The sequence below is a fragment of the Topomyia yanbarensis genome, chromosome 2 (assembly GCF_030247195.1).
Source record: "Topomyia yanbarensis strain Yona2022 chromosome 2, ASM3024719v1, whole genome shotgun sequence".
NCBI classification, from domain to species: Eukaryota; Metazoa; Arthropoda; class Insecta; order Diptera; family Culicidae; genus Topomyia; species Topomyia yanbarensis.
The window spans coordinates 95,501,497-95,573,585 of NC_080671.1; the positions used below are offsets into that span (position 1 = coordinate 95,501,497).

General features: G+C 42.8%; 4 protein-coding genes across 4 annotated transcripts in view; all 4 read right to left on the reverse strand.

Moving 5' to 3' along the window:
• Positions 1-2,848: 2,848 nt before the first annotated feature.
• Positions 2,849-27,394, reverse strand: LOC131678880 (very long-chain specific acyl-CoA dehydrogenase, mitochondrial-like). Its single transcript, XM_058959298.1, has 4 exons — positions 27,261-27,394; positions 4,640-4,826; positions 3,091-4,572; positions 2,849-3,021 (listed from the first exon to the last, which is right to left on the reverse strand). Exons 1-4 carry the CDS (start codon positions 27,317-27,319, stop codon positions 2,878-2,880), a joined length of 1,872 nt encoding a protein of 623 aa, XP_058815281.1. The 5' UTR covers positions 27,320-27,394; the 3' UTR covers positions 2,849-2,877.
• Positions 27,362-29,777, reverse strand: LOC131678879 (very long-chain specific acyl-CoA dehydrogenase, mitochondrial-like). Its single transcript, XM_058959297.1, has 3 exons — positions 29,638-29,777; positions 27,851-29,519; positions 27,362-27,786 (listed from the first exon to the last, which is right to left on the reverse strand). The coding sequence occupies exons 1-3, from the start codon at positions 29,703-29,705 to the stop codon at positions 27,643-27,645; spliced, it is 1,881 nt and encodes a 626-aa protein (XP_058815280.1). The 5' UTR covers positions 29,706-29,777; the 3' UTR covers positions 27,362-27,642.
• A 10,174-nt stretch (positions 29,778-39,951) lies between these two features.
• On the reverse strand, positions 39,952-42,840 carry LOC131684269 (very long-chain specific acyl-CoA dehydrogenase, mitochondrial-like). Its single transcript, XM_058966980.1, has 5 exons — positions 42,683-42,840; positions 42,414-42,612; positions 41,090-42,358; positions 40,659-40,871; positions 39,952-40,315 (listed from the first exon to the last, which is right to left on the reverse strand). The coding sequence occupies exons 1-5, from the start codon at positions 42,748-42,750 to the stop codon at positions 40,175-40,177; spliced, it is 1,890 nt and encodes a 629-aa protein (XP_058822963.1). The 5' UTR covers positions 42,751-42,840; the 3' UTR covers positions 39,952-40,174.
• A 14,283-nt stretch (positions 42,841-57,123) lies between these two features.
• The window catches only part of LOC131678881 (very long-chain specific acyl-CoA dehydrogenase, mitochondrial-like), a 16,806-nt gene continuing 1,840 nt past the window's right edge, over positions 57,124-72,089 (reverse strand). The window contains exons 2-5 of the mRNA XM_058959299.1: positions 59,404-59,608; positions 59,119-59,337; positions 57,962-59,011; positions 57,124-57,899 (exon numbers count right to left, since the gene is read on the reverse strand). Coding sequence (XP_058815282.1) covers positions 57,546-57,899; positions 57,962-59,011; positions 59,119-59,337; positions 59,404-59,608 — 1,828 coding nt within the window. The 3' untranslated portion in view covers positions 57,124-57,545. The remainder of the gene's footprint in view (positions 57,900-57,961; positions 59,012-59,118; positions 59,338-59,403; positions 59,609-72,089) is intronic.

Consider the following 72,089-nt stretch of genomic DNA (forward strand, 5'->3'; position numbering starts at 1 on the left):
CGAAGCAATGAAGTTTCTATCTCTTTTTTTTGCATAGTTACAGGCAATTTTCAAAACAAAAATGGTTTTTTTCAAAGCTATATATCTTCCAACATTGCAAATGGATTTTCAATCTTTTAATTTCATTGGAAAGATCGGAGCTTTTTTAGTTTTTGGTGAAAAAACTGCGGGAGCGTTATTTCTGTAAAAAAATGAATTTTTGAAAATGGTGTATTTTTCAATAAAAATCGTTCATAACTTTTCAAATAGACGAGATAATAACTTTGTTACTTCAGCAAAAATATTCGCCATACAAAGTTCTAAAAGTGCTACAAACAAAGAATTTACAATAAATCAATGTATGAAGTGACAAATGTGAAATAGTGATTTTAAGGGATCACGTTTTCATCGCTCAATCTCTTATGGTAAAATCAACTGAGAAATAGTCATTGTGTGTGATAATGCCGAATGCCATGGCAATTCTATTGGATTTGTAAACGTTTTTGAAAGAACACCGTACTACCGTACCGTACATCTAAATGGTACAGTGGATTTACAATAGTGTTAGCTGCAAACTATCGTTAATTCTAAATCGGCCAACAAAAGTTATCTATGCTCACTTAAGTTAATCCTTTTTGGTTTGGACTAGTGCTCAAAACGAGTGCTAGAAGGAAAATGCTTTAGTTCACGTCTAGTTATCTTAAAATAAAATCTTGAAACGAGTTTGTTATTCATAGCAGCGGAAATTATTGTATGCTTTTCCAACATTTATGCAATGTTTGAAAGTATAAATTAATTATCGACTATAATAATGGCGGTGGGTAAGTTAAAGAAAGATTATCAATTCTTTGTTACTTCAAAACAAATAAAAGTAAGAGGTCTGAAAATCGTTACCGCGAACTAATAAAATAACTCATAAAGCATAATTCCCTAGCATCTATATAATACATGATGACGGTACTTGTTTTATTGGCCACGTAATAGATAACTTTTATTTAGAGTTTACTATAGTACGCTATTAACACTATTGTAAATTCACATTAACATGTAATTATACGGTAGAATGTTTTGTTTTCAAAAGGTGTCACATATTCAATAGATTTTCTGTGACTTTTGGTATTATCACACACATTGACATTGATTTTATCATAAGAGATTGAGCGATGAAAACGTAACCCCTTAAAATCACTATTTCTCATTTGTCACTTCATACATTGATTTATTGTAAATACTTTGTTTGTAGCACTTTTAGAACTTTGCATGGCGAATATTTTTGCTGAAATAACAAAGTTATTATCTCGTCGATTTGAAAAGTTATGAACGATTTTTATTGAAAAATACACCATTTTCAAAAATTATTTGCTTTTTTTTACAGAAATAACGCTCCCGCAGTTTGTTCACCAAAAACTATAAAAGTTGCGATCTTTCAAATGAAATTAAAAGATTGAAAATCCATTTGCAATGTTGGAAGATATATAGCTTTGAAAAAAAAACCATTTTTGTTTTGAAAATCGCCTGTAACTATGCAAACAAAAGAGATAGAAATTTCATTGCTTCGGCAAAAATGTGTATTTACAAAAGTTCTAAAAACCTTTAGAACAAAATATTAGCGCGAAATTAACACATAAAAAGATATTAATAGAAAACCAATTTTTAAAGAGCCATCCTACCTTAGATATTGCAAAAATCGTAGCGCATGAACCATTAGAGATAGCCACATAGTTTCTTCAGAAAAGTTGCTTCAATTTGATTGATTTATGACTTTGTAGAACATTATGTAACTGAACTTTACATATCTAAGAAATTGATACTTGGAACACCCTAACCACAAGGACCACCCTAATTCAACTAATAGAAAAAAATCGGCAAGAAAGTTCTAAGATAGTTTGCCGAAGATACTATATATCTAAAACCAACGGTTTAGGCGCAAACAGTTTTGTCTTCCTAAATACAGCTTTGGGACCGGAGTGCATTGTTTTCAAACGTCGTTTTCGTGATAAACATTAATAGCGTCTAAACTTTTAACTTTAAAAGTATAGTTTGCTCGGAGAAGTTATTGCTCTTATGATTGCGCATCCACAGGAGTATATCGTTCAATGATTAATTCACCTATAAGTAAAATACGAAATTTATTTTCCGAACTAATTAAGATAGAGACTTTGTGTCTTCGGCAAAGTTGTAGAAAATGTTACTACAACAGAAATTGCAGAAGACACTATATATCTAGCTTTAATAGTTTGAAAGTTATGGAACATATTATTTGGAAGACCCCTTAAAATAAATTTTTTCGTGATAACTTTTCTGGACATTCTCCTATCTTCTTGGAATCTTCTACAAAGTTGCTTGCGGTATCGAAACACATAACACGTTTTAAAACACCGTGTATCGGAAGGCGGATAAAACACGGCAGATAAAACACGGCAGATAAAACACGGCAGATTAAACTCACTGTAGGGCACGTAGCGTGAAAAGAGAGACCCGCCAAAGTAATGCTTCGCAGAGAACCTGAAAGAGGTCGTCGACTGTGGGGAAGATTCCGCAACCGTTGGCTGTATGTAATAGCTGTTCATGCGCTTACGACAGTCACTTACGGTGGCTGAAGAATGGGGGCTCAATATCGAGAAACCTGAAAATCTAAAATACATTCGGTTATAATTCTGAGCACCCGGATTGTTTAGTCACGGTGATGATAAAGATGAGATCCGTTAGTTTAACATTTATTGCCCTGAGTTCATAGGTGCTAGTAGTAGTTAGCGCACTGACGAGACATGTTTGTAATCTCTTCAGAAAATTGCACTAAAAGACAACCGAACCATGCGTCGGCAGAATTTATCCACCAAAATCGAAAGACAAGTATCTTTTTGTGCTTTATTTCGCCTTCAGCTGAATTGGTATACTTTATAATTCTATTTCCAACGGTAGCTTGTGGACTACACCCCCGTTTTCACAAACCTTCCGCGCAATCTGCGACATTGCAGTAAAGCTTTCCAGGTAGACTCTCTTGTTGATCTGTTTCAAGTTGTTCTGTACACGACCGCTCGCCTACAATGGATTACAAAAAAGAGAACAATTACAATATACCTATTTGGCCGGAATTCTGTACCACCATACCTGAACACACCAAACCTTTGCCATAAGCACTTCCTGCTCAGCGGACGGTAGATTGTTTCTTACGGCCCGTGAGGCTCGCGACAATACGTTCACCATCGCGTAGATATCGATTGCACTATCAGCCAATCGGATCAGAAGAAACTGTTCCTCAACTACCCGTTTCCCGTACTTGAAAAGCAGTGCCTCCACGGCCAACGAAAACGAATCGATTGATTCCGCACACAGATTCGCCGATTCCTTCAATGGTTCTACTACAAAGGGGCCTAAGTCGGATCCCCCGACGCCGAAGCTTCGAGCAACTCTACGGGAACCTTCTTTGAATATAAGTCCCAGGTTCGCTGTTGGGTTCTTAAAGGCAAGTTGAAGTTCCTTCAAGTGTGATCCGGCGTACTGTATTCCGGATAAAGCAACGAACAACCTCAGAACATCATTGGCGCCTTCAAATATCCGATAAATCCTTATATCTCGCAGGACTTTTTCAAGTCCGGTACCCTTCATAAAACCGTTTCCACCCAAAATTTGGATAGCTTCATCGCAAACGTGCCACGCTGCTTCCGAGGAAAATATCTTCGAAATGGCTGCTTCCAGATGAAAATCTTTCGAACCATGATCCATATTCCCTGCAACCATGAACCCCATGGACTGCGTCACGTACTGCAGAATAGTCATACGTGCCATTTTTTCCTGCACATTCCCGAATTCTTTGATGTTCTTTCCAAATTGAATGCGACTGTTGGCGTGTTCAGTTGCTTTAGCAATACAGGCAATCATTGTGCCTGCCAAAGTGGCAGCCATGCCAAATCTGCCATTGTTCAAAATATTCATCGCTACCTTGAATCCATTGCCTTCTCCTCCAAGGACGTTTTCAACCGGAATTTTAACATCGTCAAAATAAACTTCGGTAGTGTTTGTACAACGAATTCCCATTTTATCCTCCGGAGGTCCGCTGGTTACCCCTCCGAAACTTCGCTCGACAACGAAAGCAGTAACCTTGTCTTTCTTCTGTCCGGTTTTCGAGTCCGTCACTTCAGTTCTAGCGAACACAGTTAACACATCCGCTATACCACCTCCAGTAATCCAAAGCTTCGACCCGTTGAGTGTATAATATTTGCCACAAGCACTCTTCACCGCCCGGGACCGGATTGAACCAGCGTCCGAGCCGGATCCGGGTTCGGTCAGGGCGAATGCGGCAACTGTTCGCCCAGTAGTTACCATCGGTAGATACTTTCGTTTCTGCTCATCGCTTCCGTACAACAGGATTCCCTTCCAACCGATACTCTGATGAGCTCCGAGCACAACCGCTAATCCGAGATCCACCGCTCCAACAACGGAACCCATTGTCGCGTATCCAGTGTTTGACATGTTCAACCCACCGTATTCCTCCGGTGCCATCAGTCCGTATCCTCCCGTTTCCCACAGCTCGTCCAAGACAGCCTGCGGGGGGTGACCGAGTCTTTCGCTTTCCGCCGGATCATATCGTTCCTAAGGAATGAATTGAGACTTTGAAAGTTTAAGTGGTGTTTTTTTTACTTGAGTAATGGGTACAAACGGTAAAAAATCGTTGGACTGGTTGTGCAATCGATTGGATGTATTCCTTTTGTTCCTGGTCTGCTGCCTCCGGATAGGGGAATACCTGGAGGGGGTGGATTTCTCCTCGGAAGATGTTAACCATGAAGGAGGTGTTGACGGTTTGTTTGTTGGCGTTGGATCGCCGTGCTAGACTCGTTTGAAGATATCTGTAATGTAAGTGATTGAGTTTTGTTAAAATAATCAGATTGAAATGCACAATAAATGAATAGCATGTTGGGAATATCGCTTTATCGATGTTTAATTTATACAAATTACATTCAAATATATTTTGAAGGATGATATTAACAAATCGTTGGTATAGAGATTTCTTATGTAAACGATAAATCAGGTATAGTAGTGCAATATAGTCGGAGATAGTCGGAGTATTTACGAGTGCTGTAGACTTATACGTTGACTAAAAGATATTACTATCAAAATTTAGACAAACAAGAATATGTCTAAAGGGCGAACACGAAATTTTTGCGACACCGAAAATGTCATTGTCATGTAGTTTTATACATATATTTACTTCAAAAATCAAAAGAAAAGTTAATCGATGGAGCCTTGAGTGTAAAATTGAACGCATTTCCGCTTGATGCCCTCCATCAAAGTCTTTACAGTGTCATCCGGTACCAGTTTCTCAGTTTTTTTTTTCCATTTTCTTAACATGTCCTTCTCGTCTTTGACTGTGTTCTTGCTCTTCCGAAGTTCCCGCTTCATCATTGCCCAGTACTGCTCCACCGGGCGCAGCTCCGGACAGTTTGGCGGATTCATGTCCTTTGGAACAAAATGGACAGAATTGGCCTCATACCACTCCAGGACACTTTTAGAATAGTGGTATGATGCCAAATCTGGCCAAAATAACGGAGCTTCGTCGTGCTGCTGCAAGAACGGCAAAAGGCGCTTCTCGAGGCACTCAGATTTGTAGATCTCGCCATTTACTGTGCCCTTTGTCACGAAAGGCTCACTCCTCAGTCCGCAAGAGCAGATGGCCTGCCAAATGAGATATTTGGAGGAGAACTTCGATATTTTCTTCTTCTTAAATTTGTCGTCCACATAGAACGGTGAAAAACTCCAACCCCGGAATTTGCCTAAAATCGGCTTTTATATACGTTTCGTCGTCCATCACACAGCAGCCATATTTTGTCAGCATCTTCTCGTAGAGCTTCCGTGCCCGAGTTTTAGCCGTCGATTGTTGCCGCTCGTCGCGGTTTGGGAAGTTCTGTACCTTGTATGTATGTAGTCCAGCTCTCTTCTTTGCATTCTGGACGTAGCTCTGCGGCATGCCGATCTTTTTAGCTAAATCACGGCTTGAGACGTTGGGATTTGCTTTAATCATCCGCTTCACCTTTCCCTCCGTCTTTTTGTTCTCCGGTTCCGGTTTTCTTCCAGCTCCTTTGCCGTGGTCCAACGTCAACCGCTCCTGGAACCGCTTCAACACTCTGGAGACGGTTGAATGGTGAATGTTCAATATTTTTCCCAACTGCCGGTGCGACTGGTCAGGAAATTCCAGGTGTTTGGAAAGAATTTGTTCTCTCGACTCGCGTTGGTTCACCTCCATTTTCGTTGAATCGAAAAACACGACTTCGAGTTTGACAGCATGTAAACAATACACATCAATGAGAAAGTGTGCAAAATTTGGTTGATTTTTGTAATTTGTAATGTAATTGTAAAAAAGTTATGCCCTGTTGAATGTGTCGCAATAATTTCGTGTTCGCCCTTTAAATTGATTAATTTTTGTTTTCAAAATATTAATTATGTTTTTTTCTGAAGTCCAACTAAACTATATATACAAGCTTCCGGTTGATCGAATTCGAATTGTCGGGCCTTTCGATTAACTTCTGGATTCTGTAAAGCCACCTCGTTCTTACATGGCATTAAATACTTCCAAAGAACGCTATGCACATACTCTGGGAAGACGCCCACATGTCCATGTCAGTTCTGTAACCAGACGGCACACTAGCCATACGCCAAAACAAGTTAAAAAAAATATCTACTACAACCAACTCTAATAAATAGCCTTCGACATCTGATGATTCAAAAGAACTGGCCGAAAAATAATTGCCAGACAAACAATAGTTTACAGTATCCTTAAAGTAATAACTAACATACCTAGGAAAGGTTAAGATTAAGCATTAAAGAAGACGGGTATACCAGAGTCACTCGAAAACACAAAAAGCACCAAGCATCTAATAGTGATAACCAAAGCTGCTCTCGCGACAACCACTAGAGCGCAAACACGAGCGAAGGAGAAGGCAAATGGAATGGTCAAGCAGCAGCAGATGGCCAACCTGAAGCCCCAGTCAACAAACCACGGTCAATATCCGAGCATGTATGTTGTAGCGGGTGTTCAATAAAAAATGAGAATGATTTCAATACCTTTCTGAAATTAAAGTAAAGAGCGTAATTTTTTCACTTGAAGAGAATTGCTCTTCGGACTCTCTAGAAATCGGTGGCATATTTCTTTTCGCTCGGGTGCTGTCAGTTTAATTAAAGATGGCGTCGAAACAGCGAGCACTCCACGAGCGTATTGTACGGTTTTACGAAACGCGTGGTCATCTTGAAAAAAAAGTTTACGGTAGACACCTTTCGAGACGAAAACGTGCCCGTGAGTACAGTTTACCGGATCCTGGCATCTCTGAGCGTGGAGCGGAAGGCCGGTAGCGGCCGTCCGGTGAAGATAATGACGAAGGAGAAGAACGAAGCGTTGAAAAAGCTATTCGACAACAAGGACGGAACGAGTTTGCGTGACGCCGGCCGAAAATATCACTGCTCCCATACTTTGATACACCGAAACCTCAAGATGGAGAACATCATCTGTCGGAAGTTATGCTGTACATCGCTATATCGGACAGAGGGATTTCAAAGCCGTGGTTCAAGTCGAGCCGTCTGACCTTCAATCAATAAGTGTACCAGGAGGAGTGTTTTTGAAAAAATCTTCTGCCGTTCTTAAAGGAGCATCATGCGGATATAATTGGCGGGCCAAAGATACGAAGCAGTTGACCACAGGATCCGGAATTGTATTCGGAAGATGGACGTCAGTGCCGTCCAGCACTCTTGTCAGAGCATCGCGACTAAGTTGCGTCATATGGCTGACCAGAGCCCTTTTTTGACGTTTTTTTTTAAGAATAAACATGTTTTTAATCAAAAATACTGAATTCGTTTGAAAATTTCTTTTTGTTTTTCAACTACTTGACTGAAAAAATTCTCAATTTTTATTAAACACCCGTAACGATGGTGATGTAGTTTAATGGATGTGTTTTGAACGACAATGAACCTTATGCGAAAGCCAATTTTAAACATCTCGACAATTTCCCTAACAGATTCTAGTTTGCTTTTACAAAAAAAGGTGTGGCAAGGAATCTGTTCCTGTAGCAAGAAAGTCAGCGTTTTGTGGCGGATAAAACTATTAATTTGGAAGTGTTAAGAATGGGATGCCAAGTCAAACAATCTTCACAATTAATTAAGTCCTGTGATGGTCTAGTTGCGTTCTGGCCAGATTTTGCCAGTCGCCATTGTAGCAAGGACGTGCGACAATTGTTCAACTACAACGAAGCACGCTTTATCCTAAAGGAGTTGAAGGCACCAAATTGTTCTCAGTTTCGTCAATTAGACAAGCGATGGTTGATAATGAAGATTAAGGGGGGCGTCTGGTGTAGTGGGCAAAAAAATCGACTTTTTATCCGCCTAATTGTTAGTATTGAACATTTAGAATCAGAGCCGTAGCGTGGTCTCAGTTTTGCGCCTCTTTGGTGTTTACTTTGGCTTCCTTTTTCCAAAACTTGATGTGCCCGGTTTGAAATTTCAGGAAAACTAAATATTGGCACTCTATCGTATATCAAGTATACTGAGGAGACAATTTTAGGAACTGATTGGTGGATTGTTGATTACGATGCATTTCATTAGATATGATTTACAGCATTTCGGTTATATTCCAGATTGCACCCACTCACAAGCAAATGAAACAAATATGCAGTTATGATCTATTGCTGATTAAGATTTTTACATTTTCTTCGTTTCAGTTTCTAATAAAATAGGTTGAATCCAGCTATATATCGTATAGGTGACCGCGTTATTCCTTTACTATCAAATTCAGATTGTTCTTCAAATTCTTCAGTTTTCACTTTGCGTCTGGCTCTAAATAAACTCTCCTGAATTAACCCAAATGATCCTAAAATGGATGTCGGACAAGATTCGTCGCCAAAAATTTCCATTTTAAATCAAACACATTGAACTGAGTTCGACCACATGCGATCTTCTTTCGGATAGTCCGCGAAGTATTCTAATATTCCGCAGAACACAGAAATATTCAGCTGTGTCAGATATCTGGAAAGTTCGCCTAAAAAAACTGAGAATTGCGATATTTTGTCTAAAGCAAACAAATGACGTCACTGGCGACAATACTTTTATGAAAAACTACAGCGTTTACAGGCCCACAAACAAAGTTGAGATCGATGGTGTAGTTATCGATTTGAACTTGGCATGCGTGGTTCTACTGAGGGACGGGATTGGCTGTTTTAATAACCCCTTGCTCCAGTGAGCGAAGATATTGAGTGAGAAGCGCACCGTGCGAGACTGTTTTGCGTCTTCCTCGATAAGGATCGTCTGTATCATCGGTTGTTTGTGCCGCGCGTCACACATGCAGTATTGCACTAATTACAAGCAACGGGTCTATGTAACAATATTTTTTTCTCTTTTGAAAGGCCACCAAATATACCAGCAAAAGAAAGCTCTGCCACATATCCAAACCTAAGTTGAACCTAGGTTGGGAATCGGCAACTTTGTGATATTGCGGAACTCCTCCCGTCATCGACTTCAATTTTTCAAGGTAGGGCATGGGGTTATCTTCTCGATGAAAATTGATCTAGCTTACTCTAAGATCTTTGCTATAGATTTAAAAAAGGTGGCTTGCTTTACTGCCCATGACCACAGTTTTGTACCCTTGTTCCTATGAAAGTGAGAAAACGAGCGGACAAAGTTCGCAATAATTTTCGCTATTTTTGTTTAAATCTGAAGTCTTTGTCTTGTTCGTTGTGTATTCTAGACTAACAGGACCGTAGCGTAGTCTTCTGGCGCCTTGGGTAGAGTTTCAGTTATGATCCGTTTTGCTGTCTGTTTTGGCTTTCTTTTTAGTTCAATTTTCAAATAGTAATTTTTTGTGTACTTGCCAATGATGCTCCTATCCTGACATATTTTATGTCTTAACCCGGCCAACCGCACGCTACGGCTCTGATTTTAATGGCAATTTCAAGATAACAGGAAACATATTGTGTAACGTTTCTCTTAACAGCATTTGCATAAGGCAGCAGTATACTGACAGAATATACAAGTGTTAATCATAATTCATAGTTGCATGACGTTGTTTGAGGACGAAAAGTGTCTTGGCCAAGGAGGAATGATGCAGAGGCAGGTTTACCGTCGACCATTTGGACGTTGTCTAGACCAGAAAAAATCCAACATTCAGATTCATCGCCTCCCTCGTTTATTAACTTTCCAACTGACTGAAATTTCATGCAGAATTGAATACTTGAATGCAGAGGAAATATAAATTCATTCACCAACCAAAGCATTCATTTGTTAATATGTGGACGGGTTGAAGGCAGAAGTTGGCATCTTCTACATGTTCGAGCATAAGTGAGCTGCGTAATCTATATCTGATCAACTTTTGCCCAATAATCCCTCTCAGAGCTAGCACCAGGAATCAGAATATATTGGCTCAAATGGCACGTTCCCCGTATGTAGTCGGGGATTTGTGTGGATTTGAGTTAGCATAGAAACAAAATTCAGTTTGCTTCTGAAACCGAACATGTCCGAACCTGAATGCGCTGCGTCGGGAGAACGAATCCAAAAATTTCATTCAGCGCGGCGGGCATGAATTAAATTTCGTTTCCGTTCACGTAGGGATGTCAATTTTTTAAGCTCTGCTCGAGGTAATTCAGACCGTCAATGTTTAAAAAAAAGCTGTCGATGCTTCATGTATTTTTTTTGCTGTGGTGTGTGCAATCGTGTGCGTAGCCGCAAGCCACTGAACGGTGGTTGATGGAATAGGGGGAATCCCGAATAATCTCGTACGCTCATTTCGCACAAAAATGGTGAGCGTCTTGAAAATAATTGTGTTTTTACCCCAAAAAAAAACGATCCATAAAATAGGAGGCTCAAGCTTTCCGAAATAATTATCTGTTATTTTTTTCATTTTTTTCAAACTCTCGATATACAGAAAACTACTCTGCTGCGCTAAAGAAACTAATGCTTATGTTATTGGCATCACTGTTTGCTATATTCCGATCATCAGTACAGCTGATAGTTTTCTTTTGAACTTTTTAGTGTTTTACATTCGCGATTCTTTTTATTCTTGTTTTATCTGTTTATCGAGTTATTCGGTCGTACGAGTGCACTGAAATTTCGTGACTTCAAGCACGATTATATCTGGTTGTGTTGATTCGTCAAAGTGATAGTTTTTGTTTTCACTTGACATTATCACTGCACAGTACGTTACGCTCATTTTTTTTGCCAAAAGCGACATCTTCTGGTGGGTAGCTGAGTTGTCACACGATGCGTGCAAGTTCGCTTCCATTGACGCACGTTACCCGTTAGAGTTTTCCTGCGCATATTGCATACCCGCTAGGCGTTATTTCTACATCAAAAGCATGGCTTGTAACAACTGCTCGAAAGTGGTTAATGATTCTGATCGAATCACATGTCGTGGACATAGTGCCTGACGACAGTTCCCTGAAATCTATAAAGAATGACATAGCCGATTTGAAAGATGTCATCAATGCTCTCTCGGTTAAAGTTGACTCAAAATCGCTATCCCCAACTATAACGGCTTGGAAACGCCTAAGCGCAAACGCGAAGATGATTCGCTCAAAACAAAAATTCCTTATATTCGTGGATCCAAGGCTGCGTTTAAAACAATAAAACAATTTCACCACCTGAGGAGCTGTTATGGGTTTACTTGTCAGCATTCGATCCCAGCACGACGGATGATGAAGTTTCTACCCTTGTGAAAGATTGTCTGGGGGAGAATCTGCAACCGAGAATAGTTCGTCTAGTTCCTAAGGACAAGGATCTCTCATCTCTGAGCTTCATTACTTTCAAAGTTGGCGTTAGCAAATCATACAGGGATAAGGCTCTGTCCAAAGACACTTGGCCGGAGAACATCTACTTCCGTGAATTTCTCACCAATTCAAAAATTCGACGACCACTCATCTGGATTGCTGCGGAGAAGAATCCATCTGCTGGTGGACAGTAGCGCCAAGCAATCCCGGATAAACTCGTCTGTCCAACTTCTTGTACCCCGGCGAGCGATCTCGGTCTACCTGACGAATCGGCGACTTCTTCTGTGTCAGGTAAAGCCAAGAAGGGTATATGTCCTTTCCGAAGCAATACAGGATGCTGCACGCCCTCAATGTAAAGTTCACTTACAGTTTGCTGATGAACACAACTCTACTGTCGCTGTGAATCTTCAATGTCAAAAACAAAATTTTGATCCCATCGTAACGAGTACGTCTTTTCATAGCACATTCGGCTCTACAACGATCACAGAAGGACTAAGCACTCTATGCTATACTGGTATGACTCATCGCAACCTGGGACGCACTGCAGCTGCACTATGGAAGCCCTTGATCACCCTGCCGCAGTCGAGCCATTGCAGCCAGTGTTCGCCAGTCGTCCCGGTCCTGTGTGCAGGAGTGGTGAAGAGGTCTTCCAAATCGATACCAACGGCAAGTACGAACCTGATTTTGTTATTGCAAGCATTGATCAGCTCCTCACTTCCAATCAATCGCGGCATTCGAATCTACAAATATATTACCAGAAAGCCGGCGGTATGAATTCAGGAATCGACGATTATTTGGTAGCAAGTTCGGATGAATGCTTCGACATAACCGCCCTCACAGAGACGTGTCTTAGCGATAGCACTCTGTCAGTGCAAGCATTTGTTGTTGGATGTTGGATGTTTTCAGTCTCAAGGCTACCGGCGGCGGGGTATTTGTGGCTATCCATCGTTGATTGAAAGCGCAACTGATTGAGGATACTTTGGGGGTCTGTGTCGAGCAGGTATGGGTGCGAGTAAACTGGCTGGCTACGCACTTTTTCTTTGCGTGGTTTATCTTCCACCGGACCGCACTCGGGATTTGACATAGATTGATTTACATACTGAGTCACTGGAACGGATTTCCGCTCAAGCGAGCCCGGTTGATGAGATCCTGATTGTTGGTGATTTCAATTTCTCCGGATTAAAATTGCGCTCTGTTTCTGACGGATTTATGTTCACTGATCCCGAACTGTCATCTTTTCATGCTGGTATCATCAGCTTGCGTGACTGCTACAGTCTAAATCTGCTGCGCCAAACGAATAATGTGGTGAACGAGAACAACAGAATCCTTGATCTCTGTTTTTCGAGCAAATCTGACTACGCGCCAAAAATTACCGGAACACCGTTCCCCCGATTGTTAGACACCACCCTCCCCTGCATATGGTGCTTGAAGCGATTCGAGTGCAGCATGACTGCAATGCTTCTGACACCGTCAGCTATAACTTTAGAAAAGCCGACTATAATAGCATTATTGACTTCCTGTCGAATATCCACTGGACTGAAATTCTCGACAATGATGATGTCAGCGTTGCAGTGCAGACCTTCTCCAATGTTATGAGCTGTGCTATCGATCGCTCTGTACCCAAAAGAAGTGGCCTTCAATCTAAGCACCCAGCGTGGCACACTGCCGAGCAGAGACGGTTAAAAGCGACTAAAAGAGCCGCTCTGAAGAAGTACTCCAAGTTTGGGGGCTACGTGCTGCGACAACACTACGTTCATGTTAACCAAGTCTATAAAAAGACATCGAAGAGTTGCCATGCCGATTACTTGCGAAACGTCCAACGTAAGTTGAAGTCCGAACCTAAAACATTCTGGAAGCATGTAAACGGGCAAAGAAAGGAATCCGGGTTGCCTTCAATGATGAGCTATGGAGGACGCATGAGCTCTAGATTACAGGAGATTTGTCAACTATTCTCTGAAAAGTTCGCGAGTGTTTTCTCCAATGAGTAACTGACACGGACCGCTCTCAATGCACCTCAATCATACCAGTCTTTGAACCCTATCAATATCGACAATAATATGGTACAACTGGCGATTGGAAAAATGAAGGCTTCAACCTCGGCAGGCCCAGATGGTATACTAACTATTATTCTAAAAAATGCTCTGCCGGTCTAATTGAACCTCTTTGTCATTTGTTTCAATTGTCGCTAACAACCGGAGTATTTCCCGAACTCTGGAAATCCTCCTTCATGTTTCCAGTTTACAAAAAAGGTGATAAAAAAGTAGTTGACAACTACGGTGGTATTACAACGCTAAGCGCAGTTCCTAAGTTGTTTGAAATGGTTGAGTTGGAACCCATCTCCAGCCACTGCAAGTAGTATATCTCCGAGACTCAGCATGGATTTATGCCGAAACGTTCAACATCTACGAATCTTCTGTCTTTCACAACATATGTGACAGATGCCATGTCGGACGGCCTTCAAACTGACGTTATCTACACGGACCTTTCAGCTGCTTTTGACAAGACTAATCACGTTATTGTAGTGGCAAAGTTGGATAGACTTGACTTTGGTACTAATATTCTCCGTTGGATGCAATCGTATCTCAGTGATCGTCGTCTAGCAGTCAAGATAGGTGATTGTGTATCCGAAGAGTTCTTCGCTTCATCTGGTATTCCGCAAGGCAGCCATCTCTGTCCATTGATTTTCCTTCTGTATTTCAACGACGTCAACTTTTGTTTAGAAGGACCACGGTTGTCTTTCGCCGACGACCTCAAGTTATACCATAGAATCCGGAATACTGATGATGCAGCTTTTCTTCAACGCCAACTGGTAACCTTTGCGGAATGGTGCGAGATCAACCGAATGACCCTAAACCCCAAGAAATGTGTGGTCATTACGTTCTCGAGGAAAAAAACGCCAATTGTTTCGAATACTGTCTAGCTGAATCCATGATTGACAGAGCGAATTGTGTCAAAGATCTCGGAGTTTTTCTCGATGAACAACTGACGTTTAAACAGCATATCAGCTATATTGTCGCAAAGGCATCACGCTGTTTGGGATTCATAATGAGAATATCTAAGCACTTTTCAGATATTTACTGCTTGAAATATTTTGCAAGATCGAATTGACTGCCCTGAGCTTCTCAGTGTGACAAATATGAACGTTCACCCTCGTGCCCTTCGCAATAATTTATTCCTCCGATTACCTCTTCGCCGGACTAACTATGGAGTTAACGGTGCCATCATTGGTTTGCAGCGGACCTTCAACAGAGTGTCATCCGAGTTTGATTTTCACACTCCACGTAGCAGATTACAATTTGACTTTTTAAATAGATTAAGAAATTATCATTAGGACCACACTGTGTCTGTTGATATCAATTATAAATAAATAAATAAATGATTGGCAGTACATTTCTTTTTTATTTTCATTATAGAGGGTTTAATCTTAGGTTCATTCGCCACTTTTCGGGTTAGATAAATCTCTTTTGGAGAAATCTCTAGCCCTACATGCGGGGTTGGCAATCGAACCCAGGTGAGCTGCGTACAAGGCAATAGATTCGAACTATCTTCAAAATCGATTACCTGAACTTTTGTCGTGACTAACGACTTACCTTTCAATATAGGGGCCCCTTTTCAAAATTTCGGAAGAAAAATGATGTAAGATTTTGAATGCTTATATCTTTTGTTGTACTGAATGGATTTAATCAATTTCTTCGGCATTTTGTCGAAAATATTTGTACCAATGGTGTATTAAATTTTGGAATATGTAGGACATTCATTATCTACGGAAAAATAGTGTTTTGAAAATTCTTTCGAAAACGACTCGGAAAAGTGAAAATTTTCAGCCCATCCCGCACAGAGCCGTCAAAATGGTGCAGCAAATGAACAATAAAATAATGAAAAGTTTATATATATATATATATATATATATATATATATATATATATATATATATATATATATATATATATATATATATATATATATATATATATATATATATATATATATATATGTATATATATATATATATATATATATATATATATATATATATATATATATATATATATATATATATATATATATATATATATTTATATATATATATATATATATATATATATATATATATATATATATATATATATATATATATATATATATATTAATGATAAAACCTATAAATAGGGGTGTCGCAGCTTTTCTCAAAGCCAGACGTGTGTAAGACGCAGTGCATAACAGACGTGCGTGGTCGTAAGAAGCTGTATCGGACGACCAATCAAATCGGCTACCACCGGAGAGAAGAAAAACGTTGGTGGCGGTGAGAAGTCCAAAAAGCCAAAGGCTAAGAAACGCAGTCGCTGAAAAGGCGGTAGTAACTTCCACTAAAATTGCCACCAAAATATCGAAGGCTGCAAAGCGTACTCATTCGGTGTGAGCTGCGAAAGGGGAAAGATGTATGTACGCAGTAAAAACAATCGTCGGCAAGGTTTGAATTGTTTCAAAAGATTCTCGTCTTGTATCAACATACTTATTAGGACGAATGCAAAATGGAAAAAGAATTTAATTAGAAAGTTTCTTTTATTAACTAGTACTAAGTTTGCGCTTGTTAATTCTGTACTGTTACCAGTGAATCATAATAAAATGTTTTTCTAATCTACAAACCCGAAGGTTTTTGCAAATCCTTCCAAGAAAATCAGTGAATGTGGCAACTCTGCCACTAAGCGAAAGCTACACCAAAACGAATGATGAAAAGATGGGTTGGTAATGTATAAGACATAACAGGGGTGTCGTGACCACACTTCGAAGTTATTTCAAATCTTGCAAAGCATAAATTGACATAATTTCAATGATTGTTCCTATATGAATAAAATGACAAATTTTCAGGTTAACACGGCAATAACTTTGCAATTTATAGAACAATTTTGTATCTTTAGTTATCATATATTAACTGTCATCTCTTCCAAACAACTTAACCCTCTGCTGCCAACCCCGTGGTTTTTCAGGGTTAAGGAGAATCATTGTAAAATGTCCAATACATGATTTTATGTTGTTACCTCCACTAAAACCACTTCAGAACACTCCCACCTGTCATACATGTACATTGTCTGCATGTTGAAATCATTATATGAAATTATTGACCTGTATTCAACGCGGAGAACTCGGTAATAAAATTGTTTTGCTGAATATACTAACGAACGGGATCCCCAGGAAAATTTCGCTGAGCCCGGTGAATCGAACTTAATGCGCAAAATTTAGCCATTTGAAGGCGATACAAGCAGAATTTTAAGAATATGAGCATCGCGGTTATGTCCCGGACATTACCCGCCCCTAGTTTTTCGCCAAGCGTGTTCATTTCTGTACGAAAAAGATTCCGATGGTTGTTTCGAGAGATTTTAACATTGATATTTCAAAGCAAGAAAATTGTTCATTTCATGAATGAATGTCTCAACGAGCTTAGAATCCAGCGCATCCCCTATCAACGCATACGCCAAGAACAAAGGTTCTTTTCAGAACCACCATAATTATTATAAAGAATAACTTGAAACATTCCCACATATTTCATTCATTCGATTTGAATTACAAGTCAAACGAGTAGTCACGACACTCTGGTTATGTCCTAGACATTACCCACCCATCTTTTTTTTTTTTTTTTAAAATTAAAAATTACTTTTGATCAGCCGCTTTCAGCCTCTTTTTGAAATGTTGAGTAAGGTATATCTCCACACTTGTATTATGTGAATAATTGGGTAAAACGGATGCAAACGTTTCGTGCAATCGTTCTAACTATCTTCAACAGATTCCCCGGATTTTTCTACATAAGAATTACCTCTTTTCATCAGCCACATTCAGTCTCTTTTCGAGAAGCACAGCCAGGTTTAATATCCCACTTTAGATATGGGAAGAGTTGGGGTAAAACGGGTACACACGTTTCGTGCGGTCATTCTATTTAAAATTGAAGCCGCAGAATTTTTTGCATCAGGAATACTAACTTTGATCAACCGCATTCAGTCTGGTTATCGAGCACTCAGTCGAGATAGAAGTCTTTTGTCATCGATCCGTACACTCTATAGCGACAAATAGTGTTAATCCGCGTTCAAGGTTATTTGCACACTCTACCTAGTTGAGGTTTCAGTTTTTTTTCCCTTCTTTTGTGTTTTTGTTTCTGTACCGTTCGCCGGTCAGTGACGTGAAGCAGTGTTCTTCTAGTAAGCCGTCTGGATACCGTTACCTACACAAGCTAAGTATTAGTTTTCGTTTCCCCTTCTTGGTTGTCTTAATAACGTGCACTGGGCAATAGGCCCGTGCAAAAATGACTTCCCCTGACGGCGGTTCGTCTCAAGGTGAGATGGACGTCGAAACAAAATCGGCTCCCCGGCTCAAAGTATATCCGAGCTCGGCCACCGGGCCATTTGTGATCTTCTTTCGGACCAAAGAAAAAAAGTGTTTGAATCTATTGCAGATTTCTCGCGTTCTGACAGACCGGTATTCGGCCGTGACAGAAATATCGAAAATTCGCCCTGATAAGCTTCGGGTGGTTGTTAACAGTTCAACTCAGGCAAACGATATTGCTGGCTACGAGCCCTTTACGAGGGAGTACAGGGTGTATATTCCAGCTAGCAGGGTTGAAGTCAGTGGGGTCGTTTCCGATTCGAGTCTGAATTGCGAGGACCTGCTAAAATATGGGACTGGCTGTTTCAAAGACCCCATGCTTAAGCCAGTGAAGATACTGGAATGCAAACGTTTGCATTCAGCATCAGTCGCAGCTGACGGCAAGAAAACATACGTCAACTCAGACTCTTATCGGGTGACCTTCGCCGGCTCTGCCCTGCCCAATTACCTCCTCTTTGACAAGGTTCGTCTACCTGTTCGCCTCTTTGTGCCGCGGGTCATGAACTGTACTAATTGCAAACAATTGGGACACACAGCCTCCCATTGTAGCAATAAAGCCCGGTGTGGGAAATGCGGTGGGAATCATGCGGATGATTCCTGTGGTAGAGATGTCGAAAAGTGTCTCTACTGTGGGGGAAACCCACATGATCTCCCTTCATGTCCCGCGTACAAACAGCGCGAGCAAAATCTTAAGCGTTCCCTTCAGGGACGCTCTAAGCGATCTTTTGCAGAAATGCTTAAGATAGCTACGCCACCTGTCTCTACGAACATCTTTACCAACTTGTCTACTGACGAAGGCGACTGTGATGAACCCCAGGAGGGAACATCTTCTGCTGTGCCTAGAAGTAGTAGAAAAAGGAAGAACATTTCCTCTTCCAAGCTTCGTCGTAAAGGCCAGAAGGTGTCTCTTCATGGTCCCCCTAAAATAACTACTCAAGGAAGTACTGTTGTAAAACCGAAGCAAGTCGCTCCCGGTCTCAGTAACCTGAGCTCAGAAAAGGAGTTCCCAGCACTTCCAGGAACATCAAAAACCCCAAGTGTTCCCATATCTCAGCCAGAGAAAGAAAACAGTGCTGGCTTAATAAATTTCTCTGACATTGTGGACCGTATTCTTACAGCGTTGAACATTTCTGACCCCCTTAGAAGCATCTTGATAAGCTTTCTCCCCGCAGTAAAAACATTCTTGATGCAGTTCACTGCGAAATGGCCCCTCCTTTTAGCGATTGTATCCTTCGATGGCTAATTCATCGAACGAGGTCAAGGATTTAATCACTGTTCTACAGTGGAATTGCAGAAGTATTATCCCGAAAATCGATTCGTTTAAAATCTTACTAAATAATTTGAAATGCGATGCATTTGCCCTATGCGAGACATGGCTCACTTCAGAAATAACCCTACACTTTCACGATTTTAATATTATTCGCTTGGATCGAGAAGACTCTTACGGAGGAGTACTTTTGGGGATCAAAAAGTGCTATTCTTTCAATCGGATCGACCTCCCCTCGACACCAGGCATTGAAGTTGTCGCTTGCCAAACCAGAATTAAAGGCAAAGACCTTTGCATTGCTTCCACCTACATCCCCCCTAGAGCCTCAGTTAGCCACCGACGGCTTTGCGATATTGCGGAACTCCTCCCCGCACCGAGGCTAGTTTTAGGTGACTTCAACTCCCACGGCACGGCATGGGGTTGCCTTCATGACGATAATCGATCTACCCTACTCCATGAGCTTTGCGACAACTTCAATATGACCATTTTGAATACGGGTGAAATGACACGGATTCCTGCCCCTCCAGCGCGTCCGAGCGCCTTAGACCTGTCCCTCTGCTCGACATCGCTGCGGTTAGATTGCATGTGGAAGGTAGTCTCTGATCCCCACGGCAGCGACCATCTGCCAATCGTAATTAATATTGCTAACGGTTCAGGGCCACCGAATACAATCAATGTTTCGTATGACCTCACACGAAATATTGATTGGAAGAGCTACGCGTCCGCGATATCCGAAAAAGTAGAATCGACACAAGAGCTTCCTCCGGAGGAAGAGTACGGGTTCCTGGCTGGCTTGATTCTTGATACCGCGATTCAAGCTCAGACTAAACGCGTACCAGACGCGAATTCACGCGGGCGTCCTCCCAATCCATGGTGGGACAAAGAGTGCTCAGACGTGTACGCGGAGAAGGCCGCTGCGTATAAGACCTTCCGGGACGACGGGCTGTCAGCTAGCTACCGACAGTACGCGATGGCGGAAACGCGCATGAAGAGTTTGATAAAAGCCAAAAAACATAGCTACTGGCGCCGGTTCGTCGACGGACTAACGAGAGAAACATCGATGAGCACTCTTTGGAGTACGGCCCGGCGCTTACGAAACCGAAACAGTACCAATGAGAGCGTGGAATATTCAAACCGTTGGATATTCGATTTTGCCAAGAAGGTTTGTCCGGATTCCGCTCCGGCACAGAAGATCTACCGCGCCGCATCCCCTCACAATAACGCGAACGAAACACCGTTTTCGATGGTGGAGTTCTCACTTGCTCTCTTATCATGTAACAATAAAGCTCCAGGGCCAGACAGAATCAAATTTAACTTGTTAAAGAATCTGCCAGACTCTGCCAAGAGACGCTTGTTGAATTTATTTAATAAGTTTCTTGAGGGTAATATTGTCCCTCATGACTGGAGGCAAGTGAAGGTCATCGCCATTAAAAAACCAGGAAAACCAGCCTCCGACCACAACTCGTATCGACCGATTGCAATGCTGTCCTGTATCCGAAAGTTGTTCGAGAAAATGATCTTGTTTCGCCTCGATAATTGGGTTGAAGCAAATGGCTTACTGTCAGATACACAATTTGGTTTCCGCAAAGGCAAAGGGACGAACGATTGTCTTGCGTTGCTCTCAACAGAAATTCAAATGGCTTATGCTAGCAAAGAGCAGATGGCATCAGTTTTCCTAGATATAAAAAGGGCTTTTGATTCAGTTTCTATCAAAATTCTTTCTGAGAAGCTGCACCAGCATGGTCTTTCACCGACTCTAAACAACTTTTTGCTAAACTTGCTGTCTGAAAAACATATGCATTTTTCGCATGGTGATTTATCGACATCACGAATTAGCTACATGGGTCTTCCCCAGGGCTCATGTCTAAGCCCCCTTCTCTATAACTTTTACGTGAATGACATTGACGAATGTCTTGTCAATTCCTGCACGCTAAGGCAGCTTGCAGATGACGGTGTGGTCTCTATTACAGGTCCCAAAACCGTCGATCTGCAAGGACCATTGCAAGATACCTTGGACAATTTGTCTGCTTGGGCCCTCCAGCTAGGTATCGAGTTCTCCACGGAGAAAACTGAGCTAGTCGTATTTTCAAGGAAGCGTGAACCAGCGCAACTACAGCTTCAATTAATGGGTCAAACTATTGCTCAGGTTTCAACTTTCAAATATCTCGGGGTCTGGTTCGACTCTAAAGGAACCTGGGGATGTCACATTAGGTATCTGAAACAGAAGTGCCAGCAAAGGATCAACTTTCTCCGTACAATAACCGGAACATGGTGGGGTGCCCAACCAGGAGACCTGATCAGGCTGTACCAAACAACAATATTGTCGGTGATGGAGTACGGGAGTTTCTGTTTCCGCTCCGCTGCGAACATACATTTCATCAAACTAGAGCGAATCCAATATTGTTGTTTGCGTATTGCTTTGGGTTGCATGCACTCGACACATACGATGAGTTTAGAAGTGCTGGCGGGCGTCCTTCCGCTGAAAAATGGATTTTGGGAACTCTCATATCGATTGCTCATTCGATGCGATATCTTGAACCCGTTAGTAATTGCAAATTTCGAAAGGCTTGTCGAGCTCAATTCTCAAACCCGATTTATGTCCTTGTACTTCGATTACATGGCACAAAATATCAATCCTTCTTCATACTATCCCAACCGTGTCAATCTCTTTCATGCTTCTGATTCAACTGTATTCTTCGACACATCCATGAAAGACGAGATTCGTGGAATCCCGGATCACATACGTCCGCAAGTGATCCCAAGCATCTTTCATAGTAAATTTCGAGAAGTCGACTGCAACAAGATGTTTTACACCGACGGGTCAAGCCTCGACGGCTCCACTGGCTTCGGTATATTCAATCAAAACCTCACCGCCTCATTCAAACTCAATGATCCTGCTTCAGTTTACGTCGCAGAACTTGCTGCTATTCAGTATACCCTTGGGATCATTGATACTTTGCCCACCGATCATTACTTTATTGTCTCGGATAGCCTCAGCTCAATCGAGGCTCTCCGTTCAATGAAACCTAGAAAGCACATTCCATATTTTCTGGGGAAAATCTGGGAGCGCCTGCGTGCTTTGTCTGTAAGATCGTACAAGATTACCTTAGTTTGGGTTCCCTCGCATTGCTCCATTCCAGGTAATGAAGAAGCGGACTCTTTAGCTAAGGCGGGCGCTTTACAAGGTGACATATATGAAAGACCAATTAGCTTCAGCGAATTTTTCAGTATCACTCATCAGAGAACCCTCGAAAGGTGGCAAACTTCATGGAGCAATGGTGAACTGGGAAGGTGGCTACATTCGATAATCCCTAAGGTATCGACGAAACCTTGGTTCAGAGGGATGGATGTGGGTCGGGATTTCATTCGCGTGATGTCTCGGCTCATGTCCAATCACTACACGCTGGACGCACATCTCCGGCGTATTGGGCTCGTGGATAGCGGTATCTGCGCTTGTGGCAACGGTTATCACGAAATCGAACATGTTGTCTGGGCATGCGCCGAGTACTGTTCTGCCAGATCTCAACTATTCGATTCCCTTCGGGCCCGAGGAAGATCACCCAATGTCCCGGTTCGAGATGTACTAGCAAGCCGCGATATTCTCTACATGTCCCTTATATACACGTTCCTCAAAACCATCAATATCCAAATTTAAATGCCCCTATCTTTTCTCTTATTATTCCCAGAAGTGCCCTCTTCCGCCTACCGTACCCCAACGATGGTTTGATACGACTCCAAGACGAGACAAAACATCTGTCGAATGAACCAACAACACGAGATCTACAGTACAACATCACACACGCAGCGCGGTGTGTTCCCGATCCGTATCTGAGCCGTACTACGAAATCGTCTGGAGGAACCCCTGCCGGCTCGAGGAAAACCGCCCGGCGTCCCAATACTTAATACATCCGTTCGAATCTGTAATCCTGGTCGTTGATTCCTGATGCCAGAAACTGAAAGTTTGTATCCCCCCCCCCGTTCAGCCTTGTCCACCCTCTCTCCCATGTTTCTGATACACAGATGTATGAGTTCACCCCTTCTCCCCTTGAATATCTTCCCAAAACTTATGTGCCCCCTATCTTCTAGTGTTAGTTGATCAATCCGTTCGAATCTGTAATCCTGGCCGTTAATTCCTGATGCCGGAAACTGAAAGTTTATATCTCACCCCCCCCGTTCAGTCTTGTCCGCTCTCCCTCCCATGTCTCTGATACACAGATGTATGACTTCACCCCCTTCTCCCCTTGAATATATTCCCAAAACTTAAGTGCTTAGTTTTAGTTGATCAATATTTAATCTCGTTAAGAAATGCCCAACAGTACCACTACTTTAAAATAGCCCTAATTAATTCCCCTTAATCTTGAACCACTCTTTCTAGTTATTTCTAGTTAATAAGCTTGTAAAATGTTCCGCTTAGTTAATAATTAATTTCTCCTACAATCTCCCTTCTAAAAATCATAAAGTGAATTACTATACAAAGAACACACAAAATGACCCGTCCCCCAAATCTTACGAATATTATATTATACCCTCTTGTATATGTATAAGTTAGCTGTAAATTTTTTTTAGTTTCATTATATAAAAACAAAATAATATTGAAATGTGTAACCCCCTAGTTTTAAGAAATTCAAAATGTAAAACAATGAAAAAATGGCACCTTTAAGTTAACGCATACGTGCCTTATCAAATAAACAAATTGAAAAAAAACCGCCTTCAGTCTCTTTCGGAAATGTAGAGCCAGGTTTAACTTTGTACTTGAGTTATGGGAGGAATTGGGGTAAAACTGGTACACACGATTCGGGCGGTCAGTCTAACTATATTTAAACGATACCCAAGTAACCACTAAGCCGTAAAAATGGCATCAATTCGGTTCTATAGTCGCGTATAGAACAAGGTAACTGAGCTTATAGGCACCATATTGTACATAGTGCTGTTCAAAAGCCACTTTTGGCGAAATATTCGGCTGATATACAGCCTACTCCCACTTTTCCACCGCGCCTATGGAGGAATGTCAAAACATATTGTGTAATGGGTAGAACCCACGGGTTGAAAAAAAAAACAAAGCGAAAATGAAGGAAAAGCTGTTTTTCTCTCTTTCTATCTTTCATGGTCTATCTGCCACATGTGTTTGAATTTTTCTATACAGCGTTTGATTCAGGCTCGAACTTCTGCTTCTAGAAGATATGGGGAATGAGTTGTTCCAGTGCGCTTACTGTTTTATCCATTTGGGCATTTGGTTATATAAATGATATTTGCCGTTCTTAAATCGAACGATTTTTGTTTCGATTGGAAGTTGATTTCACTCACCGACGAACAGAAGCATGGTTTTGGGAATTTTATTTTTGAAATTACTTCCCTTCCTACACTAAACTAAAATTTATTCATCGCAGTTTCGTATTTTATGGCATAAAGATTTAGTTAACTCTAATTTGTTTGTGACAAATCCCCGATGCCGATAAGGTTTTTCTTGAGCTTACAAAGTGCGCCATATCATATCATACGCCATATCATACTTGTTTTGATTTGGATTTCATTGCTTTAGATTAATAGAAATGTCAAGTATTAACGGCATTATAACGGCATCGCTGACTACCGCTTACGGCTTACAACTACAGGGTTTTTAGGCTCTAAAGTATAGCTGCATATACCCATATACTGTCTATTTTAATGCTTAATGTTCGTAATGCTTATAAACATTCGCAAAGCTTGTATAAAACTTATAAACATTTGTAAAGCTGCTATGCAGCTTATAAACATTTGTAAAGTCCATATAAAGCTTATAAACATTGGACAACTCTTATATAGTCGATATGCTTCTTACTTTAGTGCTTACTGGTTTGGTGGGTAACCTAAACTTTTGTACATAAGAATTACCACTTTTGATCAGCATATAGCCTTTTACCGAAATATACAGCCAGGATTAACTGCAAACATTAGTTTTGTGAAGAATTGGGGTAAAATGGGTATATACGTTTGGTGAGATTATTCCAATTATCGTCAATCGATTCTCTGGACTTTTTTACATAAGAAATACTAATGTTGGTCAACCGTGTTAAACTTTCCTCCGAGTTATATATTCAGTTGTGAAAATAAACTCAAACAAAAAGGGGAATTGAGGCAAAACGGGTATGATAGCGTACCGTGCGGTCGTTGTAAATACTAGCAATCAATTTTTCATTTTTACATAAGAAACATCTTTCGTGGTAAACGTCATCCAACCTTTGCAAAAAAGTTGCATTTTTGGGTCCATTTTTTTCCACTGTGCCTCGGGTTACATATGAAATTCCCATATAAGCCGGAACTGAAAATTAACCTTCTTTTCCCACCAGCTGTTCAACACGACCAAACTAAGCCTCAAAGCGCTGTTTACTGGTTCTGATGATTCAAGTTCTCGATTTGGCCTTTTTTCTTTTACAAATTTTAGAACTCAAATAATGATTTCTTTTTTTGTATATACTGATTGCAAGTCAGTCCTATAAAGATAGGAAATCCTATAGAAAACGGGACAAATATGCGATCATGGGTAGTACACTCAAGTTTTTTTTACGCGGTTTTTTTTGCGCGGTATTTTTTTACGCGGTTTTTTTACGCGGATTTTGAAATTTACGCGGTTTTCATTTACGCGGGTTTTGAAATTTACGCGGTTTTCATTTACGCGGATTTTGAAATTTACACGGTTTTCATTTACGCGGTTTTTGAAATTTACGCGGTTTTCATTTACGCGGATTTTGAAATTTACGCGGTTTTCATTTACGCGGATTTTGAAATTTACGCGGTTTTCATTTACGCGGATTTTGAAATTTACGCGGTTTTCATTTACGCGGTTTTCATTTACGCGGATTTTGAAATTTACGCGGTTTTCATTTACGCGGTTTTCATTTACGCGGCTCGTATCCCCCGCGTAAAAAAAACCTGAGTGTACAGTTCTCATGCATCTATAATAAAATGTAATATACACACTGTTTAATGAATATACACAACGATAAAATTCTCGTGTTCATGATTGAGAAAGGCACAAATGCACCGCATGTTGGATTAAAACAGGTTTTCTCCGTACAAATTTCATTGCTGTCCTACTTAGTTTTGAAAAAGTCTTGGTGAACCCTTCTAGTATACATTTTTTTACACCTATTTTCACCTAGTGGCCAGGGGCGTCCCGGGTAGTCTTAAGACGGACCTACCTTATAACGAAAGATTAAACGTAGTTTCGACAAAATCCAATGCGCCGTTGAGTGAATTCCATAATCCAACCATTTTCGGTGAGTCATAAAATTCAGTTCTGTGGCCTTCACTGTATCAGCGATGTATTTGCTGATCACAGCGTAGCTATCATTCGTTGTGCTGAGGACTTATACGTCGACGTACAAAGTCCAGTTGCACTCTTATCTACGAAATAACGCAGTCACACATGTGTCCTGCAAAATGTCGGGTTATTTCCATTGTTTTGAGTGTTCGGCGTTTGATAATTAAACTGGTTTCCGTTGGATTTTAAAGGTCTATTAATTATGTGCACATATTTTTCCACGACTGACTAAAACACTAAAGGGAAGTTACTAAGTATTCAAAATATATTCCAGTCATAGAATTTTCTTCCCCTCGTGAGTCATAAGTAAAACCCAAGCTCATAGTCGATAGACCTTCTCATAAACAGAGTTTGAAGGGACCGATCACATTTTCAGGAATGAGTGTTTAAAATAGATATTTGTTTTTAAATTAGATGCAAAAAAAAATTATTCTAGGCTAAAATATTAAACTACCCAATACAGCGTTTTGGGTTACTCTGATAGCAAAAGACTGTGAATTACTGCAGACAGTATTTAGTATGAATGTATTTATTATGGATTATAACATACTGGTACAACTAGAAAATCCAATAAATATAATTGTATCAACAATAAGCTTACCGCGAAGTTTGCTTTAGAATCGTACTTCTAGATACCACAGTCGCTCCGGTTCGAATCATTTCTAATATCAATTTATCACTTTTCAACGAACGCGAACTTCTTATATCTATCCGATTCGCTCACAGCACTGATACTGAACCGCAGATACTAAGAACTACAAAAGTCGTGTACATAATTTTATTCGAGCTTATTTCTGTCTGTGTCCGATAGCGATAATCCACTGTAAAACGTGATGTCATCAATCTTTTATCAAGCTCGGCTTTGGTATTGTTCCGTTCGTTCGTCACAGCCTTTGAACTGCGAGGACATTGGCCCCCGCTGCATTTTGAATATGTTCGTGTGCTGTTGCGCTTGTTGAGATAAGTTACTTAGTCGGAATGGCTCACTGCAACGGTTCAAGTGGCAGTTGCTGTACAACTCCTCCAGTGTCACTCACGTTTCGGGCGATTCTGCTCAATGTGTCGCAATACTTCGAGAAGTGCCCTGAATTAATCTGCTGAAGGTTCGAGTGAACTCGATCACTAGCCTATTAAAACAAAAAAGAAACTTTGACTATTTTTTTTTTATACAAATGTGGTATTTATAATTACCTCGACACTCCATGCAATAGCCAGCAATTGTTCATGTTCTGCCGAAGGTAGGCCTATTTCAATCGCTCTGGTTGCACGTGAAAGCACGCTAGTCATGCCGTAGATATCGATAGCGCTATCTGCCAATCGTTTCAAAATAAACTGCTGCTCTGCGATACCCTTTCCATGTTTTATCAAACATGATTGTACTGTTTTTCCAAACATTTTTACACTCTCGGTACATCGCTGAGCCGATACCTTGAGAGGACCAGCGACGTATTCGCTTATATCGTTCCCATTCTGGATTCCGATAGTACGAGCCACGCGACGAGATCCTTCCCTGAAAATCAAACCCAAATTGGCAGCTGGTTTTTCAACTGCCCGCTGCAGTTCCTTTAACTGCGAACCAGCATATTTCGCTCCAGTAAGAGCAATAAACATTCTCAGCACGTCATTGGCTCCCTCGAAGATTCGAAAAACTCTGACATCTCGAAGAAACTTTTCCAAGCCACTTCCCTTCATGTATCCATTCCCACCGAGAATTTGAATCGCTTCATCGCACACCAAGAATGCAGACTCCGATGAAAACACCTTCGAAATAGCCGCTTCCAGTTGATAGTCCTTGAAACTGCTGTCGATATTACCGACGATCATGTAGACCATCGATTGCGTCACATACTGGTACATAGCCATGCGAGCCAGCTTCTCTTGCACGTTACCAAAGTCTATCAATTTTCGTCCAAACTGAACCCTCTTGGTGGCATGTTCCGTTGCCTTCTGAATACACGTTCGCATCATCCCGGACATGCTTCCACCCATTCCGAATCGGCCAGTATTCAGTGTAGTTACAGCTACCTTAAACCCGTTCCCTTCACCACCAAGAACATTCTCCACCGGGACACGTACATCGTCGAAGAACACAGAACTTGTACCCGACACTACAATACCCATCTTTTCCTCCGGTGGACCACTGGAAACACCTTCAAAATCTCGTTCCACTATAAATGCAGTAATCTTATCTTTGATCCCGCCCGATTTATCATCCAACACCTCGGTCCGAGCAAAAACTGTAAAAATGCCGGCCTCATTTCCTCCGGAAATCCAAATTTTGGAACCGTTCAACGTATAATACTTTCCACAACCACTTCTAACAGCTCTCATTTTGACCGAATTTATATCTGACCCCGTACTCGGCTCGGTCAGGGCGAGTGCCGCCAGCGTTCTTCCCTTCGTCACCCGTGGCAAGTACTTCTTCTTTTGTTCTTCCGACCCATACAACTGTATAGCCTTCCAACCAATACTCTGATGTGCTCCAATGTACACTCCCAGTCCCAGATCTACCGCCCCGACGGCATCTGCTAGTGTTGCGTACATTGTAGTCGATGCTCCCAGTCCGCCGTACTCTGCGGGAGCTACCGTACCGAACAAACCCATCTTCCACATCGCATCCACGGTGTCCGGATCCGGGCAGCCGTTTCTCTCCGCTTCGATGGGGTTGTGTTCGTGGCGGAAGAATCTGTGAATCGGATCTATCATATCGTGTATCAGCTCCTTCTGGTCCTCCGTAGGTTCCGGGTATGGAAAGACCTGCACCGGTACGACATCCCCTCGGAAGACATTCGACATGAAAGATGTGTTTGGCAGATCTGGTTCGGCATTTTGTTTGGGTTGAGCAGCTGCTGTTAGAAATCTGTCACGCATTAAGATATGTTATATATATTTTAATTACATATTTTAAAAGGCGAAAGACCATTTGGTTAAAGCCCTTAATAAACAATTACAATTACATATTTAAAACGTTAGATTACCTAACCGTGGTAAGTAGATTATTCCGGTTCGAGTTCTGTCTGACTAATTGAGTGGCTAAGCGTAGCATAATGAACTGTTCAGAATTTTTAAGTTCCCTTATCCAAATTACCACAGCAAAGGTAGCCGACAGACTGAGAGCCGATCCTGACTGATACATCTATTTGAGGAGGGGTTATCCGCTTAAAATAGTCGATCGGACCATGCAGCGGACGAAGCTTAAGCTGCATACTCATTTGCGATATCGGAGTATATAATAAAAAAATACGCGTGCCTGCACTCGGAGTTGGATTTTTATCAAAGTGTCTCAGTGCATCGACTTCCTATTTGTCTGGAAATCTCCATTGAATTGATATAATTTTCCATTTACTTGAAATCAAACTTTTTGAAGATATCTGCACACAAAAGCTGTGGAAGAGATTCGGATAATAAAGTATGGTGTGCACGTCGGGAATTCGGTCACTGGATTTTGTGTTGTTTGCTTTGGACACAGGTAGTGCTTCCGTTTTGGGTTAAGCGTTTATTTGGCGCTAAGTCAGTGTCAGATACTGCCGAGACGAACTAGAAAAGCAGATTTCTTAACTTACTACTTTTTACCAATTTACTGAGGATGAAGATATAGGAGTTACACAACCGCAGAATTTAAAAAATATCGATTTTTTTGATTGGTCCAAAATGAGCTATAGACTTTTGGAAATGATTTGCCTAAAGCGCCTGTTATGTATACCCCGAGCATTTTCCTCGAAACCACAATTTTCATCGTTTTGGAAATTTCACAGAATATCCAAAATTAATATCTTCAGCGACGTACGAAAAGCTTTTTTAATGTTTAATATTTTTTACCTTTCTCCTATAGCTTATGCAATCACTCCGAAAACCGTTTTTACCGAGGCCCGGATTGTGATTAGAAAATGTCTGTGTGTATGAATGTATGTGTGTGTGTGTGTGTGTGTGTCATTTAAACTTATACAGAAATTCAGAGATGACTGAACCGATTTACACAAATGAAAGGTATAACGCTCCCATTTTTAGTTGATCGCATCACTAGATGGATTAAAGCAGGTTTTTAATAATGAATTCACGTACGTCGCAAACTATTGTTGTAAGGAATCCCAAAAGCTTCCATTTTGAGCTCTAGGTCAAAAATGACGGGACGATTCGTAACCGAGCGTTTTGTTCTCCCCAGTACGGTATATTTTTCTCGGCAGTGCGAAGGTGCTTGCTAAAACAAAGGTTATAGTGAAGCACTGAATGTGTTTATTACAGTTCAAAAGTCGAGTCAGCTTGCCTGAGCGATTTTAATGTGTAATTTGTTGTATTTCGGAAACAAAAACTATTCGGAACCCCCTTTGCATTGTTGTATTACCAATTTATAATAACCCAGTTTCATCAAGGCCACACAGCAAACGCATAATGGATGGTGAACAACAATATATCTACTTACTCGCCTAGGACTTGGCTAAGTATTTTTTTTCTCGAATGTTTTCATAATTCTTGTTGTTTGTTTTTCTTCTTTTGTTTTTGATTATATCTTGATATTATTCTAATTAATTGCGCTTTTGAGCGTGTTGCTCCCGAAACGAAATTATTTCATCGAATATGAGATAGAGGAACTTATTGAGCCAGAGGCAGAAAATGCTCCCCCCGACCCGACTCACACTTTTCCTAATGTGTCACTCCTAGCCCCCCATGTCGAGATATACCAGAATGATTCAACTGGCCAAAAAACCGTTGAACAGTATTTATAACAGTATTATCGCGCGGGCGTTGATAAAACGATACTCGGCCGTGACCGACATTGAAAAAGTTCAGTCAGATAAACTGCATGTAGTCGTTACTGACATGAAACAGGCCAATGATATCGCTAAAAATAACCCCTTCGCGATGGAGTTTCGCGTCTACACTCCTTTTCGCGATGTGGAGATTGACGGTGTTGTAAGTGACGGGTTTGACTTTCGATGTTCTGATGAAGGACGCGGTTGGTCGCTTTAAGAACCCCAACCTTCAATCAGTTAATATTTTGGAGTGCAAGAACTTGCTACATTGAAGTGTTAGGTGCTCTTCTACCTGTGCGTGTGTTTGTACCGCGGGTCGTGAATTGTTCCAATTACACTAGTTTACAAAATAAAAATAGAAATATGAACATTCATATATGGCCTCCATTTTCGATGCAAAATTGAGTTCTGAATCCGAAAACGAAGTCCAAAAAAATTATAGTAGAGAAATTTTTGAGTTATAGTAAAAAGAAGAATTTCTCCTTTAAAATAAAAAATAGTTCACTAAAATCCAAATATTTTCAGTTTAAGTGCACTAAAATGAAATATTATTGTTTTTAATTAAATATAAATGAATAAACTTCTGGTCTTCTGTACATTTTGTTTTAGTGCGGCTAACAGTTCTGACGTTATTCACAAGTTTGCAGAACTTTTCCTTAATGTGTCCTCATTTTCTAAAAGAAAAATGAGCGTTTGGTCAAGATTTTCGACAAGATAAAGCAATTCAAAAAAATATGTTTTTAGGGAAACTTAAAGCGTACTACTAACCAATGAAATTGAGCACTTGTTTATTTGAGTCCGATAAAATTGTGAAAGTTATTAAATTTTTTTGTAAAATGAGAATTGTTTAGTTTCCCTAGATCAACTTATTAAACCGTCTTAACCACAACTTTTTCTAGGGCTTTTTTCATAAAAGATGATAGATTCTCTGTTAAACCTTGTAAACAAATAAAATGAAGAATTTGAATCGGGGGGAAATACTCGGTCTTATTTATCCAAATGATTCAAGACTTCTGATAACATTATTATAAGTCATAAAAAATTGGTACTAAATGACAAGCATTATATTTACATGTATTATACACATTCGTACATGTAAAAGAATCGTTGTAAACTGCACGTTCCACAACGACCTTGTATACTTATCGGAAATTTATGATGGCGCAAAATGTTAAATGCTCTTACTAGCTGCACAAATGGTGACTTATCTCCCCATTGTTACCGTCGAGGCAATACAATTAAAATAAAAGAAAGCATGAAAGCATATAATTATACACGTATTAAAAATAGGAACAAAATTTAAAAGACAGTTAGGAGATAGATAAAACAAAATTCGTTAAAACACATTTACAAGATTCAATCCTGTTGTTGATACCAACGTAATAAAAAGGTTAAGATTGTCGGAGTCGAAAAGGGAATACGCAAAGGGAGTTAAAAAAAGCGAAAAAGGAAGAGCTACTGGGTTCTGAGCGAACGGAAAGGTGCAACTATTCGCCGAAGTACATCACCGAGAGTTTGTTCTTCACGAAAGTTTAAAATAACTCAACGAAAGTTTAAATATTGAATATTCACCACTTATTCACAAACCAGCGATTCGGTAAAGCTAGCGACGAATCAGGTACGTTGTGTCAATTAAGACCAACCGAAATTCCCAACCACCGAAACCCAGTAGCAAACTAATCTTCCTTTCCGCGTGGCAGACTAAATACTCATAGGACCCGAAAATCTACCCTGAAAGCGATTGATACGAGTAGCAGAAGTGCGAACACGTCCGGAGATAAACACGTGGAAACTGATCGGTCCGGAGAGACGATCACGGGACACCCGAGGAGGAAATTCGTTCGACACGTGGGAAGTGAAGCACGAACTCCCAGCGAGCACACGACGACAACCATCCGGCAATCGTCGAGAGCCACGCGCATTCCAGCGTTTCCCACCCAGCGATCTACATAACGCCACAGCGTAGATCACTTCCCGCCTGCAACATCATCATCACGACCAGCATCAGCAATAGCCGGCCGGCCAACATACACGCCACACAAGACACACCGTAAGTGTTAGGGAATAAAAGTGTACAATTGAAAAAAGAGTTGCTTTACGTTTCTTCCCGGTCGCTTAATCAGCATTCAAAGCCTCACTAGATCCCCGTGGCTTGACCAGGAATCGAGGTCCTTGCAAGGAAAACCCTTCTGGACCATAGAATAGCACCATTTGGAATGTTAAAAGGCAGAGCTTGTCCCGACTCATGGAAAACACGCTGGATGCACTTCTCCGGTGTATTGGTCTCGTGGATAATGGTATCTGCGCTTGTGACGATGGCTATCACGATATCGAGCACATTGTCTGGGCGTGCACCGAGTACACTTCCGCTAGGTTTCGGCTAATGGGCACCCTTCGGGCCTGAGGAAAACCACCCAACGTTTCGAGATATTATGGCAAGCAGTGATCTCCACTATATGTCCCTCGTAGACACTTTCCTAAACCATCAATATACAGATTTAACTGCCCCTTTTATTTTTCATATCATTCTCAGAAATGCCCTCTTCCGCCTGCACCATACACCCACGAAGGTTTTATGCGACTCCAAGGCGAAACTAAAAATCTCTGTCGAATGAGCCAACAAACACGGGACCTACAGCACAAACATCACACGCGCAACTTGTAGTCTTTTCAATCCGCATCTGAGCCGTACTATGAAATCGTCTGGTGGAACCCCTTGCCGACTCGAGGATGACCACTCGGCATCCCAGTACATTATTCTTCCTAATGAAGGCCACCCGAGTCTGTAACCTATGCCGTTGATCTCCCGACTGAAAGTTAATAACTTTCTCCCCCTGCCATTTTTGTCCACTCTCCCTCACCTGACTCTTATACCCAGAAGTAATACACCCAGATCATGAAATCAGCAGATGGCAATAGTTTTCTTGGATAATAAGGGGGTTTTTGATTTAGTTTCTATTAATATTCTCTCTGAGAAGCTGCACCAGCATGATTTTTCATCGATTTTCAACAATTTTTTGCCAAAATTGTCGGTGTCGGTGATGCAGTACTGGTGTTTCTGCTTCAGCTCCACTGCGAACATACACTACACAAAAAAAAAAATTTTGTAATTTTAAGTTTATTTTCATGCACATATTTGGAGCATGAATATAATTGTAAAATTAAGTTCCCCCACAAATACACACGATTTGACGTTCTTTCTTCAACGAATTTTATTATAATTTTATACGTGGATTGAAAATTACAGTTTGGGATCATCCATAAATGACGTAGCATTTTTGAGTAATTTTTAACACCCCCCTCCTCCATCGTAGCATTTCGTCACAAGCCTCTGAACACCCCCCTGGTAATTACGTAGCTTGACGGTAACTCTCCCCCTGTCCCGTATTTTTTTTTGAAAAATATAAAACGGTGTTAGTTATTCCCCTTTAAAAAAGCTACGTACACACCTAGAAAAAAAAATAATGTAAATTTACGTCTCCTGACCCTGACATATACGAGCGTCTAAAATGACTTAGTTTTACGTTTGATTTTAATTTTACATGACGTTCAATTTCGTAAATCATGTAATTTTATTCCACATACAGCGTTTGTTCTGAATGGTAGGAAGTGTAATTTTATGTCATTGTTCATGTAAAGTATATGTTTCATGTAAAATTGAATGGAACACGGTAATGTTCCGTCATTTCGTAAATTACGGTTTGTTGAATTGTGTCATGTTTGCAATCACGTCAACGATAAAATTCAGATTTTTTTGGTGTGTAGCCTGACATGACTCCCTACCCCCCCCCCCCCCCCCCCGTCGTCACACATCATCACAAAATGCAAAACTCCCCCCTCCCCAATATAATGCTACGTGATTCATGGATAATCCCTTTCATTAAACGGATAACCAATGCATTTCAATGTATTTTTACTAGAATATTGCTGTAAAAGGAATGATATGTAATAATACACGAATGATAGTGTAAAATTATATGCATTTTTTTATTTCGTTTATTTGACACGGCTCATAGCGGCAGCTTAACGGAGCCGTGGATCTTTCATGTGTTTACAATATGTAAAAAATAAAAATAAAAACAAATATTATTGTTTTTCCGTTGGATCTCCTGGGCGCAACTTTTTATTGCGAGCGGAGACCTTCTTTCGCGGCTCGCCTACTACGTCATGGGGACCATTCAGTTCTCTCCTGTCCTCCACATCAAGATCATCATCGTTAAAAGTGCCTTGGTGCTCGATACCAGATGTTCTTTCCTGCTTCTTGCACTTACGGGTGACCAATGTAAATCCGTCGTCATTGTTATTATCTTCTTCACCGATGTTGCTTACAGTAATTTTTCGGGTGCTGGATGCTGCTTTGGCAGTTGTCAATATGGACTGAACAGCTGCCACAAATTTTGCAACCGTTTGTGGTTCAGGAATTGGCATTGAAAACTCTTTTTTGAGTTGGTTTTTCCGTGGATTCGTTGACAATTGGTAGAGATTTATTCTCCTCTGTATCTTCCGCGTAAGATTGTCCGTGGTGCTCTGTCTGATTACAATACTTAAACGTAGGAGTTTGCCCCTCATGGGTGCATAACGTAGTTTGATTAATAGTAGCTTCGTGGGTTTTGAGTTTTTATAGTCAAATGGGAGGGGATAGGTCTTTCGATCCGCATCATAACCACAAGAACACCGTTAGGTGAACACGGGAAGAAAATTCTCCACGTATCATGTGTAACGGATTCTACTTCTCCGTATCACGACATGTATTTTTCAACTAGATCAGGAGGGGTGCGTGGTGATAGATCATGTAGCTTTACATCTACATAGTCTTTTTCTCATCAACTTTACTCAGGATGGCAAGAATAAATGAAATATTTCCTTTGTTCTCGAGACAATGCATACTAGATCGAGAGGTTGCTAGTTGTTGTTCACTTGGTTCGATTGTACATCTGACTTGGGCAGAAGCTGGGACGGGGTGATGGGTGGTATATTCGTGGAGCGAAGAACGAATGAAGAGTTTTTGTTCTATTTCAGCTCATTCCGTTTCCACGCTCTGGCTACCCGAGCAGAAGAAAATAACTGCGGAATACTAAATTTAGGTATCAATACCAACGACTGTTTACCACAATATGGTATAAATGAGCTCTACACAAGAGGTAAAATACCAAAAAAGAATAACACAGACATGTTCTACAAATAACTATTTGATGATGAAACGAGTTATTATAATACCTGAATAATAATAAAACATTTTTCAACCTTCCAATAATAAAATTCACTCTATGGAGGTATTCAATAAGGTATTGGTTTGGTATTTGTAAAAATAACTGGGATACATAAATAATACTAAAATAAAGTATCATACCTCATTGAGGTATTAAGCAGGTATTGAAAAATGTTTCTTCAATACCTGCTTAATGAGGTATAATATTCATATAATACTAAGTTTTGGTATGAATACCTAAAAATAGTATGCACGGGTTATTGCCCAGTTATTTTCTCCTGGTCGGGTATAGGCACTTTGTGTGCAAGCTTGGATAGAATGATGGTTCTCGAGTGCGAACTTGTGTTCGATGGCCAATTGAAACTTAGTTTTATTAGAATATGTACACAATTTTTCGGGAGAATTTATTCTAGCTTTTTGGTTTTTCATACCATGATTATGTGAATTTTTTGGCATAACATATTTTTAACTATACAAAATTAATTGTGAATAATTATATTCTGTAACATCCTAAAAATAATTCTTGTCAACTTTCTGTAAATACAAATGCCACGATGATATCCATTAGAGATGGTCGGGTTTCAATTTTTTCGAACCCGAACCCGACCCGAACCCGAGAGCATGAAAATTTAAAAACCCGAACCCGACCCGAGCCCGAAATTATGAAATTTGAAAAACCCGAACCCGACCCGAGCCCGAACATTTTAAAACTTAAAAACCCGACCCGACCCGTACCCGAGAATGAAAATTTTGTAAAACCCGAACCCGACCCGACCCGAGAATTTTAAAATTTGAATACCCGAACCCGACCCGAACCCGAAAATTTAAAATTTGAGAAGCCCGATCCGAATCCAACTTGCTAATACGGAGAATCAACCAAAGATCTCGAAGATGACCCTAGGCTCATCTAAGAATAGTAAAATCACTCGAATCTGAAGTAGCACCATACACATTGAGTTATATCTACATATGGCAAAACAAATCACTGCCGAGTAGAATCCGCATTTATATTTACTATTATTGAACGTCGAATTTGTAATGTTCTGAGAAACTTATAAATCGTCGATATCTTAACCGGAAATTAAGTTAAATCCGCGGCTAACTCATGGGGAAACAGAAAGCTTAATGGTCACAGTTTCCAACACAGCTCGTCGTACTTAACTAAAATTTCTAATTTTTTACCAGAAACCATTCCTGCAAGGCAGTTTCATATAATTTGTTACATGTATTAAATTAAGCTATGGCAATTGGCAATTCGTATTCGACAGTTTACATCAAACTTGTCAATCAAGATTTTCTGACGTGTTCTTTATGTTCCATCATAAGCGTTAGCATGATCTATGATTGGGTATCTAAGTTATTTTATGCTTCAGAGACACAAAATTTTTGCAATCAATTCCGTTCGTGGAAATTCTTGTATTTTCATGATGGAATCCGACTCATGCAACATCTCAGCCCGGGAACAATCTGACTGAAAGTGCTTGTTTCGTATATGTACCACTGATTTGATAGTGAAACCTGGCGGAAGTGAAGCTAGGTTTAGGTCTGGTGGAACAAAGACAGTCTATAGAAAATAAATTTGGCCTAAATTATCTGCTTTTAAAAAAATAATGCGCCCTTTTCAAATTTGAGCCGCCATAATGACACCAAAGTACCACCAAATATGTGAGTTCAAATCCTTATTTTTCCGTTACAGTTTATTTTAATTGCAAGCAATCTTTATCATACACCAAGTTGATTATTAAACTTCCGTTAAAGCAGGCACAACCTATTTGTTTCATTTGACCAACTTAACAGTGCTCGCTTAAAGTTTGTTTGGGGTATAAATGTACACCAAAAACTGTTTACGTTAGTGTTTTGTCATGTGTACATAATTAAAAAAAATTTATATCTTTTTTTAAAAGCAAAATATCGATACATAGTAAGCGCGAAACATGTGTAAAATTGTATTAGTTCCAACTCTGCCGAATAAGAGTATCTGTTATTTGATATAACAAAGCACTATAGCAAAGTAACTAGAAAATGCTTTTGGATCGGTATCGTAATTTTTGCTTTTGCGGATGAAAGAGTCAAAACACATTCGTGAATAGGGGTGGCGTAGCGTAGTTGGTAAATCGATTGCCTTGTACGCTGCGCACCTGGGTTCGAGTGCCGACCCCGCACGTAGGGTTAGAAATTTTGAATAAGAAATTTTTCTAACCCGAAGAGGCGAATAGAACCTCTATAATTGAAATAAAAATAAAAAAACATTCGTGAATATGATTTGTATATAGTATGCAAGACGCATCATTCGATTCGTTATCTTCTGCAGCCCAGGCTCTGGAACATACTTATTTTATATACACACGTACAATGCACCGACTCTACCTGTTCCTTCGACGCCTTCCTGTTTGATCTCCGTTACTGCATATTGCTGTATTTTTGGCGTTTGTATTGGCGTTTGGTTTCCAAAAAAGCATCGGAATAAATATACTCTTTGACCGGTTTTTGAAAAAAAAATGTTTGGAATTAAAATTTAATAAGCTTGACAACGACGTATAAATGGTCAAAATCGATTTGAAACTACCGGAGTTATAGCAATATGAAGAAAAAAGGGAATTTTGAAGCCTTGTTCTATACAAAATGAAGTATTACATAATTAAATAGTCACGAATATTTTTAAACAGGTTACTTTACGAATGATTTTAGAATTAAACTATCCAATTTACTTATAAATTTAATAAAAATTCGACATATTAGAGCGATTTTAGTTCTGGGGTACGAATGTACCCCACAAAACCATTTACGTAGAGAAAAAGTCGCCGCGGCCTAAGTATCGGTTATAAAGTACCTGTCGAAATTTGTATTCTATTATAGAAACTTGAACCGATATTTTCCGATAAATTCCTGTTGACTTGGTTTATTACTAATAATCATGGAAAATAAATCGCAGAGATTTTAGATGTGAAACATGTATTATTGAATGCTATCTCATGAATGTTCGTTTAAAAAATTAAATAATTCAGGCAGCTTGCGAATCTGAAGAGACGGAATTTTATGCAAGAATGAAAAAATACAATATTTGAGCACCAGAAAATACGACGAATTCTAGCGATTCAGAGGTGCTAACATTTGGTACGGTTATATGTGTCACCCATTCGTATCACGAAGTATAATTCACTACTACAAAAAAGACTGCGTTTGTATATAGACGCAAACAGTGTCGTGAAATGGTTGGGTTGTTTTGTTCAAAACCCGAACCCGACCCGACCCCGATAATTTGTAATTAGAAAAACCCGAACCCGACCCGAGCCGGAAAGTTCAAAATTTCAAAAACCCGGACCAGACCCGAACCCGAGAATTTCAAATTTGAAAACCCGGAACCCGACCCGAACCCGAGAAGCTTATATTTACAAAACCCGAACCCGACCCGAAACCCGTGGGGTTCGGGTCGGGTCCGGGTTTCGGGTCCAAAAACCCGAACCCGACCATCTCTAATATCCATATCTTAGCTTTCTTACAGAAATCAGTTTTTTATCCAAGTCATGCTATCAGATTGCATTCACAAGATCGTATCTAATCTATCTCCAATGGATTAGTATGTGCTGGCCCCTGGTGTGTGGTGATATTTTTAGCTATCTGCCTCATCCTGCTGTAGTTATCTTGAAACGTCCTCGAGTGTATGCGTTCGATGTTCTGCTGTACCCGATAGTTGGCCTACGAAAAAAATGGAATCCCTCTTGTATTTTTTTTTCTCAACCAGACAACGTATCTCGACTAACTTTAGATAAGGGCATTGAAGCCAAAATTTTCCAAATGACAGCTGATTTTATCACCCTTAAGCTGTTTGCACACGAGGCGACAGGACTTACGCCACAAAAAATATTAAAAATTGATTTTGTTCTACCTATTCCAACGCGACAAAAACAACAGCGTTGGAATAGGAAGAACAAAATCCATAGTGAACATTTTTTGTGGCGTGTTTTCTGTCGCCTCTTGTGCGTACAGCTTTATCCTAAGTTAGTCGAGATACATGTACTACAGCTGATGCACTGTTTACCTCAACACACCACGCTTGAGCCATAAGAGTTTCATGTTCCGCCGACGGTAGTCCCTTTCGAATGGCTCGAGTTGCGCGAGACAGCACACAGGCCATGGTGTAGATGTCGACGGCGCAGTCTGCAATGCGGGCCAGGATGAACTGTCGCTCCACGATGCCTTTGCCGTGTTTGACTAGCACAGACTCAATGGTATGACTGAAGAGGTCGATGCTCTGCAAAAAGAAACGAATGTGTTTTTAACGTGTATTTATTTAGATCTGATACTAGTTGATACGAGGTAGTTCAGAATCGGAAACGTAAACATGAAATACGGGGACAATATATTGAGTAAATGGGTGGTCTCCTCTGTAGTAGTTTCGGAGCATCGTCTCTTCGATTTACCAACCGGTTTTCCTAGACTTTTATGAAATGCGTTACGGAAAGGACCTACCTGACTACACAATTTCGCCGCTTCCTTCAGCGGTTCGGCAACAAACCCTCCTAGGTCGGTCTTGTTGGTGCCAACGGTACGTGCCACCCGTTTAGTACCCTCCTGCAAAACCGTTCCCAAATTCATCAATGGATTTTTCAGCGCCTGCTGGAGTCCCTTCAGTTGTTTGCCTGCACTTTGAATACCGGTCAATGCGATGAACATCCTCAGTACGTCATTAGCGCCTTCGAATATCCGGAACACCCGCATGTCTCGCATGAACTGCTCCAATCCGGGGGCTTGCATATAACCATTCCCACCAAGCAGCTGGATGGCTTCATCGCAAACGTACCAGCCGGCTTCCGTACCAAACACTTTAGTAATAGCAGCTTCCAAGTGGTAATCCTGCGATCCCCGGTCCATATTTCCAGCAACCATGTAGGTAAGAGTCTGAGCCACATAGTGATGCATTGCCATTTTAGCAAGTTTTTCCTGCACGTTTTCGAATTCTTCAAGCTTCCGTTTAAACTGAACCCGTGTGGTAACATGTTCCGCTGCTTTCTCGATACAAGATCGCATGGTTCCCGTCAACATCGCACACAGTCCATATCTACCAGCATTCAGAATATTCACCGCGACCTTGAATCCGTTTCCTACCTCACCAAGTACGTTCTCTACGGGAACCTTAACATCATCGAAGTAAACATCTGTTGTGATAGAACACTTCAGTCCCATCTTCTTCTCCGGTGGTCCCGTGGACACTCCATGGAATCCACGCTCAACTATGAACGCGGTCATTTTCTCTTTCTTTTCACCAGTCTTAGGATCAATCACCTCAGTTTGAGCAAACGTCGTGAATATACCGGCAACTCCACCTCCGGTGCACCACAGTTTGGATCCATTCAGAATGTAATATTTCCCGCAAGGACTCAGAACCGCTTTGGTTTTCACCGACGCGGCATCCGAACCAACCGACGGTTCAGTTAAAGCAAACGCTCCGATCACACCACCACTGCTAAGTTGTGGGAGATATTTTGCCTTCTGCTGTTCGGTTCCAAACAACAGTATTCCCTTGGTTCCAATCGACTGATGAGCTCCTATCGCTATGGTTAGGGCCAGATCATTTCCTCCGCTGATGTCACCCAGGCGAGATGCAACAACATTGGTAAGACCTAAACCACCATACTCTACCGGTATTGCATTCCCCATTATGCCCAAATGCCAAATGGCGTCCATGGTTTTCTTGTCCAGGTTGGACGTCTCATCATTTCGGATGTGGTCGTTGACTTCCTGGAATAAGGTCAGTGTAAATTTTTAAAGGATCACTAAAGCAACTGTAACATACTTGGAAAAATCGATTAACTGGTCCGATGACAGCCTGCGCATATTCCTTGTGTTCCTCGTTCAGCACATCTGGGTACGGAAAGAGTTGCGAGGTCTGTAGCTGGCCGCTGAATAAGTTCATCATGAACGATTGGCATTGCTTGGGTTGAGGCGATTTTTCGGTGGGTACAGGAGCAGCTTTCGTTGCAGTGGAGAGACATCTACCGGGAAACGGAAAGATATCTTATGGCTGTTTGTCACGGATATGCAACTTGGTATCACTAAACTTACCTAACCGAAACGAAACGCATCAACTGTTGGCCATTCCGATTGGTGATTTTTGTAACCGATAGAAGCATGTTGGAAATTCTACAAACTGTTGAATAAACTTTGCTCAGAGGTACCACGTGACACTTGAACGCTGCGACTTTGATATTCGTGTATTTCAAGCTGAGTTGCTCTACGGAATGAGACCTGGTTTCGATAAAAACTGAAATACAATATCGGGTGCCGTGTGTTTTATCGGATTTTGATATCTCTTTCCGATAAACCTTTATTGAACCCAGAAGCTCCGCTTGTGGTATTTTAAACTACGACAATCGCTAAAAACTTATACGGATCGAGCTACGCATCGCGATTGCATCGATAAGGATTGTGATTGCAGGAAGATTAACCGGTTTGAAACCGGGAATTCCGTGTCGATGAACGTTAGCTGCATGGCGTTATCTACGAATCTACAAAATAAAAAATATGCGGAAGATTCGTGGAAAATGCCATCGTACTTGTGGTGACTTGCCCATTTAGCGATCTTTGGAATCGGTACGAGGTAAAACTTTTTGCGTCTCTGTAGTAGATAAAAGCGATAACTGGAGCAATGGAAAGAAGGTACTTTACTGTCTGTCGCGGCCACATTTCCATCAAATGTTTGACGGCGCTCGGTGTCAAGATTAACGGAGTATATTTTACATTGTAGCTTTGTTCCAGCACCCGAAGAAGTTTGTAATCCTGGAACAACGCGTGATTCAGGCGTTAGCGCCATTCTTCACTGCTCGGAACTCTCGTTCTGCATTAGTGCTACCACAGAGAACAGACGTATAAACTAGAACAATTTTTTCCGGAAAACCTGTGTAAACATTCGAATAAAAATACGTTTCAAATCACCATCGCATGGGGGGGGGGGGGGGGTGTGTGTGTTGGGGACGAAAACTCAGAAATTCTCAAAGTTTCATTTGCAAAAGTTATCTTATGAAAATATTTCCTAGTAGTTAAAATTGGCGGTAGACCTCGACACCTACCGGTCGGCTCGTTGTGAAGGCTAGCTCTATCGCGGTGGACTACAACGAGTAGATCGCGGCGAAGCGGGGAGCTGAATGGCTCCTAGTATCGTGACAAAACTGGGAACTTATTGGTTCACGAAACGGACATCGGTACCGAGAGAAATTCCGCCACATTCTGTAGTCCTTGACAGATGGCGAAAATGGACTGGAAGGTGCGCGAGAAGTATCCCCATAGCGACCACCAGGCGATTCGCTACCGCATCGGCCACAGGAACCCTGCTGCAGCACGGAGAAGGACGACTGGCAAGCTAAAGTGGAAGACGAAACCTCTTTGTTGAGTCGCTTCGGCGAACAGCGGAATCAAGTACGGTGATGAGGCTGATCTAACGAGAAAGATTGTGGCGGCTTGTGACGTTACAATGCCAAGAAAACTGGAGCCATGCAGTAGACGGTGTACAGCTTACTGGTTAAATGAGTAGCTCAGTACTCTACACGCTGCTTGTCTTAGAGCCAGAAGGCCTACAACCGGAGTCCCGCAAGGCTCGATCCTAGGCCCGATCCTATGGAACCTCATGTATTACGGGGTTCTGAGACTGAAGTTCCCTCCTGGGGTCAAGATCGTCGGCTTTGCCGACGACGTAACCTTGCAGGTCTATGGAGAGTCAATCCCTGAGGTAGAACTAACCGCAGAACACGCGATCAACACGGTGGAGGAGGGGATGCGCAAGAGATGCCTGGAGCTCGCTCAGCACAAGACGGAGGTAGTTATCGTCAACAACCGCAAGTCGGCACAACATGCAGTTATCCATGTGGTAGAAGTCGTGATCACTTCACAGCGGAATCTGAAGTCTCTCGGAGTCATTATAGACGACAAGCTGACCTTCGGCAGCCATGTCGACTATACATGCAAGAGAGCGTCGACTGCTGTTGCGGCATTATCGAGGATGATGCCCAACAGCTCAAAGGTGTGCGCCAGTAGGCGTAGGCTACTGGCAGGCGTTGCCGTATCTATCTTCAGGTACGGCGGCCCGTCATGGTCAAGAGCACTGAGGGTAACCAATTACCTACAGAAACTGGAGAGCACCTACCGCGTGATGTGCCTCAGAGTGATATCTGCCTACCGCACGGTATCACACGATGCATCCTGCGTGATAGCGAGCATGATGTCAGTCGGGCTGGTCATCCGGGAAGATGGAGAGTGCTTCGAGCTACGTGGAAATAGAGGAGCCCGCGAGAGCACCAGGGTGGCTTCGGTCGCCAGATGGCAGCGTGAGTGGGATAACTCCTCGAAAGGTAGCTGGACCCACCGGCTGTTACCTAACATATCGAGCTGGGTGGACAGACCCCATTCTGAAGTTCACTTCCATCTGGCACAATTCCTGTCAGGCCATGGCTGCTTCCGACAGTACCTCCACAGGTTCGGGCACGCGGAGGTCCCAGCCTGCCCGGACTACCCAGGTGTCGACGAAACTGCCAAACACATACTGTTCGTATGTCCTCGTTTCGACGTCGAAAGAAGAGCAATGCTTGACGTCCTCGGCTGGGACACAACCCCTGATACCCTTATTCAGCGGATGTGTCAAGAGGTGGAGAAGTGGAACGCAGTCTCGACTGCAACCACCCAGATTGCCTGCAGGCTACAGGGAATCTGGCGAACCGAGCAACAGACGACGGGCACGGCTAACTAGTGATTGGTTAGTTGGAGCGAAAAAGGCCGAGCGCAGGAAAAGTGAGTGAATGGTCTGTTCATGCTGAGGCAGGTTTGGCGCAGCGACATGCCAAGATGGGAGAGTTGTAGCGTAGTATGTTGGGACTTGGCTATCGATGCCTCGTGGTGCGGCAGAGGAGCGAAAGGGTGAGCATCCAAGTCAGTCTCACACGGTATGTTAGAGGTGAGCACAAAAGTAAGCCTAGCAAGGTATGAAAAAGGTGAGCACACAAGTCAGCCTCATGTGGAGTGTTAGAGAGTGAATCAAGGTGTGATAGAGAGAGCACCAAAGTAAGTCTCATACAGGATGTATGAAGGCGTGAGCGAGAGTGAGTGAGTACGTCAAGTACAGCCATCCCCCCAGAAGTAATACCGAGAAGTAGTCCCTGGGGGGAACAATAGCGGTGCCCAATGGAATTTAGTCGGTATTACATATTTGTATTTGGTATTACCTAGTCATGGTGTCACCATGAGAGCCGGACACTACAGTACACCCCGTGTGGTAGCTTGGCATATACTTATAGCACGTGTACTAGTTTAGTGCGTAAATTGCATTTTCCATTAAAGAAAAAAAAGAGCCAGAAGGCGGGCTCAGAAAGCAAGATCGGAGAGTGAAATGGGAGCGCAAGCGACATTTCGAGGAGGTAGGGACGCTTTAAAACGGGAGATCAAGCTTAGCAAGCCAGTTTGTAGCTATGCTGAGAACCCCTGGGGGACGCGTGCTGAGTCGTCATGACGAAGATGAGGACCGTCGACACCAGCTGAAATATTCCCGGGTAAGAAAAGATAATCGTTGAGGGTCTCTTCCCGAAGCACGATCCAACTACCTGGACACCGACACCGTACGACGAAGAAGAAGGAGCAAACACAGCCCAGTGATAAGCGACTAACGACGAGCTCAAAGAAGCGTCGATGCGAATAAAATCGAAGAAAGCCCCCGGTCCGGATGGAATTCCAATACAGCTGAAGTGTTTAGATCATGGGAATTTCCCCGAAATGTGGAAGGCACAGAAGCTGGTGTTGCTGCCAAAGTCAGGGAAGTCAGCGGGCCATCCAGCTTAGTATAGGTCAATGCCGCAGCGCTGCTCTGTGCAGCCAGATCCTGAAGAGCTACTTCCAGAGTAGAGTACTGCGTACGAGACAAACGAATAGCGGAAGCCAATGCGAGTCGCAGCGGGCGTTCCTCAGTGCACGATTCTCGGTCCAACTCTTTGGAACGGGATGTATGATGGGTTCTTAACACTGCGGCTGCCTGGGAAAGTGAAAATAATGCATTTCGTGAACGACGCGTCGCGAACAGTGATGAGTGAGACACTTGGAGATTTGTGAGGTGACGGACGTCAAGCTGCAATTAGCTCACCACAAAAGGATGAGTTGTTGGTCAGCAACTGCAAAGCGGTTCAGATGATGCAGATCACCGTCGAAGGGCACGTGATTGCATCGAAGCGTGGCAATTGGGAGTGATAATCGACGACCGGTTGAGCTTTAACAACCACGTTTATTACACCTGCGGAAAGTCGGTCTGTTATCTAGTGTTTCGTCATCGATACTGCGATATGGGGTTCCTGCCTGAGGTGCGGCGCTGAAAACCAAGGGGAACCTAGAAAAGCTGAACAGGACGTTCCGGCTGGTGGTCGTATGATTGTGTACAGAACAATATCTTCGGAGGCATTATGCGTTATCGTCGACATGATCTCCATCTGCATCACCCTGGCGGAGGATATCAAGTGCTACAATCAATAAAATGCAAGAAACGCGAGGAAGATAATGAGAATCGATTCGATGGTGACGTGGCAGCAGAAATGGAACAATGCGGAGAAAGGAAAGTGGACCTACTGGCTCATCACAAACCTGTCGGCGTGGGTCAGTAGAAAGCACGGAGAGATCACCTTCTACCTGAAACTGCTCCTGTTGGGCTACGGTTGCTTCAGGAAGTATATTCTTCGATTCGCGTACGTAACGTCACCATTGTGCTCGGAGTGTGAGAACGTCGAGGAGACACCGGAGCATGTGGTCTTCGAATGTCCTGACAAGAATCCGGATAATGTAGCCTACAGAATGACAAACGACGTAAAGACGTGGACGCAATCAACAGAGTTACGATGTAGATCATGACCGTTTACAACGGAAACGGCGTGATGAACATCGAACAACGGTTTCGGGAGAGCAATCACCGCCAGAGTACTCTTTGCAGGAATAAGCTAGATCCAATGCCGAGGACTAGTCGAGTAGACTGCAACAGAGCACCGAGTATGGTCTCGTCGACACGCCAGCGAACCGCACGCCACGCTCCATCCGGAATCGCCACCTGTTATTCCGAGAGAAATATAGTGGAAATCAAAGAAGTAATCGTGGGTCATCGGCCACCAGTGAACCGGACTCCCTGCTTCACCGGAATCGCCGAACTGACCTTGGCACCTAGCTGATTGGCTTCGGGAGAACTTCTCTCGCCGGGGAACTCTTTGTCGGAGTAGGTCAGGTCCATCGTCGGGAACAAGACCGAATAGTTCGCGAACACGTCGGGGAGCTGCATGGCTCATCAAGGAAGTAGTGCTAAATGGCACAAGAAGAGAACTAAAGGGCTTGAAGGAGTTGCAGTGCTAAATGGCACCGGATACGGAGCCAAAGGTCTCAATAAGTTGTAGTACTGGAACCAAAGAAGAATCGGTATCGGATAAACTTCTTTCGCCGGGAACTCTCCTTCAGCGTACAGTGAGATGCACCATCGGAGACTAAACTGAGTAGACTGCGATGAGACACCACCAGTCGCGCCGGGGCTCCAGCAAACCGGACGCCCTATTGCACCAGTATCGCCGAAGTGACCTCACCACCTGACTGGTTGACTCGCTTTCGAAGTGCTCTCGCCGGGGAACTCTTCGTCGGAGGAGGCTAGATCCATTGTTGGGGACCAGAGCGAGTAGTTCGCGAACAAGTCGGAAGCCCAACGAGGAAGTAGTACTAAATGGCCCAAGGGAACCGAAGGGCTCAGTAAATTAGACAGTCTGAATATTAGCGCCCAGATTGTCCTCGTAGGGGAAGAGCACTAATTCTAGACCCACAGCTAGCTTACGACTACTTAGTAGTTAGTTCCTTCAGTAGGGTTACAGCACCACTCCCCAATACTCCAGCAGTTCTCGACCATCCATACCCACTGGCAGTTTCTGCATTTACTGCTCTTTGCCTACGAAGACAACCTGGACGCAAACTTCAGATTGTCTAATTTATCGAGCCCTTCGGCTCTCTTGTGCCATTCAGCACCGGAACTCCCTTCTCGTACCATTCAGCACCATTTACTCGTTGAGCTCCCGACTTGTTCGCTAACTGTTCGGTCTAGCCCCTGACGATGGACCTAGCCGAGAAATTCTTCCAAAACCGAGCCAACCAACCAGGTGTGGAGGTCAGTTCGGTGATTCCGGTGGAGCAAAGCGCCTGGTTCGCTGGTTCCCCGACGATCCGCTACTGGTGGTGTCCCATCGCGGTTTAAGCAGACTAATCCTCGTGTATGTTTGCATTTTTTAACGAGGTAGAATCTTCAAAAGAGACCACTACCGATTTGCCCGTGGTACTGTCGTATTCTTACTACAGCTCTTTCTCCAGCAAGCCTATCGATACCAGCATTCGTGGGATGCCGCCAGTGGGGATAACGTCTACTAGACGGTAAGTCTGACCATCCGGGTCGATGTTCCATCCCGACCGATATCTCTGGATACCGAACTAATAGCCATCGCCAGGAGGATCGAATATCTAATTCAGTGCACCGTTATATCCCTTTATACCCCCGGAAGTACTCGGAATGTGGGCAACAAATTTCAGCAGTTCATTGAGCAAGTTTAGACCCCGTTCATCATCATGGGAGATGTGAACGGATTTCATACCATGTTCGGCTCGCGTACTTATAACAGGAGAGGAAATGACATCGTCGAAGTAGTCGAAAACAACGACGCCGTGGTTCTCAACGATCGCGGTTCGACTTTTCTACGCGGACAGACGGAATCTGCCATCGACGTCTCTATCTGCTCGAGGACGCTAGCAAGATCTTGTGGGTGGACTATCCTTGCCAAATCATGTAATAGTGACCACTGCAGGTGGCGTACAATCAGACACCACCTTCAACAACCCGCCGAAGACAGTAGTTTTACGATCGGAAAGACTGGACCCGCTACGAGGAGACCGTCGACGATCTAATAGATCAGGACGAGTCATACACCCCGGACGAACTCACCGGCATCTCAAATCGGACTACCGCCCTTAGCGGAAAGCAGCGACTCAGTGGCTACGCCCTTACCGTTAACGGGTGTACGACGATCGATCCCACGACTATCGGAAACGAGCTAGGCAGGCACTTCGCTGTCTGTCTGTAGACGCCGCCCTCCCACCAGCATTCCAACGAATTAAGCAATGGACTGAGAGTAACCCCGTTCGCTTCGAATCCAATTCAGGGCAAGTGTACAATCGACCTTTCACCGGAAGAGAACTTTGTGCGGAATTGGCATCGGTACGCGGACCGGACGACGTGGGCTATCCCCTACTCTAATATTCCCCACCGGTAACCAAGTGGGCGATATTGGACAGCATTAACCGCGGTTGGAAGGAAGCTCTAGTAATTCGTATTCCAAAGCGATGCCAGAGAAACAGAACGCCGGATGATTTCCGCCCAATCAGCCTGCTCTCCTGCCTCGCTAAGAAGATGAAGCGAATGGTTAACAGACGGCTGATGGACCTAATGGAGGAGCGTAAACTCTTGGATCAATGACAGTTTGCGTTCCGACGTGGAACAGGAACGGGTGCCTATTTTGCCAGCTTTGGAGAGATGGTGCGGCAATCCGACGATGACGGTCAATGACGGCCTGCACGCCGATATCGCTATACTCGACGTGGCGAAGGCTTACATTACCGTGTGGCATCAATAGGCCAACTGGAGTATCACCGGAAACATGGGTCATTTTGTAACAAGTGTATTTGTTTCTGTCCAAGATTTGTGAGATTGTCGCGATTAGTTTATCGAATGTAAATATGTCAAGAAAGTGTCTGTTCGATTAATGATCAACTTAAGTCCCGCTTCCGCAGGGACTTAGAAAACTAAAATGAAAGTTGAACTGTGGAATAGGCCCGCACCCTATTCCACTAACTGGACGTGATAGAAAATTGACTTATCACGTCGACCACAGAACAAGAACTAATCTTTATTTATCCATATAATCTTACAGAGTTGCGTTTATGATTGGTGCCGTGTGCACCGCCTCATGGCTAGTCCCTCTTGGTGCCGAGTGCACCAGGATTGCTGATTAAGCGGGCGTCGGATGACGCCGCTCAGCATTTAGACTGCTACACAACGTTTGGATTTAGGCGAGCTCGCCTCGTCGCGTCCTCCAATTCCTGGATTCTTTTGGCGTTTCGCCTCCATCGCCAAATGATGATGGCAATAATCACTGCCAGCACCAGCAGGCCGTCTATGGTGTATCCGGCCGCTTCGTGTGTGGATATTTCGTTCTCCACGGTGATATCTGAGCTCGATCCGAATGGCCACATTGTTGTTGGTTGATGTTGCTATGAATGGCACCGCATTGCCGCGGTACAATCGAAGTAGACTCTGGGGTCGGGTTCAAATCGTCGAGTGCGCATTTCTCACCGACAATGCGCTCGAATCGTTGCTGGGTGGTGCCTGCTTGCTGACAATGCTCGGGAGGGCACGTTTTGCGCTGAGCTGGGCCTTCTTGTCCAGCATTTCGTCGTTGGGTTCGTTTATAGCGAAGTTGGGATTGTTGACGTCTATTCGTGTCATGCAGCAACTAATGGATTTTGCATTTGGCTACTTCCAGTGTCAGTGATGTTTAAAAGTCGACCAAGAGCCAAGATCAACAAACGGGCAGCCATTGGGGGTGGCGATAATGATTCCAATGGTAGCGGGTTTCTGAGACGACCCAAAAGGTCAACGGTCGAAGGCAACAGGTCAATAACCGCCAAAACCGTAGTCAATTGCCCGGTGACCATCAACTTGAACAGTTGTAATAGTTGAAATCAGAAAAAGTTATAAAAAAGTAAAGTTGAAAAGTTTGGGAGTCGAGTTTTAAAGAAGGAGAAACGAAGATAAAAAGGATTGCTGGAAGGAGAATACGAACTTCCAGGTAATTGACCGTCGCCGTTTAACATAATTTAAGCCACGACCGTTCCCCAAGCCAAATCGCCATTTTTACATCCCCTATTGTGTCCGCAGGATCCCGTGGTTTACATGATCAAACCTTTGAGGCCTAGTGAAGCCCTACCGTGTCCGCTCGTCGATTAACTACGACAGAAACCGGGCATAACTGACGAAACGGACCCCTCGTCGAAGTTCGAGTCTGTCAACATACTCGAGGGCCGGGTAGAGAACCGGTAGCGAGCAACATAGCCGTACCAAAGCCGTGTGGAGTTGTGGAGTTGGAGGACGGATTGGTGGTGGAGTGGAAGGACAGCGAGCTAGAGTGAAGAAGGGGCCCCGAAGAAGAGAAGTGCAAAGGTAGGAGGTAGCCTGTAAGGAAGTGGGAAAGGAAGGAATAAAAAGTGTCGACAGAATTCAATAAAAGAGGTGTTTGCTTGAGAATACTTACCAGGTGTAAGTATTAGCCACGAGCGTATGCCAACCCTGAGGCATTTGGAAAGGGAGTCTACTACATTTGCTGGGTAGTAGCGATACGCGAGTTACAATTTCTTGAGCGAGTACCTGTCTAACCGCACTTTTTGAGTGGGAATCGGGGCTGCCCAATCCGATATCTTTTCGGAGGACAACGGAGTCCCCCAGAGATCAGTCCTCGCCGGCACACTGTTCCTGATGTCCATGAACTCTTTATTCGTCTGCCTACCGGCGAGGTTCTGCATCTTCGTGTACGCCGATGACATCGTGCTGGTCGCGATGGGAATGACCACCAAACGGTCCCGTCGTAAACTTCATTCCGCCGTAAATGCGGTGCATCAGGGGGTCCCACCGCAAAGAACCGAAAATCGTCGTTTTACCTTCCTGCCCCATTTCGACGGATCGAAGGCGAGTGTCGGAGCTGGATGCGCCTAACTAAAACAATCAGTTCACGACACAAGCGCTGCAATCGTCGGACCGCACTGAATATTAGCCAGGCGCTTATCCACAGCAAGATATTTTACGGGATGGAGCTGACATCCTGTACTATGGAAGGCTTTATCAACATATCACGGGCCAATCCGCTCTGCTTATGGCCTGCTTCCAGCATGCTTCAAGCGACCTCCGTGGAGGCCGGGATCCTACCCCCTCATTGGGCGGCTGCACTCATCATCGCCAGAAAAGCACTGGGATTTTTGGAGCGGAGAAAGGACTGCTTCCCGTTACGGACGTCCAGCGAGATTCATCGCGAATATACAGACGTGGACCTGTCACCAATCGCCCGTCTAAAGGGCGAACACGAAATTATTGCGACACCGAAAATGTCATGCCAATTTTCTTATAATGTTTAAAATCAAACCAAAATTTTAGGGTAGTTTTATACATATATTTACTTCAAAAATCAAAAGAAAAGTTAATCGATGGTGCCTTGAGTGTAAAATTGAACGAATTTTCGCTTGATGCCCTCCATCAAAGTCTTTACAGTGTCATCCGGTACCAGTTTTTCAGTTTTTTTTCATTTTCTTAACATGTCCTTCTCGTCTTTGACTGTCTTCTTGCTCTTCCGAAGTTCCCGCTTCATCATTGCCCAGTACTGCTCCACCGGGCGCAGCTCCGGACAGTTTGGCGGATTCATGTCCTTTGGAACAAAATGGACAGAATTGACCTCATACCACTCTAGGACACTTTTAGAATAGTGGCATGATGCCAAATCTGGCCAAAATAGCGGAGCTTCGTCGTGCTGCTGCAAGAACGGCCAAAGGCACTTCTTGAGGCACTCAGATTTGTAGATCTCGCCATTTTCTGTGCCCTTTGTCACGAAAGGCTCACTCCTCAGTCCGCAAGAGCAGATGACCTGTCAAATGAGATATTTGGAGGCGAACTTCGACATTTTCTTCTTCTTAAATTTGTCGTACACATAGAACTTGCTCTTGCCAGTGAAAAACTCCAACCCCGGAATTTACTTAAAATCGGCTTTTATATACGTTTCGTCGTCCATCACACAGCAGCCATATTTTGTCTGCATCTTCTCGTAGAGCTTCTGTGCCCGAGTTTTAGCCGTCGATTGTTGCCGCTCATCGCGGTTTGGGAAGTTCTGTACCTTGTATGTATGTAGTCCAGCTCTCTTCTTTGCATTCTGGACGTAGATCGGCGACATGCCGATATTTTTAGCCAAATCACGGCTTGAGACGTTGGGATTTGCTTTAATCATCCACATCACCTTTCCCTCCGTCTTTTTGTTCTCCGGTCCCGGTTTTCTTCCAGCTCCTTTGCCGTGGTCCAACGTCAACCGCTCCTGGAACCGCTTCAACACTCTGGAGACGGTTGAATGTTCAACATTTTTCCCAACTGCCGGTGCGACAGGTCAGAAAATTCCAGGTGTTTGGAAAGAATTTGTTCTCTCGACTCGTGTTGGTTCACCTCCATTTTCGTTGAATCGAAAAACACGACTTCGAATTTTACAGCATGTAAACAATACACATCAATGAGAAAGTGTGCAAAATTTGGTTGATTTTTACCCAATGGTAAAAACAGTTATGCCCTGTTGAATGTGTCGCAATAATTTCGTGTTCGGCCTTTACACCGAGTTCGTGACCGGGTCTGGCACAACCGCGGACCCAATCTGGACACAAGCTTGTCGATAGAGCTGAGGGCCAAGGTCCAAATATAACCGACTGATGGCTTCCAAGTATAAGAATCACTTGCGGATATTCGCCGATGGCTCCAAGATCGGTGATGAGGTCGGAATAAGAGTTAGTTGAAGAGTTGACACTCTTCAAGAAAAGCATGACTCTGAGCTGAGAAATTCGAAGATATCAACAAAACCCTTGTGAGACATCTTTGAATTGAAGAATCTACTAAGGCGGGATACATATATGAAGAAGGAACAACAAATTACTTCAACTGTTTGGAGAACAATGCGTCGATTGCAAAATTGCGTAACTCCGGTGTGAATGTCAGAATGGTCAATGCCGAATGACAACCTGCTAAAAAGGTTCTTGAAACAAATGTTTTTATAATTTATAAAATTCCAAAAAGGTTTTAAATTCCCTCCTCTAGGTTGACGGTATTGCAAACATTATCAAGCATTTTTGTACAGAGAGTCTTAAAGAACCTCTGACAGACAACTGCTTGAAGATGGTTATTGCATACCGCCTCGATAGTGGTGCATCGAGGAGACCGAGACGGCTTATGAAACTTTTTATGTTTTGTGTTTTTTCATACTCTGCCCCAGCCCAAACTAACGGTCAACCATTAGCCTGTGCACACTGGCGTGGCCGACTGGTGGGCTACCATGAATTGCGTTTTTCTGCGGGCTGTGTTTGCAAACATTGTTCAACAGCTTAATGGTAGTGTTTATGGACACGGCTCGCATGTAAAAGTAGAGGCCTATTAGTAGTTTTTAGTACCAGTTTACAATTGTTATGTGGTAGTTATGTCTATCTGTGGATGTGTTCGTCTGAGTATTTGTGACAGCTAAGTCAAGGAATGGATGCAGAACTGGCGTATATGATAGAATAGTGGGTAATATGATTCTTGGTCACTTTTCAACTTTTTTTCAATTCGTGCATTCGATTCGATTCATTCGAATGGTACGATTAATTCACCGATGCACATGGATCGTTCAGCATAGTATGAAAAAATTCTAACAGAAAGCAATTGTCGTTAACGAAAAATAAGCAGGCATCGTATTGTAACCGTTGGTTACACCGTTTATTGTTGGCTTCGCCACAATGTGATAAGACTCGTGATTTGCTCAGTCCTACCTATCCTAAATCCTACCCTGAATATGATGTCAAGCTGTATGAGTGATAGCCCGCCAAGTCTGACGTCTCGTCTGGGACGGAGGGGTCACTCACGCAGAACCGCTCACAGATACACGTTAGGGATACCGGTCACAGCGGTTTGAGCGAAAGGTGTCGCGCAACAAACCATCCACGGACGTTGCAGCCAGTGAAAGGGTTGCCAGTTCTATGTGTCAAAGCTTTTGTCAAATACCCGATCGTATGTGATCGTAGGTTTTTTGTTTGATATAGCTCAGCAAGGAGACGGATCGACCTCTTTCTGTACCCAAACTTCCAACGAGTTAGAAGTGCGCGTTGTGTTATATCGTTTAAGTAAAGTAATGTCGTTAGAGTGAAGTGTGTATAGTTGTTAATGTTGTGCATTTCATTGTAGGTTAGATAATTATATAGTACAGAGCGGTCAGTAAAAGTAGATACAGAAAGTGGTGGTAAGATATTAAAGAAGTTTAGAAAAATAGAGGTAATAGATAGATTTTTCAATAGATTTGAGTGGATAGGAGAAAAGCGAAATTCGCTATTGTTAAAGGGTACAATACAATAGGTGAAAGGTAATTGAATAATTAAATTAAAAGTTGATAATGCGCAAAAAAGGTGACGTCGCTGGTACTAATTCGCTGGGAAGGTCCCCCAGCGGACCTTTTTATCTTGGGCCGAAACACAGTTTCGGAAAATTTCTTCTCCAGATCGCCACCGCCTCGATAGACCACCATTTTGGTATCTCCGGTCGCCATCTTTACGGATTAGAGTCAGCGTTGTCAAGAAGCTAACTAATCACGCCTGTGTGGACCGAAAGAGGGCAACGGAAAGTTAATCGGAGTCTTTCGTCGTACTCCTGGGTCGGAAACGACCATACCAAACAGTTACCAACCGCCTTCACCAGCTAGAACCACCATCGGAAACTACCATCGCCACCAGCCAACTCCACTACCAGCAAACCGCAACAGGAATCGCTCCGGGTACCCGTCGTAGCCACCGTCACCGTAATTGCAACACCGTCAAAGCGCAAGTACCTCTGTGACGTCACAATTAGATATATGCCTTGTAGGATTAATAAAATTGTAATATGTATCGAATTTGGTGATTTGGTAGTGCCCTTTAACTACAGTGAGCCCTGCTTAACTTCTATACACGTGTTTTTCCATCTTTCGTATTCCGTACTCGTTAAAGGAGTTTCAAGCCTCATCGTTGGATGGTGGCATAGAAACTGGTCGTTTGTTGCCTGCTTTTGAGCTTTCGTCTTTTATTTTAGAGTCTTTGAATCGGCATTCCTTCACCCTGGATGAATACGTCAGTTGACGGACCCGTTTCCACCTGTTTCCGTTGACGAATGAGTTACCTGGTGAGTATGTGTGAAGCATTGGATTGACAACATTGAACATATTTCCCCTCCCAACATCCACTGAGCAAGTCGACCGGCTACAGTATTTATCACTCATATGAGTAAATGAGTCCGGATAATTCGTCACTTCGATAATAAAACTCACATTTTACTGTGGCTTAAAGATCCGCATGTATTTCTAAGTAGCAAGACAGTTTTGCTTATTATTTGGATTATAGAGGTTTCAACCTTGAGGTTATTCGTCTCGGGTTAGAGAAATCTCTTTTGGAAAAATCTCAAACCCTATGTGCGGGGTTGGCAATCAAACCAAGGTGAGCTGTGTACAAGGCAATCGATTTACCAACTACGCCATGCCCGTCCTCCAGCGAGACAATTCTTGTTAAACCTAAAATTGCTGCCAAATTTCCTAATAAGACGGATCTTTGAGTTGCCTCTAAAGCAGGTTAGCGATCATGGGTTTTCGAAACGTTTTAGTAGATTTCGAACGTTGCAGTTTTCGGTAAGTCCAAGGTGGATAGGTAGCTGTTATTTGCAATTGGATTTTTACATTGAAAACAATTTTATTATGCTCTATATAAAGCAAACTATTTCGACTTACAGTTGTATATACAGCAATCATTACAAACATAAATCCTTCATCTACAATTTCAACTGCTAAAACCATAAGTTACTCAATAATATCTCTCGAATTCTCTAGCTAAATTACATTCGTTCGCATTAGTGGAGTCAACAGCATTGTCTAATCATATCTCACAGCGTTTTTCTGTAAATAAAAGGATTAGTGAGAGTTTCGTTTTAGTGGTGCAGGATTCTCTAATTGAAATTTTCTCTGGAAAATCTTTTCGAATCACCGTGCTAAAAAATTCTAATTATAACTAATATCCCACTCTACCATCATTCCCCAATGCAACCACCTCAATCAATATCCAACGGATTGTTGTGTGCTATTCCATTGTTAGCGCAAATGTTTTTGGCGATTTGCGACATCTTGCCGCAGTTCTTGGCATACGAATCGGTATTGATTTTGCGAATGTTTACGCGGACACGATCGGCAGCCTCATGACACCAACTCTGGGCCATCAGTGACTCATGCTCAGCAGAAGGTAGGCTTTTGTTGACCGCTCGAGAAGCTCTCGAAAGCACGGCAGCCATCGCGTAGATGTCAATGGCAGCGTCGGCCAATCGATTAAGCATGTACTGCTCCTCTACGATACCTTTACCGTGCTTGATCAGCAGTGTTTCCACCGCTTTACCAAAGAGATCAATGCCCTGAAAAGTTATAAATGTTTGAAAATAAAATCTAAATTGCCTTAGATTATATATAAAATTACCTCGGAGCACTGCTTGGAAGCTTCTTTTAATTGATCTGGAACGAACGGTGTCAGGTCAGATCCTCCATAGCCAATGCTGCGAATTGCCCGTCTTGATCCTTCCTTGAAAATCAACCCCAGATTGGCGGCAGGGTTTTTAAAAGCTCGCTGTAGCTCCTTCAAATGAGATCCTGCATACTGTATACCAGTCAGCGCAACAAACAACCTCAGAATGTCGTTGGTTCCCTCGAATATTCTGAAGATTCTTAAATCTCGCATAACGCGCTCCACTCCGGTATCTTTCATAAATCCCATACCGCCCAGAATTTGAATAGCCTCGTCACAAACGTACCACGCCGACTCGGAAGCGAACACTTTGGAAATGGCTGCCTCCAAATGATAATCCGTCGATCCCGAGTCCATATTACCGGAAACCATGTAGGCCATCGACTGCGTTGCATAGTGATGCATTGCCATGCGAGCCAGCTTCTCCTGGATACCTCCGAATGTTTCCAGCTTGCGTCCGAACTGGACACGGTTCGTTGCATGTTCGGTAGCCTTTTGTATGCAGGCTCGCATGGTTCCGGATAGGGTAGCACCCATGCCAAACCGTCCATTGTTGAGAATATTCATGGCAACCTTGAACCCATCGCCCTCCTTTCCCAGTACATTTTCGATGGGTATTTTACAATCTTCGAAGTACACCTCCGCCGTGTTGGAACACTTGATACCCATTTTGTTTTCCGGTGGACCGCTGCTAACACCACCGAATCCTCGTTCGACAATGAATGCAGTGACTTTGTCCCTTTTTTGACCGGTCTTAGGATCTTCGATTTCCGTTTGAGCAAAGACAGTCATGATTTCAGCAATTCCCCCGTTGGAAATCCAAATCTTTGATCCGTTCAGTATGTAATGTTTACCGTCCGGTGATTTGACTGCCCGACAACGGATGGAACCGGCATCCGATCCGGAGCTTGGTTCGGTTAGCGCAAAAGCAGCGTACTTCTTCCCGGTTGATACCATGGGCAGGTATTTTTCCTTTTGTTCCTTCGTTCCGTACAAGAGGATTCCCTGTAGATAAGCGATAGAGGACGTTTGAATGATTTCAAAACAAATAACGATTTGTTATCAGCTCACAACATCGGTACGTGATTCTGAGCTAGCTTTTGCTTTCTCACCTTAAAGCCAATACTTTGATGTGCACCGATGAAGATGCCCAAGCCCAAATCCTGCCCGCCAATGATGTCGCACATGCGCGAATACTGCGTATTGTTCAATCCCAATCCCCCGTATTCCGGTGGTACCTGCAGCGAGAACGCTCCCAGCTCCCACAGAGCCTCGGCGGTTTTGTCGTCAATGTGAGCATTTGTGTCGTTCTTAACAGGATCGTTGACTTCCTGAAATTGGGGCACAAGTAGTAATCTAACGAGATTGGCTTACGTGCTGAGTTTCACAGAACTAACCTCAAAAAACTTTGTCACCGGATCGACGAACGCCGCGACGTATTCCTTCTGCTCGGCGTCCAGCACTTCTGGGTAGGGGAAGACTTGAGTGGGTTGTACCTCACCGAGAAAAATGTTCGTCAGGAACGACATGTTGGGCTTTTTGTCGGCATTGGCGGCCGGCTGGTTGTCGGCACGCTTGACCTGTGGAGCCGCTGAGAGGCATCTGCGGGGAGGAACATGTTTTCATTTGGTGTTAGTTTTCTCAGACAATGGTTTTTGATGAAAATGTGTCCGCGATGGATCTTTCCATTGCGTTTTAGTCAGCTGTATATCGATCTGTCATATTCGTCCACGCTTTCAGCTCTACTAATGTTCTAGGGTTCACTGGAAGAAACTGTGTTTGATAGAGTTAGAACCTAATACAAACTTTACTGATAGACCTATGTAAACATTTAAATGAAAATATGTTGAAAATCACCATCGCATACGGGTTCGCATGTATGAATCACAATTTTATCTAAGTTTACACGCAATCCCCGTATATCGTTTGATGGTCGATCGTAGCGCAGGCTAGTGGCAAGTTGCTACTGGCTGGTGGCATTTCAAAACGTTTTATATATTACATATATTGAAAAAATTACTGGTATGTCAGTTCTCAGTGGTTCAATGGCGAAAAAACTTGGTAGTAGTACTGACGTAGAAGCTCGTCTAGTTATTGGATTCGGAAAGTTCATACAGTAATTCTTTTTAGAAAATACATATGCTTAATATCTTAAAAATTTCGTCTTGGCCAGGACAGAAAATTGACACACACCCACGTCGAAAACCCGTTTTTGCAGGCTACTAGTTTTATTTGGCTATGACGGCGCTGGTGGTTGAGTAATAAGCGTGACCGCCACTCATTCCAGTTGGTCTGGGTTCAATCCCAGCCGAGGTCGTTGAGATTTTTCTGAGGTGAAAAAATCTGTGGTCACGTCTTCCTTCGGAAGGAAAGCCGTTGGTCCCCGGTCCATGAGTTGATGGATCGATATATCGTCCAGATAGTGGAGTCACCTCTCTGGCATCGGTAAAGAAGAAGTAGTAGATCTAACTTCTATACTTACTAACAAATATCGTCCTCCCGTGATACTTGTGGAGTGCGCAGTAGTATACACGGCCTCTAGCAAAAGCAAGTATCGGACTAACAATTCCTTCCCTTTCCTTCCGCGATCTACGTTCGGGCCGGGCCGGCGCCCGGTATTGATCAGGATTACCAGGAGTTGCACATTGAAAGATTTTTCGCTACTCCCAAGCATAAATTATCTACTGATTCCCTGTGCAACTTCAGCTAGTCCAGATCGATAACGGAGTAGCAGCCAGGGGTGGTGGCACAAGCTCAAGCTACTAGTTTTATTTGGCTACGGCATGAGGTACTTAGCAAATTCACTGATGATCTGGTAAGTAATTTGCAGCTGAAGATTCAAACCCATACTTTTCATCCCTAAGAAAACGATGGACTCGAAGCTGTATAAGCAAGAGTGCCTGGAGAAGGCCCACTGAAATTTAGGTTAGATTTAACTACCTGCCACTACAGTAGGAAGGTGCTACAGTGGTAGCGTTACAGTCAAGTGGATTTTGCCTCTAAGGATAATAATCAACCAAACAGCCTGAAGCTCCGCTTAAACGAAAAGCATTTGGCAAGTATCAAACGGAAGTTAAAGAAAGCAGGAAGGATAACTCTGGACACTACACAAATAGCTCAACATTGGAATGGACCTACCGGTATGCACCACCGGGGCTAATTGGCTCACTAAACGGACATCGATGTCGAAAGAAATCCCACCACCGCTCAAGGAAAGGGGTATCGATATCGGGTGAAATTCCGCCGCCGGAGAATCCTCAGTCGGAGTAAGGTGAGTTCACCTCCGGGGACTATCCGAGTAGATCGCGGCAAAGCTGGGATCTAAATATGTCACGGAAAATGAAACTAAATTGCTTATGGGGTTAGAAGCTAAATGGACCGCTGGAGAATATCCGAGTGAAGAGGCTAAGTGGTGGATAACACACACGAAAACTTCGTGACCGCTAAGATGAACGGTATACCCGTTTGTAGCTGTTATGGTCCCAAAGAGTGATACCAGACCAGTACAATCGGATGCTGGAGGCTCCATCCGACTCGTTAGTCGGACGAACGCCGGTTGTTATAGGAGGAGACATTAACTCTTGGGCGGTGGAGCGAGGTAATAGACTGATTAACGAAACAGGTTACAGCTTGTTGGAAGCCCTGGCGAAGCTGGAGAGACGATCGGTGATCCATAATCGTCGTAGCATTCTGCAGTTCGTCGCTGATGGATAACATGAATTGCTCACTACTATGCACATAACGACACCCAGACGGTCCACTATACCATTGGTCGGTGGAACTGTACTGTAAGGCGGACTTCGGGCCGAAGAACTTCGTGCAGACAGCACCTTTTCAATTCTAAAGGCTGACTAGCTGACGGAAACACTAGCGTGGGAATTTGACACAACAATGCCGAGGTAAATGAAGCCGAGGAACTAACGTTGGAACGAAAGGCTCAGCACCCTCCATGCTGCCTGCCTAAAAGCCAGAAGACACGTTCAGATAGCAAGATAAGGACAGTTAGAGAAGAGCGTAAGGTGATATTCCAGGCAGCCACGGTCGCTTTTAAACGTGAGATAGTGTTGAGTCCGCGGCTATAGGAATCTGTGCAGAGAATTAGACGCCAAACCCTGGAACAGCGCTTACCGTGTCGTGTTGGCCAAGATCATGAGTACGAAGCCAGCTGAAAGGTACGCTGACAAATTGAAGACTATCGTGGAGGGTCCCTTAACGAAGTATGACCCAACCGCATGGCCACCTACACCGTACGTCGCTGCAGACGGTAAACATGTTGGAGACGATCGGGTCTCCAACGACCACTGTAACGAACCACAGTGAAAAAAAACATTTAAAGTGAAAAAAGCTCCTGGTTTGGTCGGAACAACGTGACGCTGAAAACCGCAATCCTGGCATTTCAGGACATGTTCAGGATAGTTCTACATAAATTCCTAGACGAAGGCATAGATGAATAGATGGAAGATCCAGAAGCTGGTGTTTCTGCCAAAACCAGAGTAGCAATCAAGAGATCCACCATTGTATCAGCCTATATGCCTACTGGATACTCTTGGTAAACTTATGGAAAGGGGCCACCCTCAACAAGCTGACGAACTGCGCTGAAAGTGAGAACGAACTATCGCAGAAGCAGTTCGGATTCCGATTCCGGAAAGAGATCTCGACGGTGGATGCCATTCGCACAGTCATCGCGAGCGCGGAGAGAGCATTGAAGCAAAGGAGAAGAGATAATCACTACAGCGCCGTGGATACGATTGACGTGAAGAACGCGTTCAACAGCGCCAACTGAGCGGCTATCGCCGTAGCGTTGCACAGAAAGCGGGTCACGGACTACTTGTGCAGAGTTCTGAAAAGTTACTTTCAGAACCGAGTACTGGTCTGCGAGACGAACATGGGGAAGAGGTTGATTGGGGTCACGGCGGGAGTACCTCAGGACTCCATACTCGGCCCAACGCTCTGGAATATAATGTACAACGGATTGGAACTGCCCAGGGGAGTTGAGATCGTTGGCTGCAGATGACATTGTTCTGACGATAACCGGCGAGATCCTTGAGGAAGCGGAGATTTTGACGGCAGAGACAGTAGGCATCGTGTAAACCTGGATGGCTGCAGCTGGCTCACTACAAGACGGAGGTAGTGCTGGTCAGCAACCGAAAAAAGCCAGCGTGTCGCGATGAGCGTCTCGATTCCATCGATGCGTGCAATAAGTCACTTGGGCACGTCGACTATGTATGTGAGAAAGCTGCGAGGACAACTAATGCATTGACAAGGATCATGCCGAATACCAGAGGAGCAAGGTTCAGTACGAGACTTCTCCGGGCGGGTGTCTCATCCTCAATACTGAGGTATGGCTTGCGTCCTTAGCTGCAGAACTGAACTCAAAGCGGAACTGGACGGGCCTAATGGCTGTTCGAAGTGGTATTCTTCACGCCGGTATGATTCCCATCTGCATCACTCTGGTTGAGGGCGTGGAATGCCGCCAGCGGAGCAATGCACGAAATGCAAGGAAACTGGTCAGAGTCAGAGGACTCGTTGGCTGAGTGGCAGCAAGAGAGACTTCCATTTAAACTTCTATTTGACACAGTTTCTATTCGGGCACGGATGCATCTGGATGTACCTGCATCGGTTTGGACATGCTTCGTCATCCCTTTGTGTGAACGTGCAAGAGCACCGGAACATGTGGTCTTCGACTGCCCTAGTTTCGAAGAAGTTCGAAGAGGTACGCCTGTAGTGACAGCTGATAAAATTGTCGAAGAGATGTGCCACGACGATCATATCTCCCAAGTAACAATTGAAGTTTTATAGCACGCTACAAGTGCAATCTAGTTTTGACGTAGGACTTACGTCTTTCTTTACTATACTGGGTGTCATTTCAAAATTTTCAAAACGGATGCGTTACGTACACTTTGAACTCTAATAACTTTTCTCCTACTAAAGGAATTACTAATTTTGTTTCATAAATCGAAAGGAAAACGTTCAACGCTTGCTATTGATACCTTTTTGCTATGTAAAACTTGTTTAAAAAGTTCAAAAACTACTTTTAATGCGAATCAACATTAATGCTAAAACCTATAAATATGGGTGTCACAGTTTTTCTTAAAGCCAGACGTGTGTAAGCCACAGAGCAGAACACACGTACGTGTGCTGCTCAACGAGAAGCTGCATTTTGACCACCAACCAAATCATAGCTACTGCCTTATCGCTGCCAACCAAGAACAGTCGTCGCCCTGCGTGAAATTCATTGCTCTCAGAAGTGGACAGAGTTACTAATTCGCAAGCTGCTCTTCCAGTGCCTGGTCCGTGAGATTGCACAGAATTTCAAAACCTACTCTTCCGGAGCTCAGCCGTAATGGCCCTTTAAGAAGCCAGCGAGGCCTGCCTGGTTAGTTTGTTGGAAAATACCAATCTGTGCGCTATCCATGCCAAGCGAATAATCATCATGCCGAGCGGGAAACGGCTTTCACAACAAAGGTCCTTATTAGGACCACAAAATCGTTCTCAGAAGAATTACAATTGAAATTTCCATTTCGTGCTTTGGAAAATAACTTCCCTCTTATCGGGTTAGTTATTTTCTATAATAATATCCGAAAAATGTGCGATAAAACCAATAAACTGACCAATTGGACGGAAGCAATAAAATACCTACAACAATTTGAGTCAGAAAAGTGATATTAACGGAAAAATGCTTCGATCGTTTCTAAGTGTTTGGCAGCTGAAGTTGCCGATTTGTTTTCCAACGTCAATTATTTGCGCTGTGCTGTACGGAACAGATTTTTGCGCGATTTGTTGGGAAATAATTAAAACAATTGTGTAGTAGATTCCGTAGATTTTACCGTAAATTTTGATAGAAATGATTTTGTAAAAGCATTAATTAGCCGTGCTTTGAATGGTGGTTTTTGCAAATCTTTCTAGAACATTAGTGAATGTGGAAACCCTGCTACTAAGCGAATGCCACGCCAAAAAGAATGATGAAAATATTTTCATTTGTCGCACAAAGGGATGGACTACCATCTGCACTAAGAAGTTTATAAAAGAGATCGCATTCCGATATACAATGCTCATTCGATGTGAGCTGCGAAAGGGAAATGTTCGTGTATGTACGCAGCAGAAGCGAATTCGGGCAAGGTTCGAATCGTTAGCAAGGATTCTCGTCTGGTATCACCAAACATAGTTATCTACAAACCGTTCTTTTTAGGATGAAAACATAATGGAGAAAGAATTCGCTTCTGCTGCGAAGTTCCATTTAATAACTTGAATTGAGTTTGCGCCTGTCAATTCTTGTATACATTTACCAGTGATTCATATAAGCAAATGTTTATCAAATTAATCTACAAACCCGAAGGTTTTTGCAAGTCCTAGAAAATCAGTGAATGTGGCAATCTCATTCGACATGAAATTTCCAGTAAACATTCATTCAAAAAGTGCATTGGCTCAAATTATCCATGAATGTCATAAGATATGCCCAAGTTTAGTCCTACGTCAACACCGCGGTTACGTCCCGGACATTACCCACTCCTAGTTTTTAATAGTGGCTATGAAACTATCATAAAACCACAATTCTTATTAGGGCTGTCAACAGAGTAGTTACGAGTTTACTCTTCGTGCTGCAGAGATAATGGCGAAGGGAGTAACAAAGTAGCGCCACCGACTAGAAAGCCGCCGTGAAACCACAAATTGGGTCTCGAGAGAAATTCCGCCGCTGGGGAACACCTCATCGGTTTGCCAAGAATTTGTGTCAGGGAATAACCCGGAATGACTTTTGTGCGCAGCACGATCGTGTTACCTTGTCGATTTTCTCCAAGAGGACCTGGATCAACCAAAGGTCGCGTGAATCGTACTGTTCACCTAGGACGTAGAGCTGTCGAATCACTTCGTCAGATGTCGAAACCAGTTTCCGGCGATTACTTCAGTTAGCGTTTGAGATGAACGTCCCCTTATTCCTTCACTAGCGCAAATACGGCGCATTTATTTTGATTATAGCCCTCGAACAGTTTATCCCAGACTTGCTGATAGTTGACGTCTGTGAGCGTAGACGAACTGGCCAGGTTATTTGCTACGCCATCAAGGTATTACAGTAGGTACTGCAGATGCACAAATCTGTGGAAGAACGCCACTTTTTATGGTCTTCCGTGAATACCGGGATAGTAATCGGCGGGATCCGTACATTTCGGAATGCATCAGCTTTTCTTTGCCCAGCAAAGGGAGCACTACCGGGGAAGAATAGTGCAGCTTGTGCCGCCTGATTCGACAGTAGCGCTCTTTGCGTTGGTAGTAGCCCAACTACTGTAGTCTGAAGGTTGACTAGTTGTGTAATCGTAGCATCGCCAGGGACGGATGCTTCATCTAATCCTACGTATATAATATTGGTCCTCAAACTCTGACCGGTAATTGAATACGGAGGCCACTTCTTGTAGAGTCGCGGTTGCCCATTAGACTTCATCTTGTACGTTAAAAAGCTGTTCCCGAGTTGTAGGAACCTTACGAGACAATCCTAACCTCACATAATGGAAGATGGCATGATTTTGTGCGTTTTGGGGATTTGAGTCCTCGTGCAACATCTTCGAATAGCATATTTCGTTTCGTTATTATAATTTCCATTATTTATACGTTATTTGATTTAACCCGGCCATAAATGTCGAGAAATTGATCGGAAACGGAATTAAACGCGCAGCGTGCTACGTGGATTGGCTCTGTTATTTGACAACGAAGACCAGGTTCGACCCTCTCGACTCTCGAGACAGGGTGCATTTATGGAAGGTGGGCTGGCGATCGCGATTCGACCGAAGAGCTCACCTTGTATTGTTGTCTGTTTTGATCGGTTGGATTAAATTTGTTTTTGTTACTATTATAAATTGGGTTGCGTGCTTCGGAATATTTTTAGTGGTTCACAGCATTCCAGTAGAGGGAAAACAACCGAGTGTTTGTTGAATTCATGACATTCGTAAAGTATATGGCTGATGTTTTCTTGCGTTCCGTAGGTTTCGCCAAGATTGTCGGTCAGCCCCAACATTTGCGTGACCCGATCGTGTACTGCTTATGATTTCATTTTTTTCTCTCTAGTTAAGTTTAGACCGTAGCAGCAGATCTTCTTCGCAGGCACATCCATGATTTGGAAGTTTCATTCGAGATTTTTTGGTAGTCCCTCAACCAACCACCCCAGATCTCTTTTTCTGCAGGTTTTTTTTGTGTCTCCTAGGGTGAGTGAGTTGAATACGTTTTAGGGTTCTCTTCTTGTTATTTCCGAGTCTACTATATCGTTACCATTCATCCCTTGATGGTTTGGTATCCATTGGATTCTAATACTCCGTAGTTCCGTAGCTTTCATCTTTTTTCAGATGATTTTCTTTCACCAGAGAGTCGTTCTGCAGCATCTGGCAAGCCCCGGAGGAGTCCGTTATGATTCCGATTTTGGAGTATTTCTTTCTTGCGAACATTTAGTACCGCATACAGGATACCCAGTGTTAGTGATGCAGAAGTGTTGGTTTATCTTGAAGCGTTCTTCGTCATTGTCCGTGGTGCTGCTGCTGTTCCGAATACTGATTTTGATCCATTCATACACAACGCGTTGAATCCTTCGTATTTCTCCTTAAGCGTTTGAAGGAATTTTTGTTTCCAGAATGTTTTGCTGTATTCTGGGGCCACATTATGCTACCATTTCGAATCGACTTTTTCATATAAGTTTGTATACAATAATCCTTTCGATTCGAGATGCGCAATGTCACCCCTGCTATGCTTTTCTGACCTTTAAAGAGCTTGGTAGCTATTTTAAGTTTGTCGCCTGGGTCTACTACAAAGTTTTCTCTTATTGTCTTTGAGTGGAGCTATTGACGTTATTGTGTTTAGCTGTCGCCCTCTCCACAAATGGTGGTCTTTGGTGGGGATTTACCCGGCTTCTGTCTGTAGCACATCGCGGATCTGAAGTAGGCGTTATGTATTGTTTGGATTTTTTCTGATATTGGTAGCCACCACCACATCGTAGATTTGTTCTCCGTACACCGTTTTGCTTCTAATGACGGCATTTTCAATTTTTACTAGGGTGTCCAGGCCTGAGTTACTATTCTTTTGAGCTTGTAGCTCCTTTCGGTCCGTCTCTATACGGAAACTATTAACAATCTCCGCGATATCTGGAACTCACCTAAGAACCACCTACACCTCTACCGTGACCGCCTGGGAGAATTAAAGGAGGAGTTCGGATGATCGGACCACTTTTGGAAATAAACTTCACTGTTTAACGTGTAACAATCGAATGCAGCAGTAGCTGCTTTTATTAATATTTCTTGCCGTACCCAGCTACAGGGATGACAGCTGAGAGTAACGTGCGTTACGATATTGGAAAGATGTTACGCTAAGGGCGTACACATCAGTAGCTTGATTACGTTGATTGTTATTGAGGGTTCTGTCCAAGATGGGTGTTGATTGATCCTTGGCTTGTTTTGACTTCCAAATGCTCGTAATTTTTGTTGCAGAAAACGTTTGGAATGTTGAGTTTGAGCTTCATCCCGCTTAGTCACTGCACTGAGTTTTTCAAGGAAGCTGTTGACCTTTCTTGTTGTTAATTCTAATTTTACTCCCGTAGGTGCTGACCTCAAAGTCATCCGCGAACTGGATTAGTTCGCAATCCTCTTCCACAACTTCGTGCAGTGCTGCTGTGTAGAGGTTGTATAGATAGGACAGCCCTGTGGGAGTCATTCGCTTGTTAGTACTGCAATTCCGCCGTTATTTCTTCAGGACCATTTTTCTGCCGCTTAGATACGTTTGTGGCCAGGAAAGCTGTTTGGAATTACCGCGGAGGCCAGCACTTCCATAAGCAACTGCAATTTTCTGCTTTCTATCGAGTTTACACAAGTGGTTGCTGAACAGTTCTTTCTGAATCCGAACGAATGTAGCTTTTCCAGTACTGCTATTTCGTTAAGTCTATCTTTTATCGCTGAGTTGATCAGTTTGATATTGATGTTCATCAAGGATATTCGGCATTTTGCTGCTGGGGTCTTCTCCTCCGTCTATAAGAGTTGGTGTACCAATTTGCACGCTTCAAGCCGCAGACCGATGTTGAATCGTTTCATGATGGCGGACGATATTCCTTCTTCTCCTGGTTCTGAGTGTTAATTCTTGTTTCTTAGGGATTTAGAATTTCTTCTGCCGACAAAGCAGTTTCGTTAAGACAAGGTTTTGTCACATCCTCCAATCGATCAGATGATTTCCATTTCTCCTCGTACTCGTAGTAGTGTTTCATGAAAGCTCTTCATTCCTCTCGTGTGTTCCTGTAACTGGTTTCGTTAGACCGACGTCCAGGCCTGACTATATTTCGCAGGTGCTTATCCGACGTTACTTCGTCTATTTCCTCCGATAACTGCATACAGTGTTGCCTTTTCGCTTTCCTCATTTTGCTCTTCAGAATGGCTCTCGATCTGTGCGATTTGATTTACTTGTGTTTTGATGGTGTTATGTGACTTTAGGTATAGTTGATTATCCTTGTGCGCTTTTCTTACGTCTTTCGACCACCCTTCTTCAGGTAGTCAGCTTTGTTATTTTTAACTGTGAATGTTGCGTGTTTGATGCACTCCTCGTAGATAGTCTGCATTTCCTTTGGGTTGCGTATTTCGTCCGGATGAATTTTATTCCACTTGAAGATCACCTTCTCCTGGTTGATTTTAGCTGTTCTGCGAGGGAAGATCGGAATCGAGTTGCTAACTGTTGCCAATATGCAGAGGTGAGCGTTTCCAAACTTCTGGTGAATGACATTCCAAGTCACGTTTTTTCCAATTTTAGAGTTTCGAGGGACAGGTCTATTGTTGAATTTTCTCTGTTAGATGTGGTTAGGCATGTTGGGGTTCGTCGTTTGGCAGAATCGGGTTACGAGTGGTTATTAGACTAATATATTCCTGGCACAGCTTCGTGTGTGAGTCCCGGCTTGAGTGATGGTCCGTCCAATCTCCATCTACGAATACTTCTTCTGTACGTCATGAAGTGCGCCAAAGAGATCCTCTATAAACTGACACAAACGTAACTGGATTGAACCCTTTGACTTTTTTCACTCCTATTACTTTCACGGGCAGCATATTATTAAAAGTAATTCGTTCGACTTTGGTGGATTATTAATTCCACCCCTCTGTACCCTTCTGGCGCTTTCCAACCTGTATCGGAGCATACTGAAGTGCTCGTTCTTTTTCAGCTGGATCTCTTGTAAAATGGCAATTTGGATGTCATTCTTTCCTTGAAATTAGTGTAGTGGCTATCTTGTCTCCGTGGGGTGGCTGCTCTGAATATTGTGTTGAAGTATGTTCCGCTTTTTACCTAGCACTTTTGTGGCTAGGTCCTGTTTTATTTAAATTTTCTTGTAGATTGTCAACGCTCCAATCTATTAGTTCCTGGATGTTGTTCGACACCTCTAATATCGACTGGTCCCTTTTCAGTTCCGATTGGGATTCCTGAACTCTTTTGCTAATTTTTATCTGTATCAGTTTTAGTGGGTTGATCCAGTTCCACTGCCTAATTTCTACGATGGTACCTTTTCTCATCTGATCTACGAATCTGTGGCTGTGGCCCTTAGCGGATTCTTATGGCGATTTCGCTTGAAACTGAAACTGAGTTAGGTTCTAACCCCAACCGCTGTCAATTCATACATTTTGACAGCAGTTGGGGTTAGGAACTGACTCAGTTTCGCCGCAAACAAAAACCACATTATTAAGCTGCATTTGTTACCTGTATGGTTTGATCGCCAGTCTTGCAGCAATTCTTTGGATTCTTTCTTACAGCTCTGGAAAGTTACTATCTTTTGATCTTGTTTTCTTCCTAACACTAACTGACCCTAATCTTCGACGTTCTACACGGTCCATTGACTCTTCGGTGGCTTGATACTCAAGTTCGCTGATTCGGTTGAAAAGTTTTGGATAGCCTACCTCTGCTTCTTTGTATGTGACCTGTCTGTCTTTGATTTCCGCCAGAATTCGACTGTTTTGTTCCCATTCGGGATATACTTTACTGTTTACTGGATGTTTAAGCTTGCAATTGCTGCATTTTGGTGTTTCCCGCAGACTTTGCATTTTGGTTTACTTGTACATCTCTTGAGACCGTGGCCGAATCTCTATCAATTCTGGCATTGGCGGATCGGAAAGATGTATAGTTCGCAGCGGAATTCACTCTCATAAATTTTGACTACTCTGGGGACGTTTTGATTTACGATCGTGATTCTTGAGTTATTTGTGCTTGTCTGTGAATCCTCTGCCATTAAGGTTTTTTTTCCTAGCGCCATAGGCTGTTTTGGGAATTCCTTTTCCGCGTCGATGTACTCTAGGAATATTACTTCTTGGAGGGCCTTTCGCGCAAGTTCCGCTTCCCTTTCCTGCTAGACGGCGATTGGTGGTTTCTGAACTCTGGTTTTAACTGGCAGCTGCCGCATGCGTTGGAAATCCATCATTTGCATTTGGCCGTTATTTATATGATTAATATGCAATAACTGAATTTTCACTACAATCCCTCAATATTGTTAGTTTTTCTTTTGTGTTATTTATGCTTGATTTTACTTTTGGTTTTAATTTTTTCTAAGCTACGCTCGCTCCGCCATTTTAAAAGCCTCCGTGCAACGTGGATAGTGCTGGTTTGGTTTTTTTTTGTTGAACAAATTTATGTTTTAGTTAACTAATTTCCACTACTATTTGACTCCGAACACCGGGGGATTCATTTTCCGCTATCTATCACTATTTTTCAACGCAAGAATGCAAATTTCTTGATGGTCAATGGCCGGATTTAGTTCTTTTTATTTAAACTGTTGATGACAAACACTTTTTGTGTACGAAAGGTTATTGTACAAGGGGTTGCACACTAGCAGTGCAATCCAATGGTGTAGAAACTAGTTTCAAAAATGGACTTTAAAAGTGGACTGCGATTTCACAAATAAAACTGATCTGTTACATTGAATTGTCGTGATGTAGGTATGAGGGGTACTTATTCTTCGGTTGATAATAAATAAATGCGTAATAGATACCATCAAGATAACATGGTGTTAAAATGTATTTTTTTTCGAACTTTTAATCACATTGCTCTAAAATGAACCCATTTGGTAATAAAAATTCATTAATGTTCAATATGC

Coding starts and splice junctions, on each gene's coding strand:
- LOC131678879 (XM_058959297.1), bottom strand. CDS start 29,705: ATGCTACGCTTAGCCACTCAATTAGTCAGACAGAACTCGAACCGGAAT. Junction 29,520..29,637: donor AATCTACTTACCACGGTTAG/GTAATCTAACGT, acceptor AATGCGTGACAG/ATTTCTAACAGCAGCTGCTC. Junction 27,787..27,850: donor CTATTGCATGGAGTGTCGAG/GTAATTATAAAT, acceptor TTGTTTTAATAG/GCTAGTGATCGAGTTCACTC.
- LOC131684269 (XM_058966980.1), bottom strand. CDS start 42,750: ATGCTTCTATCGGTTACAAAAATCACCAATCGGAATGGCCAACAGTTG. Junction 40,872..41,089: donor CGGCGAAATTGTGTAGTCAG/GTAGGTCCTTTC, acceptor TTCTTTTTGCAG/AGCATCGACCTCTTCAGTCA. Junction 40,316..40,658: donor CTCAAGCGTGGTGTGTTGAG/GTAAACAGTGCA, acceptor TTTTTTTCGTAG/GCCAACTATCGGGTACAGCA.
- LOC131678880 (XM_058959298.1), bottom strand. CDS start 27,319: ATGATTCGAACCGGAGCGACTGTGGTATCTAGAAGTACGATTCTAAAG. Junction 4,827..27,260: donor ATTCTAAAGCAAACTTCGCG/GTAAGCTTATTG, acceptor CTTACATTACAG/ATATCTTCAAACGAGTCTAG. Junction 4,573..4,639: donor CAGTCCAACGATTTTTTACC/GTTTGTACCCAT, acceptor TTCATTCCTTAG/GAACGATATGATCCGGCGGA.